We start from the raw sequence: 72,089 nt of genomic DNA on the forward strand, positions 1-72,089 counted from the left end.
CATGCTGTTTTGCTTACTGTAGCCTTGGGCTCTGTTCTGTTCCATTGGTCTATATCTCTGTTTTGGTACCAGTTCCATGCTGTTTTGCTTACTGTAGGCTTGTAGTATAATTTGAAGTCTGGTAGTGTAATGCCTCCAGCTTTGTTCTTTTGACTTAGGATTGTCTTGGCAATGTGGGCTCCTCTTGCTTCCATATGAACTTCAAAGTAGATTTTCCCAATTCTGTGAAGAAAGTCATTGGTAGCTTGATGGGGATGGCATTGAATCTATAAATTACCTTAGGCAGTGTGGCCATTTTCACGATATTGATTTTTCCTACCCATGGGCATGGAATGTTCTTCCATTTGCTTGTATCCTCTTTTATTTCATTGAGCAGTGGTTTGCAGTTCTCCTAGCAGATGTCTTTCACGTCCCTTGTAAGTTGGATTCCTAGGTATTTTATTCTCTTTGAAGCAATTGTGAATGGGAGTTCACTTATGATTTGGTCCTCTGTTTGTCTGTTATTGGTGTTTAAGAATGCTTGTGATTTTTGCACATTGATTTTGTATCCTGAGACTTTGCTGAAGTTGCCTACCGGCTTAAAGAGATTTTGGCTGAGACGATGGGGTTTTCTAGATATACAATCCTATCATCTACAAACAGGGACAATTGGACTTCCTCTTTTTCTAATTGAATACACTTTGTTTACTTCTCCTGCTTGATTGCCCTGGTCAGAACTTCCAACACTATGTTGAATAGGAGTGGCGAGAGAGGGCATCCCTGTCTTGCACCAGTTTTCAAAGGGAATGCTTCCAGTTTCTGCCCATTCAGTATAACAGTGGCTGTGGGTTATCATAGATAGCTCTTATTATTTTGAGGTACATCCCATCAAGACCTAATTTATTGAGACTATTTAGCATGAAAGAATGTTGAATTTTGTCAAAGGACTTTTCTTCATCTGTTGAGATAATCACGTGGTTTTTGTCGTTGCTTCTGTTTATATGCTGGATTACATTTATCAATTTGCATATGTTAAACCAGCCTTGCATCCCAGGGATAAAGCCCACTTGATCATGTTGGATAAGTTGTTCGATGTGCTGCTGGATTCAGTTTCCCAGTATTTTGGTGAGGATTTTTTCATCTCTTCATCAGAGATATTGGTCTAAAATTATCTTTTTTTGTTGTTGTGTCTCTGCCAGGCTTCAGTATCAGGATGATCCTGGCCTCATAAAATGAGTTAGGGAGGATTCCTTCTTTTTCTCTTGATTGGAATAGTTTCAGAAGGAATGGTACCAGCTCCTCCTTGTCAGTCTGGTAGAATTCGGCTGTGAATCCATCTGGTTCTGGACTTTTTTTGGTTGGAAAACTATTAATTATTTTCTCAATCTCAGAGCCTGTTATTGGTCTATTAAGAGATTCAAGTTTTTCCTGGTTTAGACTTGGGAGGTTGTATGTGTTGAGGAATTTATCCATTTCTTCTAGATTTTCAAGTTTATTTATGTAGAGGTGTTTATGGTATTCACTGATGGTAGTCTGTATTTCTGTGGGATCTGTGGTGATATCCCCTTTATCATTTTTTATTGTGTCTATTTGATTCTTCTCTCTTTTCTTCAGTATTTGTCTTGCTAATGGTCTATGAATTTTGGTGATGTTTGCAAAAAACCAGCTCCTGGATTCATTGATTTTCGGATGGGTTTTTTGTGTCTCTATCGCCTTCAGTTCTGCTCTGATCTTAGTTATTTCTTGCCTTCTGCTAGCTTTTGAATGTGTTTGCTCTTGCTTCTCTAGTTCTTTTAATTGTGATGTTAGGGTGTCAATTTTGGATCTTTCCTGCTTTCCCTTGTGGGCATTTAGTGCTATAAATTTCCCTCTACACACTGCTTTGAATGCATCCCAGAGATTCTGGTATGTTGTGTCTTTGTTCTCAAAGACACACCCTTGAGATGCTGTTTGTTGGTTTCAAAGAACATCTTTATTTCTGGCTTCATTTCATTATGTACACAGTAGTCATTTAGGAACAGATGGTTCAGTTTCCATGTAGTTGAGTGGTTTTGAGTGAATTTTCTAATCCTGAGTTTTAGTTTGATTGCACTGTGGTCTGAGACAGTTTCTTATAATTTCTGTTCCTTTACATTTGCTGAGGAGTCCTTTACTTCCAATTATGTGGTCAATTTTGGAATAGGTGTGGTGTGGTGCTGTAAAGAATGTATATTCTGTTGATTTGGGGTGGAGAGTTCTGTATATGTCTATTACATTGGCTTGGTGCAGAGCTGAGTTCAATCTTGGATATCCTTGTTAACTTTCTCTCTCATTGATCTGTCTAATTTTGATGGTAGGTTGTTAAATTCTCCCATTATTATTGTGTGGGAGTCTAAGTCTCTTTGTAAGTCTCTAAGGACTTGCTTTACAAATCTGGGTACTGGGTGCTTGTGTACTGGGTGCATATATATTTAGGATAGTTAGCTCTTCTTGTTGAATTGATCCCTTTACCATGTGTAATGGCCTTGTTTGTCTCTTTTGATCGTTGTTGGTTAAAAGTCTGTTTTACCAGAGTCTAGGCTTGCAGCCCGTGTCTATTTTTGTTTTCCGTTTGCTTGGTAGATCTTCCTCCATCGCTTTATTTTGAGCCTATGTATGTCTCTGTACGTGAGATGGATTTCCTGAATAGAGCACACTGATGGGTCTTGACTCTCTATCCAATTTGCCAGTCTGTGCCTTTTCATTGGAGCATTTAGCCCATTTACATTTAAGGCTAATATTGTTATGTGTGAATTTGGTTTTGTCATTAAGATATTAGCTGGTTATTTTACTCACTAGTTGATGCAGTTTCTCCCTAGCCTCGATGGTCTTCACAATTTGGCATGTTATTGCAGTGGTTGCTACTGGTTGTTCCTTTCCATGTTTAGTGCTTCCTTCAGGAGCTCTTGTAGGGCATGCCTGGTGATGACAAAATCTCCCAGCATTTGCTTTTCTGTAAAGGATTTTATTTCTCCTTCACTTATGAGCTTAGTTTGGCTGGATATGAAATTCTGGGTAGAGAATTCTTTTCTATAAGAATGTTGAATATTGGTCCCCACTCTCTTCTGGCTTGTAGACTTTCTGCCAAGGGATCAGCTGTTAGTCTGATGGGCTTCCCTTCGTGGATAAGCTGACATTTTTCTTTGGCTGCCCTTAACATTTTTTCCTTCATTTCAACTTTGGTGAATCTGACAATTATGTGTCTTGGAGCTGCTCTTCTTGACGAGTGTCTTTGTGGTGTTCTCTGCATTTCCTGAATCTGAATTTTGGCCTGCCTTGCTAGATTGGGGAACTTCTTATGGATAATATCCTGCAGTGCTTTCCAACTTGGTTCCATTCTCCCAATCACTTTCAGGTACACCAATCAGACGTAGATTTGGTCTTTTCATATAGTCCCATATTTCTTGGAACCTTTGTTCATTTCTTTTTATTCTTTTTTCTGTGAACTTCTCTTCTCACTTCATTTCATTCATTCAATCTTCCATCACTGATACCCTTTCTTCCAGTTGATCAAATCAGCTACTGAGGCTTGTGCATTCATCACGTTTTTCTTGTTCCTTGGTTTTCAGCTCCATCACATCCTTTAAGGACTTCTCTGCATTGGTTATTCTACTTAGCCATTCATCTATTTTTTTTCAAGGTTTTCAACTTCTTTGCCATGGGTTCGATCTTCCTCCTTTAGCTCAGAGTAGTTCGAACATCTGAAGCCTTTTTCTCTGAAATAGTCAAAGTCATTCTCCGTCCAGCTTTGTTCCATTGCTGGTAAGGAGCTGTGTTCCTTTGGAGGAGGAGAGGTGCTCTGATTTTTAGAGCGTCCAGTTTTTCTGCTCTATTATTTCCCCATCGTTCTGGTTTTATCTATCTTTGGTCTTTGGTGATGGTGACATACAGATGGGGTTTTGGTGTGGATGTCCTTTCTGTTTGTTAGTTTTCCTTCTAACAGTCAAGACCCTCAGCTGCAGGTCTGTTGAGTTTGCTGAGGTCCACTGCAGACCCTGTTTTCCTGGGTATCAGCAGCGGAGGCTGCAGAACAGCGGATATTGGTGAACAGCAACTGGTGCTGCCTGATCATTCCTCTGCAATTTTTGTCTCAGGGGAGTACCTGGCCATGTGAGGTGTCAGTCTGCCCCTACTGATGGGTGCCTCCCAGTTAGGCTACCTGGGGGCCAGGGACCCACTTGAGGAGGCAGTCTGTCTGTTCTCAGATATCCATCTGCATGCTGGGACAACCACTACACTCTTCAAAGCTGTCAGACAGGGACATTTAAGTCTGCAGAGGTTTCTGCTGCCTTTTGTTTGGCTCTGCCCTGCCCCCACAGGTGGAGTCTACAGAAGCTGGCAGGCCTCCTTGAGCTGTGGTGGGCTCCACAGAGTTCGAACTTCCCAGCTGCTTTATTTACCTACTCAAGCCTTGGCAATGGTGGAGGCCCCTCTCCCAGCCATGCTGCCACCTTGCAGTTTGATCTCAGATTGCTCCTCCATTATTGCTAGCACTCCTCCATTATTAAAAAAAAAACTCATACATAAAAAAAAAAGATTAACCCATCACCCATTCTATGGAAGAATGTGGCACATCTGTTTTTTACAATATATAATCCACTTCATCTTTGTGTTCACATCACTGGTTTGAAAGTTGCAGTGTCCCAACGAAACTTGTGTCATTTTAAAAAAAAATGAGCTTACTTTTTCAGAGTGATTAGTCACATTACTCATTATGAGTTGTTTCTTGATGGATTTGCTAACACTTACATAAAATGTCCCCATATGATTTACAATTCTATATTGACTCTAAAAATGTTTCTGTATATGTGATCCTTGTTTGATCTCATTAAGTTTTCTTGCCTTACTCATTTCTTACATTGCCTTAGACGTGCCCCTAAAAAATGAATCTTAATATAGTACTTCAGGTAATTTCTCAGAAATGCTTAACTATCCTAATTAATTTCCTAATAACAGTTTTCACTGTAATCTTTTCTACAGGCCACAGCAATTTTTGAAAACAGTTCTTATGTATATGTTTATGTATATGTTTTAACCACACACGGGGTGGTTCCCTCCTGTAATCCCCTTGGGAGGCTAAGGCTCGTGGATTACCAGAAGTCAGAAGTTCAAAACCAGCCTGGTCAACATGGTGAAACCTCATCTCTACTAAATATTCAAAACTTAGCTGTGTGTTGGCAGGTTCCTGTAATGCTAGCTATTTGGGAGGCTGAGGCAGGAGAATATGTTGAACCCGAGAGGCAGAGGTTGCAGTGAGCCAAGATCATGCCACTGCACTATAGCCTGTGTCACAAGAGCAAAACTTTGTCTCCACCACCCTACCCCCCCAAAAAAAGCATCAAATTTACATAAACATACTTATCTTGAAGGCCAGCATAATTTTAATTTAATTGTAGACATCAGTTTCAGACATTGTTTATTTTGGAGAAGTGATTACAGAAATCTGACAAATCAAGGCTTGATGAGAATATTTAATTTAACCACACTCCAGAAGCCCAAAGCTGAAAAGCTAAGGTGTTTCTGTTATAATAGCCCAAATTCTGCATTTCCTCTATACTGGGCAGTGTAAATATGCAAAAAAATGCAGTGTTAAATAAAAAGTAATGGAATTAAGAGGAGTCCTTGCTTAGTGAATTAAAACAACACACAAATTGAGAAGAAAAGACAGTGATAGAAAATATATTGTCTGTTGATTTAATTCACAATAATTTTCATTTTTGTCTATTAGCATTAAATAGTACCATTAACATAATATCATTTTGTATATTGTCTTCTAACATGTAAGTGGTTTTTATTTTTTATATTTGGAAACCTGATCAAAGATTCTTTATACATTTTATTTTTTCCCAAATTTGCTACTTAATAGCTACCTAGTGCTAGTTGCCTGAATACCTCTCACTAAGTAGTTTGTCTTTTCCTATTAATTTTAATATGAACTTGGTGTGTATTTTGTTGGCATCTTTACTAAATCTACAGGTGTTAAAGTTGTTCAGATTTTAGTCATGGATCCTCTTGGGTTTTCTCAAGGCTAGAACACCCTTTCTATGCTGATCATTAAGAAATTCCCAACTTCAGGCCAGATCTTTGTTCTACCTTCAGAGTTGGCATATCCAACTGCATGCCTTACATCTCCACATACCAAAACCAGACCTACCTTTCATCCCCAAAACATGTTTCCTCCTACAGTATTCCACTATTTCAGAAATTCACAGCACCAAATACCGTGTATTTCAAGCTAGAAATGTAGAGGATGATCCTTGAGGCAGCCTTTTCTCAACGACTCTTCATCATTTACATCCAACTCTTCACAGGTTATGTGTCCCCTCCAAGAATTACATAGTCTTAGTAAGTAAAGGGTGGCCCCTAAGTAACCCTCAATCGTCCAGTTTTTTATTTTCAATTCACACCAGTTTCTCTACAGAACAGCTGGAGCTCTGCAATGTCAATGTTGGAGTAAGTACCATTCTCTGCCAGTATTACCATTTTATTTATGATGAGATAAATGATCCTTAAAAATGCCCACACAAATCTATACTAAGTAACACAATTAAATGATGTCTTTGTTTTACAGAAAAGTACAAGGCAAATGGAACCAATTGTTATTATATGATCTTTGTAAGTACACACACAGGTACTAGATATTTTAGACCCCACTTCATATATCTGAAATTTGACTCTCAAAGTCACTAACTTCTCTTAAAGTCTAATTTCAGATTGCAAAACTACCTCTTTCCACAATATTGTGCTATCTCCCTTTAAGAACCAGCTGGGGAATCATTAATAAAAAATATAATTTTCTTCAACATCTCCTAGCTGAGCCAAAATCTAAATTTTCTGTGGAGATGTTGGTGTGCACAATTTTGCCAAAACTTTTACAACTTTAACCACAGCCATGCTTCAGTGGCCTACCTGTTCATCCAATACCTGCACGCATGCTTTAACATAGAAAAATTTGAAAGTTAATACGAGTATTAACTCTTATCATTATAGACAATGACATCTGAAGACGCTTTCCAATCTTCCTTGAGTATATGATATTCAAAATGTCAGTACAGTCTCCAAAATGTCAATGTAATCTTAGTAGCAGTGGATCATTACAGAAGATAATTTTGCCACAGTGGTCAAATATTTTTGTTAAATACTGCTATTTTATAGCCATACATAGCATTAACTGACACATGTTGTATAGCTAGAAAAATGATCCTAAAGAAAATCTTCAGAAATAGGTTTCATATATTTTGCTAAATTGCAAACTAACAGGTTAATTACTACCGTGAAGTGCTAGACAGTTGGAGTAGTACTTACCAAGAATGAAAAAGAAGATAGGGCCATATGAATTGAGAAGGCTGCAGTTAGGAAAAGATATCATATTTATTCCTGACTCCTGACTTGATATTCTTTGTGTGTGGCTTATTTTTTTTTATTGTTGTTGTTCTGTTTTTGGTTCTTTTGTTGTGGTTTTACTTTCTCTTATGTGTCAGATCAGAGTTTCACAAACATCCTCAAGTAATTACATGGGTCATAAATAAAACATATACCCAGAAACTTATAGCTATTTTCCTTCAAAATCCTGGTTCAGTCACCTGGAATGAGACCTGGAGAACGAGTAATTCTCACAAGTATGCTAAGTGATTATTACCAAAATGACAATTGTGAAATATTTAGACAACCATCCAGGAGCTAGGTAATCAACATTTAATAATTCGTTCTTACTGTAAGGGTAAAGGATTTTGTTGAAATGACTATTTAAATGCAAGTTTTATTAAAAAGATAGAAGTGAGCACTTCAGTGCTTTCTAATTAGTATCTTTAAAGTATGTTTTGCTAAAGTGGCAAAATAATTTTTTCATTTGAAGTTAGCATTATGGCCTCAAATGACTTCTGAGTTGGCTTTTGGAAAATCTTCAGATGATAAATTCTAAAAATTATCTTGGGTGTTTATAAAACTCCAGAACATCACTAAGAAAAATATAAATAAAAATGCCAGTATCCAAAATAATCAAAATAACTCATACAAATGTACAAGAAAAAACATATACAATCTATCCCAGTAGAAGAAAGCAGTACAGGTAAATAATTATATCCTTTTTAGAAAAGAGGAAAGTCAAATGACCAACGAAAAATGGCCAGATGCTTGAGCTCATTAGTAATCCGGGGATATAAATGAAAACCACATTAGGTTCTAACTTTCGTTCATTAGCTTGTCAACTATTAAAATAATAATTACTGAGTGTAGTCAAGAATGTAAGGAATGATAGTTTTTTTCCCATCAATCCACAGGACAATCTAATGATATTTAGTAAAATTAGAGTGACTAAAACCTTTATTGTTCCAATGGAAACTTTTTTAGGATAAAAGAGTACTAACATACACAAAACCATTTATTATTTAATATATTATTTCCTTACAGGCAAATTGTTTTTACTGTATGGATGGATCTATAAAATAGTTATCTTCCAAATATTTTTGAAAATGAACTCCCTTCAAAAATTTAAAACCACAATTATATATCTTGAAGCAAAAGAGAAAAATGACTTCTTTAAATTTATTATTTAAATATTAGAAATAGTAGGCAGAATAACGATTCTGGAACATATTTATATGAATTAATGTGTTTCTTAACAATAATTATACATAGTTCTTTTCTGGAAAATGCATTTCTTTTAATTTTATATTGATTTTTAAATAAAGTTACTTGCAAGCTTTTCCAAAGTTGCTTCTTCTTGTCACCAATAAAAGTTACCACTAATGTTTGGCCTTTTAACTGAACATTAAAAATCATTTATCACACATTGTTCAATGTTTTATTTCTGACACAATAGAATTCAACAGCTTTATTCTGTTTGCGATGATTGATTAAAAATTCAAACTGTTTTTTAATTTAATTTTCTATTTGAAACATCTAAATGGCATTATTCAATTCTTTTGGAATTTCTTCTGTAGCTAATGGAGCTAACATACTAACAATTACTGATGCATATTTCTTAAGTGCAGAAAAATTAGAATTAAAATGTACACAATTGATTTTTAAAAATAGTAATATAATATAAATAAAAATCCAAGCATCTCAGAATTATATGTTTAATTTTTCCAAATTCACACTCTAAACCTGTGAAAATGTCATCTTCAGGCATAGTTTTCTTAATGTAACTAAGTATTATCTTCTGAAATAGCAGCTGCTTTTTCCCCTCAGCCCTCTGTATTCTGGATTTCAGGATATCACTTTTAGCCTGTGGTCCCAACATGGACTACAAGGCTTCATGATTACACCATGTGATTATTGGCACTCTTTAACCCATAATTTGATTGAAAGGGAAACTGAGTAGTTTTTAATTAAATACCTACTTGCATTTTTAGGTCATTGCTGCTGAAACAGATTTTTTTAAATAGTCATTAGCAAACAGCCCATAAATAGGTAGTTGTAAGTATATAAGAGATGACAAAACCACTGTGGCCAGAGGAATCAACTACTCTCTGTTTGCTAAGCTTCTATTTCCAGCACATAATTTACATATATCTAGCCTATTATTTCCTTCACTTTCCCCAGACCTACCATATGATGACCCAGGAGTGTCATGTAAGTGGACCACATAGGAAAAAAAAAAAACTATGTCAGATACTTCTTCATCACCAGGCAAGCCTGGAAGAAACTACTCATCCCCAGCCACTACTGACTCAGTGCACATTTATTATCACTCAGTCTGTGGCATGCTGCCCTTGAAAAAGTAGCAGTATCTGTGTTTTGCATGAACTGTTTCAGGAAGATAAAGTTGATTTTCAGATTTATCTCCCTACTAAAGTCATCATTCTGCTAACATTTTATTCTTCTCATATACTGATAGAGGCCTGACAATAGCTGTAATTATTAAACAAAATGAACATTTAAGACATGCTTGCTGGTTCTAATCAATGTAACATAATAACACTTCATTAGAAATGAAAAATCTAAGAAAAATCTAAGACATATGCTAAGCCCATTAGCATGGATCAACAAGAGTAATAAAGTGGTAGTCCAGGGAGCTAATGAGAATATTTCATCCCCTCAAAGTTAAAACTGTACACACACTGCAGTCCAGCCATTCTTCTAGTATATTCATTAGAAACTCTCACACATGTGTACCCGGAGGCATAGGGAAGGTTTTTCATTGTAACATTTCAATAAACACATCATGGAATATGAGAATTCAGTAGACTGATAACTATGCCATCAATAATGGCAACTCTCAACAAGAATGTTAACAGAATAAAATATGTGAAATAATACCTTATTCACATAAACATTAAAAAGTTATAAAATACCAGTATTATTTAGAAATAAATATTTTAATAGATTTAAAAAATATGAAGGTAATACCAAGTTCACGATAATGGTGCCTCAGGAAATGGAAGGAAGTGAACCTGAGGGCATATATTCCAATTACAACCACAGGTAATGTAAATAGAACATGGAATATCTTAATAGCTGTTATTTTTAAGTGGGTGAAATTGGTATTGTTATATTATTTTCTATTTGAATATTTTTTTAAATTTTACTCAAAAACAAAACAACTTTATAATGAACAATATACTGTTTACATTGGAATCACCTTGTTAAGTAATTGCTTTAAAATTTCCCTGTCCCCATTGCCACTTCCAAGGAATTAAGAAAAATAAAAATTAGAACATGTGGTATTTTTCAGAGAAAAACATTTTACAAGTATGAAATAAAATATATTACCAGCACATCACATTTTTTGACTCATTATCCATGTAAAATCACATAGTAGGAGGAGAAGGACATAGGCAGAATTTCACGTATTGGTACAGGAAATAATTGTATGTTTATATAAAATACCTTCTTAAGACATACTAGTGGCCAAGAAACATAAGAAAAGTGCTCAACATCACTGATCATCAGAGAAATCAAAATCAAAATCACAACAAGATACTATCTCATACCCAGTCAGAATGACTGTTATTATTAAAAAGCCAAAATAATAAAAAAGGAGAATAATGTGGGCAAGGTACCAGGGCAAAAGGAACTCATACACTGGTGGTGAGGGTGTTCAGTTACTGTGGAAAGCAGTCTGGGAATTTCTAAAAGAACTAACAATAGAACTACCATTCCACCCAGCAATCCTATTACTCAGTATATGCTCAAAGGAAAATAAATCATTAAAGCTACCAAAAGACACAAGAATTCTCATATTCATCACCATAGCGAAGACATGGCATCAACATAGGAGCCCATCCATGGTGGATGGGATAAAGAAAATGTGGTACATATGAACGCTGGAATAGTACGCAGCCATAAAAAGAACAAAATCATGTCCTTTGCAGCAACATGGATGCAGCTGGAGGTCATTAACCTAAGCAAATTAACGAGGAAACAGAAAGTCAAATATTGAATATCTGCACTTATGAATAGGATCTACAACTTGGGTGCACACAGAAATAAAGATAGGAACACTAGACACTGGAGACTTCAAAGTGGGGACAGAGGGAGAGGGGCAGGGGCTGAAAATCCTCCTATTGGGTACAAAGTTCACTATCTAGGTGATGGGATCAATAGAAGACTAAACTTTAGCATTATGCAATATACCTTTGAACCAAGCCTGCACATGTCCTCTGAATCTATAATAAAAATGGAAATAAAAATAAAAAACATTATTAAAGGAAATGATATATTACATTATAGAATTGACATTATTGCAGTGCTACATAATGGAAACATGCTAATAAAATCTATATAAGCTTTATGGAAACAGTGAAAAGTCTCCTGAGTGTCTTTAAAAGTATAAAAATGGGATGGCTACCTTTATGCAAATTAACTGGACTTTAGTTGCACTAATTAAAAGAGCAACAGCTGAGTCAATGAAATAATAATAGACAAGTTACAATTGATGTCAAAATTCTACTTTATTACATTACCTTTGAAATCATATCCCAAGTTTTCTTCTATTTTGAGAAACATCACTCTACATATATATAGAACAAAGATTGCTTTGGCAGATTAGCACAATTTTAATGGAGTAAATTTCATCTTCAAATCTGATAAGCACTTTCCAACATTGTTGGTAAAAACTGTCCATCAGGCTAGACACACATTTCAAAGAGCCTGTGAGGCTGCAAATCACTTATGCTTCACTCTCGTTTTACCATGATAATGCATAGCACTTACACAGTGTTTCTAAGTTTGAAAGAGCCTAGGAACTTTAATTAATCCTTAAACTACTGAGTGAGAGAGTCATCAGAAGCTCCTTGAAGATATCATTTAACTGTATAATTCACTTTTGCTTAAATGTAATTCAGCATATGTGCCGTGTTGTGTTTTCCTAGCTTTCTATTTAAATCTTCAGAGAAATAATATTTATCTGTGACTATATGATGCATAGGCATCTACTATGAATAAAATTATGTAGAATGCACTCTGTCTGCCACTAAAAGCTAACAGACATATGTACATCCAACACATGAAAAACATCTGGTACATTCTTCTGTATTTTGTTTTCTTATTCATTTCATATCTCATTTTCATGTATTCCAGAGTGGACTTCTTAGATTTGAATAGGCTAAAAATTTTAAATGAGGGATATACAATTCTCTTGTTAATTTTTATAATAAATTTAGTTTTTTGGAAAGTGCGTTAAAACTAAATGCTTATAATTATGCTGAATATAAAAGATATCATATGTGAAAGCTTCACCCAAATGAAAGAATATTTAACTATTCTATTTAGAATTATCTCTAATAGGATTTCCTTCTCTGCAGGTAGCTGGCTACAGAGGTCTACCAAAACAAATCTATTTCTGCAGTAAATACCAACACTGGCTTACTCAGGAAAGAACTCTTTCAGTCTGCAAAGCACAACACTTCTTTTCCCTGAGAAGGATAAATTCTTATACAGTTTTACTCTTCAACTAAAATTTCAATTAATCATTTTCCTTTTCATTATGAAGAAAATCTGGTTACTTTCGAATTACTTGCATGAAATCAATTCTCTATAACTATATAAAATTACATAGACATACACACATGCATACAAAAGACACAGTACAATTGGAAGACCAACAAATGTGTACATGTCTTCTGTTTTAAAAAACTTTCTACTGTATTATTTGCATTAAGGTGATAGTTGTAACTCAATCAATGGCCTATTTTAAATGAGTGCCTAGGATATGACTGGAGAAAGTTTGTACAATGCAAGAAACATCTCCCTATGCATACACTTTATTTGTAAATACATTTATACTGTATAGGTAAAATGGTTAACTTTGTTGTCAAAGACTGATACTGGCTAAACTTTTGTTTTCTAATATATTCTTCTTTAATTTTTTCCAGAATGTTTTGAAATATTGTTCATATATTTACTCTAATTTCATCTGGAAAATGGAGAAAGCCATTTTTTTCCTATAAGTTTATCATCTCCTGAGTGTCAAACTTGTCATGAAAGGAGAGTTACATCTGCTACTCTTACTTTAGGACCAGACTTTCCACCAACAGATTATAAATGTGAAAATTTCTGCCTACTTAAAGCCACTGTTCTACAGAAAGCACTGTGACAGTCTGAGATTGAACCCTAAGGATTGGCCTTGGGAACTTTGAGACTTTGGTCAACTAATTTCTAAGGATGTTCTCTGTTGCAAGAGTTATTGACTCTTTAGTCAAACACTCTATCATGGAAAATATAACTTTGTGGGTCATTTGGTTATGAGGTGGTAAAAAATAATAAAAATATTCCTGGAACGCAGATAGCCAGAACTATAGGTCTTCAAGGAAAAGTACTCTCAATAACAATGTGAAAGTTTGTCTGAATTTCCATTTCCACATTATGATAATTATGCCACAATAGGTAGCATTTCTATAAATTATTTCTGGTTTTGAAAATCTTTACTTTTGAATGTGGATTTATCTTTAAAAATTAATAATGTTTCGTAGGACCATTTGCATGTATAAATTATGCAACATTTTATGGGAGCTCATACATGGATATTGCATACAAAGCAAGTGATGAGACATGTTTGAGATGCATTAGGGTGGATGAAGAGGAAGCACTGTTTCTACTCTCTGGGTCTCTAGTTTCTGATAAGACAAACTATAAAATAAAATAAGAGTTTAAAAAATAATGACTCAATCTTTTGTATCTGATTGTTGTTTTGTATCCTATAAACGCTTTATGCTACATCTAAGAGTTAAAACATTAGATGTTGGTCTTTAGGACACCAAGTGGAGGTGGGAGGACACATGCAGTTGCTGCCGGGAGAATCTTATCCAACGAAAGAAGTCAATAACAGGCAGCTGAATGGGCAGTGGTCTAGCGCCAGGTGTTTAGGTGAGACTTGTGTAAGTTTCTCAGAAATTATCGAAAGTATTTGAGGGAAATGAAACTTGTGTAGCAATGCTCTTTAAAAAAAATCAGCTGAAGAACATCCTATAGTGTCCTGAGGAGAAAAGTGAGCAAGGCACATAATTTGAGACAGGAAAAATACTAGGTGACTGCAGGAGCATAGCAAATCTCAGGCAGCTGTTTCACATGACTAACAAAAATATACTATGAAAATAGCTGCATAAACTAGGACTTGATAAGACTGTGGAAAACCAGGGTGTGGGCAAAGCTGGCTAGGAACAACTGGAGCCAGCATGGTGTTGAATTTCAGCTAGATTTCACCTTCAAGAAAGCAAAAAAATTCACTGCTACTACCATGCAGCTCTGCTACTACCATGCAGCAGAGCAACTGATTAAAGGCAGCAACTGTCTAACTATGGCTACTTCACAAGTGAAAACTAGAAATCCCTGTTGGTTTAATTCATGTTTACTTTTTCTGTTGTATGAAGTAAAAAACACTCCTTACGAACACAATGTTTCATTGTTTTCCTTATTCTCCAGCATTCATTTTCTTCTCACATTACTTATAGTTCGTAACTTATTTTGTCAAATATATGCAATGAGGTAACACTGCAGGATTATAGAAAGCACACTGCATTGGAAACAGACTCATGTGGAAATGAGAAAACGTCCCTTATCCCCTCCCGCTCTGGGCGTGCAATGAGGACAGGTTGTGGGGCTCTGATCCCAGGCAGTATCTAGGGATAAATGTTTACACCTCCAGAATCCCCAGCGGTCATGTGTTACATGGTGTTGTTTCAGTTTATCCATCTGTAGGTGGCTTGTGTTAGTCAGCTCCATCAGACACCCTGTCTTACTGGAAAGACAGAGAGCTATCTCAATTCAGGGGTTTCTTGCCTTTGTGAAACTGAAGAAATGGTTCACAGGTGGGCTTAGAAAATAAGTGCAAGGTTTCATTGAGTGGAAGTTCTCAGCAGATAGATGAGGACCCAGAAGGGAGATGGAGCAGGAAAGTGGTTTTCCCTTGGAATGGGGCAGCTTAGGACTCTCCTCCCACAACCTGGCAGAACTCCATGTTCTTCTGCGGTGGATTGCCTGCTGCCTCTGTCCTTGTGCTCTCCTTCCTCCAGTGTCTTCTCGAGGTCCAGTTGCTGTGTCTTTTTCTGCTGATGGTTCCTCTCGATGCCCACCTGCTGTGTCAATGCCTGCTGGGGTCTCGGGGTTTCTTTTACCACAGGATGGAGGTGTGGCAGGCCAGGGTGGCCTTCGGAAATGCAACATTTGGGCAAGAAAACAGAAGTGCGCGTCCTCACCTAGGTCAGTGAGCACAGGCTTGAGGGTGGAGCCCTAGCCAAGGACCATGCCGTGCTCTACCCAGCACTTGCCTGCCCTCTCTTCCATATCAATAGTTTTAATTTAAATCTCCAATAGTAATACCCAAATTCTTTAGAGAAGACAGTTGGAGGAAATGGCATTAGAAGAGTCTAGGGTTAGGGTATAGGTATTGGAAACACAGAGACGGTGTCCTGCAGGCCATGGTATCACTGCGGAAACATATCCTCTATTGAGAAGGAGAGGGACACAAACTGGCTTCTCTCCTCTTCTTGTTCTCTAATCTCTGTAGCGTCACCCCTCCCTCGAATGAACTGAAACAGGAAGTAATTTGTATGGGAGCCTAGGAACCATGTCTCCCAGGGGCTAGGCCTCTCTATTACCGAACAGTGCCAGGAGAGCGACTGATGTATCTATGGGCATATAAACCCACGACCACACACAAAGGAGTATCAGAGACAAATGTAATAACAAAGGGTCAAGAGAGGAGTAGTATGAGGAACGATTCATGAATGATATTTGTGAAGACCGAAAAAGTAAAACAGAGCTTATGAGGTAGTAAACATAACAAGAATGCAAAGAAAAAAGGGCAAAATCATAAAGTCAAGGGTATTTACCTTTCCTTTTACGGTTTTTAAAATCCCTTCCAGAACCCTTTTCCCAATATCTTTCATTCATTGATTCATTCAAGAAATATTTACTGAGTTAGTATGGTCTAATATTTGGGCAGATGGCATCATATGGTCTGTTAGTACTTCTATCATTGACAGAAAAAAATATTTCTTTTCTCCCACAATGTTTTCCTCCCATTCTTCTTGCAAATGTGTATTCTTACAGACCCAGTAGATTGTTCCTACCCTAAGAAAGTTCCCCAAACCCCTCTAAACCCAGTTAAGAACTTTCTTCCCCTCCTACTAAGTTACCAAATATGTTGTGACACTTGTCACAGTACACTGCAATTATTGTTCTTCTCTTCATTCGCCAGTTAAGCTATGAATGTTTTGAAGGAAAAGACTATAAAGATAATGGCTTGACATTTGTCAGCATTTATTTTACAAAGGATTATTAGATATTTATACTAATATTCTAACATACTTATCGTGATTTTTGGAAAAAAATACGAACAATTTTCTCTGCCCATTCCCCGTGAACTGCTCAACTTTAAACAATGTCTATGCTTTTGGAGCAATTATACAAACTTCCAAAAAACACCTGAAAGTGTTTTTATTCTGTTTTGTTTTGTTTTATTGTATTATTTTTTAGAGACAAATTCTTGCCCTGTGACCCAGGCTGAAGTGCAGTGTGCCATCAGTGCCCACTGCAACCTTGAGCTCCTGAGTAACTAGAACAACAGATGCGTGTCATGATGCCCTAATTAATTAATTACTTTTGTAGAGTTAGTTCTTGCTAGGTTGCCTAGGCTGGTCTCCAACCCTGGGCTTGAAAGAGTCCTCCCTTCTCAGCCACCCAAAAAGCTAGGATTCCAGGCATGAATCACTGGATCTCAAAGAGGAAATTTTAGATTTTAGAATGTTGCAATATGTTAGACTTAATTTTTTTTTCAAGTCTGCATTTGCAGTGGCACTTGAGAATAATTATTTCTTATGATAAAAGTGTGATTTCTTGTATCTAGTCATCTACTGTTGAAATCTTTATTCTGTTTGTTTAAACCCTAATAACTGCTAGTCAGCTCAGCTGAAAACGGATTCCATGGGTGTTTTGCGTTGAGGTTATGAAGACAAATGTAGAGAGATATTAAGGATAAAACACATTTATTTTATATATAAAACACCTGTATTTTTATTATGGCCATATATTTGAAGAATTATGATAGGCAATTGATATGAGAAGAATTATGTGTTGCTTAGTACATCCCAGGTGTTATCTAGGCAAATCTATATTTCTTGAATCATATCATCTCATAGTATAGTATTACGAGATAAGTACAGTTACATTCTCACTTTACAGATAAAGTTACTAAGCATTCACAGTTCATAGGAAGATTAAAACAACTCAATAGAAATACCAATTACACAAAAGAGTAAGAACTCATTTTTTTCTTGCAAATCGTGAAACATTTGTTTGTTTTAAATAAAAGAGGTACTGGGGTGGATGAAGATGGTATTATTATACATCATTTAAGTTGCCTCCTTAGATGCGCAAATACGCACTTGATCACACGATTGGGATGCCATGTTGCCAGTATTGTTCAGATTTTTTTTGCTTTCAAACATTTATGCTAAAGCTTTATCCTTGCAGGTGAGGCATCCTATATGGCATGGGTAGTTTCTTAAAATACCCTGAAACACATACTTTAGTAACCAATTTCCCAACTTTGTTTTAATCAGAAGTTAATGATGTATGGAACTCCTAGTAAGTAAATGAATGTCTGAATTCCTGTGAGTTGTTTTAGTTAACCACTGCTCAGTTAACCATTTAAGTTATCAAAGTTCTTTACTTGTGCAATATCATATAAATGTGAGACATTAAAAATTAATAACAGGATTTATGTAACTAAAAACTGCCATCTAATGTGATATGTTTCAGTAAGATGACAGCAGTAATTATGCTGAGAAATAGTCATTCCTATAGTTTGAGCTATTCCAGCAATTTCCACCCAGGGATTTCACAGTCAGATTCCAGTTCTGGGCAACAGTGATTAACATAATGGTTATTAATGAGAAGAGATTTTGAGATGTCCAGCTGTGTTTAAATGTCGGTGCCTTGAAAGGATGGTTTTGGCATATTAATAAGAAACAGTGCACTGGACTGGATACTAAGAAACCTATTGAATTGTTTTTCTTGTCCTCTATAATGTGACAGGTCAATTAGAGATATAGAAACAATGGAACATTTCACAGCATGGCTTGACATTTCACTAAACTTTTATCCTTTTAACCATGTACAAAGTTTATTAAATATGCAATGGTAGGACTGCTATAGGAAAAAAGAGGAGGAGTCAGAGGTCACGATGCACAGCAAGGTGACAGTCTCTTGTGGATCTCACCCTGAGAGGTAATTAGAGTGAGAATCAACCTTCAGGTTGCTAACAGCTGACAAGGAGAATGAAGCTATCAGCAGTTAACATTATTGAATTAATTAAAGTGAATGTTCACAGAGATTTTGTTGGCTTTCCATCAAATTGAGTATAGCTACGGTAGCCGCTTATCAAATTTCAAACATATAAAATTGTGAATTAAAAGATTACGCAAGCAATATATTACGGTTATCTCATATAAATTTATATGTACATGTACAAACTCGCCGTGTGCAAATATGTGTCTATATCTAAATATATACAAATCCATTAACCAACAGTTAGAAATTCTCCTCCCATTTTACCATTCTCTCCTAGAATTTTGTCACAAATGTTATTTTTCCAACTGTGTGAAGCCTACTCTCTGGAGGCATGCGATGTATGGATACATTAAAGCCATGAGATATCACAGAGCAAACAATAACAATGGTGTTATAAAAGATTAATTGTGAGGAGAAAGTTATACTTCACATTACTACAAATACAGAAGTATGATTTCATGAAAAGCTGAAATCAGTCAGTATAATTTGTTTTTAATGTTTTATTTAAAATAATTTCAAAAGGATTACTCAAGTACAAAAACGGTACTGGTAATAAATAATGTGGAAGAATTCTCTTTAATTTGCTGCTTATTTAAAATGTAACTAAAATACTAAAAAGTACTGTATAATGTAGTTTCATGAAGCATTCTTTATGGTTTTCACAAAATTAGTTGTCTCAATTGAATATTTTGAGACAGAAATTTCTATATATCATTGTATTTTACTTTCACTGTATTGCTTGCATGTCATAACAGATGGAAATAAAAATATTTATATTTACATATATATAAAACATGGATTTTTATTTATATTTTCTAGTCAGATAGGGTTACCAATAATTTTATCTATATTGGAAAATTTTTACAAGCCAAAAGTTCTTAACTTTCTTTTCTTTTGAAGTTTCACATTTTAGTGTAGATATGAGATGGAATTGACTGTGATCATTCTTTGATTTCACTATGATTCTGATGCAGTATGCGGAATGTATAGACTTCAAAGCTTGCCTTCTTCTTCTTCATCTCCCTTTGGAGCTGTATATGTGATTCCTGCAGTAATATGCATCATTATCTGACATATGGTTGCTGAAAGAGTCAAGCATAAATAGAATTCTTAGTTTCAGTGAATCTTTAGGAACAGACAAGTAAAACTGAAAGATAATTATGGTATGAATGTTACTAAACTGTTTATCAGAGGTACAATAAGGGTGAAAATAAATTTAAAAATACATGCCTCATCCAACACATGAGGTAGTAAAAATGAAAAATTTAATCTGACATAAAGAACAGTTTAAAAGTTATGATTATTTCTGGTAAGAACAAGTAGCTCAGAAACCACGAGGAACTCCTGCAAAGCTACAAGATGGATTTGCAGGTCAGGATGTGGAGCATGGGGGAGGGTTCCAAGGTCCTGGTCAGGTTGAGGTCCTCCTGGGGCATGGGAATGTCTCAGTGGGAGAGCTGGGAAGGGGAAACGCATGCTTCACCCCAGCTAGCAGGCCACCTCAGCCCATCTAGAAGAAACTGTCCCTTGACTATCCTCTTTCTCCTTCTTGGACAGGGAGGTGGAGGAACTCAGCCATCCTGAGTACTGGTGGAAGGATGAAGTTTGCCTTTCATCACAACATTTACTTCCACAATGAAGTGATCATTAAGGAGTACTGCATTGGAATTCTCAATAAGGAGTGCCTCCCCTCATGGTAGAGGGTGTGGTATGTAGGAAGCTAGGTCTGGCATGAGCCTTCCCAACTCCTCTCGTTCCAGGATAGAGGGTGACTGGCTCCACTGTGTCCAGTGGCTCTAGGGTCATGCAGGTGAAGGCCCCAGTTTCAGGCAGGACACACCTAACTGAGTTTCTTCAGCTGGTTGGCTGATGGTGACTGCCCAGGGTATGACGGGTTGCTGAGGTGTGGTGCTGGTAGGGCATCATGGGAAAGGACCTTGCTGGTCATTGCTTGGCGTCAGAGGAATTGGCTTTGAACCAGAACCTGACCTGTCACGACCACTTTGCCCAGTCCCCCAGATCATCGGCCAGGGCCTGTGGCTCAATCTCATGCAGCACTACCCAAGAGAGTTAGTCCCTCAGAGAGGGAACAGAGAGGAGGCTGGGGAGCAGCCCAGGGCTGGGGGATGAGAGGCCTGTGGGTCCTGGAGCTAGGACACATAGCGAAGCCAAGGCTCAGGGACTGCGGTAAGCATACTCAGACCATGCATGGGCTGGGGGAGAAAGGCCCATGAGGTAACTGTAGCACCCACATTTCAGGATTGGAGAACCCTAAGCTACTTAAGAGGTCTAAGTAACTAAGGTCAATGGGAGAGAAGTCAGGCTCAAGGGATAGCTGCCTCATCATCCCTTGCAAGCTCGCTTCCCTGCCCTGAGGCCTGCTACCACCTGAGGCTCAGTTTGGACTCAACCAGGGTGCTCTCACCCTCCACACAGTTGCACACCTGAGGTCTGTCTAGGTCTACACACTCCCAGAATGGCTCTCCCAGGTCTGTCAAGTTCCGTTTTGATGATTCCAGGCTCCGCTGACATGCTTTTGCCCCTCTGCCATGCTCATTCACTCAGCCCCTGCCCACCCCCAGAAAAGACAGGCCATCACACAGGCAATCTGGAGGACCACACAAGGTTCACCGGGGAGGAAATGTGAAGAGATGGCAAAATGGAAGGGTCCTTCTGTGTGTGTCCAGCAAGGAAATCTGGGCCCATCTCACTATTGGTGAGGAGACCCAGTGTCTCTTGGCCTTGAGCCTTGAGCCTGTGTGCCTTGAGCACACAGACATACATTGTCTAAATGTGATTGACATCATCACTACCTAAGTGATCTACAGATTCTATACAACCCCTGTAAAAATATCAACGACCCATTCTTCATAGAAAAACAATCTGAGAATCCTCCATTTGCTATGAAATGGCAGAGGATCCTGAAGACCCAGAGCAATCCAGTAAAAAGCACAAATCTCGAGGTATCACACTACCTAACTTCACAATATATAACAAAGTTTTACGTACCAAAATAGAACAATACTGGCAGAAAAGGAGAGACATGAGCTTATTAAAAACAATCAGGGCCCAGAACTAACTCACTGCGTTTGCAGCTCACGACGTTTTCCCAAAGAAACAAGAACACCCAATGGAAAATCGAATATCTTCTATAAACTAGGCTGGGGAAAACCTGAATGTCCACATAAAGGATTTTAAAAGTAGATTATTTCTCACCAAACTCCAATGTCAGACCTAAAATGATAAAAATACCAGAATAAAACACAAGGAAGAAGCTCCATGACATTTGTATGGGCAATGATGGTCTCAAAGTGACTGCAAGAGCAAAGTAAACACTATGAAAAATAGAGAATAGGGTTATATCAATCTAAAGTGCTTCAACACACCACAGGAAACTAAACAGAGGGAAGGGACATTTATAGGATGGGAGCAATGATTGGATCACCATACATCTGTTAATGGGTGAATATTTACAGTACATAAGGAACTCCAACAACTCAATAGCATGAAAACAAATGGACTGAGGATGTGAATAGTCATTTGTGAAACTAAGACATACAGCTGCCCAGAAGATACAGTAAAAAGCACTCGTCATCCCTAATGCATCAGGAAAATGCAAATAAAAACCACAGTGATATTTCATCTCACTTCAGTCAGAATGCCTATTATCCAAAAGACAAAAATAAATAAATAACACCCACCTCATTTATGGTGAGGATGCAGAGAAAAGGAAATCCTTGCACACTTTTGGTGAGAATGTAAATTAGTGCAGGCATTACAAGCAACCTTATAGCTTTTATTTAAGTATAAAGAGTCTTTAGGAGTCTACAAGTAGAACCACCCACCATATGATGCAGCAAATCAGAATACTGGGGCACACCCACAAGTACACAAATCAGCATGTTGAAGCGGTGCATGCACCCATGCAATTATTGCTGCACTGTTTACATTTTTGCTATAGCCAAAATACGGAGGCAATCTGAGTGTCCCTCAATTGACAAGTGGATTAAAAAACTGGGGCACATATGCACAATGGAAAAACGTGCTGCAATAACAATGAAGGCAATCCTGCCAGTTGTGACAGTACATCTGAATCTGCTGAATGTGTGCATGCCATTTTATTAAGTGATATAAGCCGTGTATCAGAAAGGCAAATAACACATGACCTCATTCTTACGTGAAATCTCAAAAGCGGACCTCAAAGAGGTAGTGACTCCACTGGCTGGGGTGGTGTTTAGTGAAGAGGATGCACTGAGATGTTGGATCAATAATACATATTTCTAGTTAGAAAGGAGGAATAGTTTAAAAACCTTTTCTACAGCATGCTGACTATAACTAGTGATAACACATACTTTCTCTACAAAATTCTAAGACAGTGCATGTCGAGTTTTGTCACAACAAAAATGACAAGTAGGTGAGGTCATGCATGTGTTGATTTGCCGAATGCAAATCTGTCAGTGACTTTAGCATCTGTGGCCCACGTGTATGGATATTCAGTGGAGGAAGCATTAGACAGACTGTATAATTCAGCACGATCTCTGATAATACCTAAACAATGGAGCTCATGTGAAATCACTAGACTAAACTGCATTCAGGATTCGAGGAAGAAGCCCAGTCAGCCATGTTCACTCGTTGGGGTGGCCGGTATGGCAGAGTCACCAGCCCACCGCACACCCATCCATTGTAGATAGTTACTGATTTGCTGCCAGCCTTGGGAAAAGCTCTTCCCCTACTACCACTTTAAAACTAGCTAGCTACAAAACTAGCCCTGGCAGCTACTCACCATATTTTCCCTATCTATTTACTTCCTAGAAAAATCATTGCAAGATCCTTTCCTCAACTTTTTCCTATGCATTAAATTTGCGGCAAGACCTATGATAAGACGACCTTATCATAGGCAAGTCCCCACACATTTCCCAATCTGAGTTGCCCTGAGTGAACATAACAATCTGCTGCCCCATTCCCACTCTTTAAATTCTTAACCTTATGCAAAGTATGTTGAAAAGGCCACAGAGAATAAAAGGGCCCTGGGCTCCAGAAACAATCTGCAGTGCCAATCACTGGGGAGAACAGAGCCTCACTAGGGTCTGCATGAGCTCCAAATGCACTCGTAATGCTGTTAGCTGCATACATCATTGGCTCCTCACCTAATAAGAATCTTGGAGAAAAGCTTAGCCCAACTAAAGACGCAAACATCAATAACAGTGTCCATATCCTGGGTCATCAAGTGACAAAATGTCCATGCATGGATCCTCTGGCAATCTTATATTCCACAAATCCACCCTCTTTCCCCTCACTTTTGCATGTTTGTATTTTCCCTTAGTCAACTATGCCAGAAAAAAAAAAGGGGAACTGGGTGTGACGGCTCATGCCTGTAATCCCAGCACTTCGGGAGGCTGACGTGGGCAGAGCACAGGGTCAGGAGATCAAGACCATCCTGGCTAACAGGGTGAAACCTGTCTGTGACAAAAATATAAAAAAATAGCCAGGCATGATGGTGGGCACCTGTAGTTCCAGCCACTAAGGAGGCTGAGGCAAGAGAACGGCATGAACCCAGGAGGTGGTGCTTGCCGTGAGCGGAAATTTGCACTCCAGCCTGGGTGACAGAGTGAGACTCCGTCTCAAAAAAAAAAAAAAAAAAAAGAAAAAAAGGGGTATCCTGAATGCTTTTCCACATACCTCTGTAACCTTTCCCACAGTCCCTCCATACACCTTACAAGCCCATTTCTTCTCACGGTGATGGGACCCCTTGTCCTGAGACGTTGATTGTCCCAGAAAAGGATTATGCATTCCCCTTTAAAAGGAGAACATGTGAATTCAACATGAAAGTGAATTTTTTAGATTTCCATTATCTTGTGCTATCTTAATGTGTCTGATAATACCCAAAATGAAGGATTTTGGAGGTGCCTTATCCCAGCAAACTGGGCCCTGGATATCTTAGTGCCCATTAACCCCTTTTGTTGAACTACCTCTGTTTCCATAGGATGAAGTGAGCCTCCAACTAAACTTTCTCTTTCTTTTACCTCCCCAACTCTGTCCTGCAGGAAGAATACCAAAACATTCTACACCGATTCACTCTACAACTTTGGAGGCCTAGCTCTGACACAGACTGGTCATTTCCATGAAGAGAATAAAACATATGGATTGATCAATTCATTATGACAACTGAATCCAAGGGATAAACATACCCACACACACAGACACACACACACACACAGACACAGACACATACACACAGAATCACACATCGTTAACAGTATTTTTCATTCCATACAATCCAATTTTACCCCCTCTTCCTGTCTGCATTTTTTTGTGACTGGATCTGTTTTTCCTTTAGTTCGTGTGCATAACACCATGCTGAGTACTGATATCCTGCATACTGTTGTAACTTTTTAGCAGTTTTGCTGTTTTAGGTGAAGTCTGATGCTCCATCATGTTCAACTCAAAATCTGGGAGTCCCCTAGAGAAACACAAATGCATATCAACATGCATTTCCTTGGGGCCATACTTTAAAATGTTTTAATTTTAAAACCTGCTGAGAAAAGACTGTCCCTTCCCCATTTGTGATCTCTTAAACCTCTTCCTACCATGTGTTACAAACTGTTCTCTGCAATACCTGCCCCATTCCCAGTATTCTCTGTGATGGGAGTCAGCTAACAAGATGGATTGTATACTAAAAGCACACAGAAATCTGATGGGGCAACAGCTTAAGAAAATCCATCAATCTAAACAGTCTTTTGTGGTCTGTGGCAAAGGTGACAAGGAGGCCCATTCAGGGAGCCCAATCTTAAGAGGTTGGTAGGATGACTGCCGGTGGGGTTGATGGCCATGGAATCAAGTGCCACAGATTGAAGTTAATGATTCAGCTTTACTTCTCAGTGAGTCTGGACATGCACTATGCTTCCCTGGGCTTAAGACTCCAAAGCTATAACCTGCTTGGCAGTGCAGTCTCTAATGTGCCTTTTTCAGCCCAAAGCCCTGAATCTCCCAGATTCTGTCACTCTGTGTCTTCTTCTCAAGGAATTTCTACATGTATGAAATAAGCATCCAGGCTCCCTGAATAGGGAAGTGTGTCAAACCCCTCATAGTGGGCATCAAACAGCTCCAGTTCCAACTGAGCAGCTCACCTGAAATCTCTGTTTGCTCTTTGGGTGGCTACATCTTCGTGTAGTATTGCAGGGGACTGTGCCACAGGCCCTTACATAGGATCTATTGAAGGAATCAATCGGGAAAGGCCTCATCAGGTTTCAGACTGGTGACCCATGCAACTGGGAACATACCAGGGTCATTTCTGATGTTTCCCAGTGAGGAACCACGTCAGCAATCCTATTAGATCCTGCGAACCTGTGGTCAGAAAACCAGTTGAAGAAGTTAAGGCTCCTGTTGTGGTGTCTGTGGCGATAGGCTTTAACTTCATAATCTTAATACTACTGAATTGGAGTGGAATAGGAAGCCCTGTATTCTACAGAGACAGGATTTTGTGGGAAGGGGGCTGGATCACGATGGCAATGATCCACCCACCATCTTCCTTCCACTACCCAACGTGGAGCCACATGTCACCTGTGAGGTTCATGACATATTCCTTGGTAATCACTTGATTCTGGAAGTAGGTGTTACTCCGAAAGAACAACATGATCTTGCAGAGATGAACTGAATGCTTAGCTTCTTTAACCTGTCAGGACAAGGTGGAGAAACCTTAAATATATTTTGGGATGAGGTGTCCACTGCTGCTTACAGGAATAAATTATTTCCCTTACCCTCCCCCACTAAACCCTCTAGCCTCAGTATTCCCAGCCTCACCTCCAAGTTAATCATGTAGCTCAGCATGTCTTCGTCTTCGCCAGTGATTAGGGCTGACATTTGAAGGTGGTTTGCAATCTGATCTAGGTCAAAGAGACTTTAGATGCGATGGAAGGAAAAGCTAGAAGCAACAGGGAAGAAGGCTTAAGGGCATCCAGAGGCTGGGGTGGGGGATTTCTCAGATCCGCTTCCATATATGACCTCATTTTCTCCTCTCTCTTCCCCCTGAATTAAGACATCTTGGGTTCACGGGGGGTGTATACTTCTGAGACTGACTGCACTGACATGGAGAGGGACGATTTGCAGAGACTTGCTTCTGTCTGAGGAGTGGCAGAATCTGCTTATAGCCGAAGACGCCCAGTCCCAGAATGCACTAGCAAGTGGCAGCAGTCACACTCCCTTAAAAATAGCTTGATTCACTGAAAAACCTCTTCTGGTCTGAACTCGCTTCTGCTCTTCAAAAAGATGCCCCAAACGTCTGCTGCTCGGCATCACCAAGGGTTTCTCTGCCGCATGCAGGACAATAGTACCCACGCCTGCTCCGGCTTTCCACAGCCACATTTGTCCGTGGCAACTCCCTTTTGTTCCCCAAAGAGTCACATCGACGCCGAGCTGCCCATCAGTTCTTACACTTCCCCGAGAGCACCTCTCCACTAGAAAGGCCGAAGAAACACTGAGAAGGATACAACATTGGCCCAGAAGCCAGGGACGCTCTGGATGACGGCGCCTCTGCGGTCTAGGTGGGGCTTGCGCCTCCGCTCCATCTTTTCCCTCTGCCGAGAAAAGGCCTTCCTGGCTTGGGCATTAACCGGCTCCAGCTCCACCTGAACGGCCAGCAGCTCCTCCAGTGCAGACTCTGGGGTCATGGGCCCAGGGCCAGGCTGTGCCCGCTGGGCCTCCTCCTGCCGCTCCATGAGGCCCTCCTCCTCCGCCACCATCTCCACCTCCGCCATTATGTCATCCAACAGCAGCACCGCCTCCTCCCCCAAAGCCGCCTGCTCACTCTCCACCCCGGCCGCCCCCTCCTGTACAGCCTCCATCCTGAAGGCGATGCCCTCCTCCGCACTCGCACACACCAAGGCCTGTGCTGCCCGACCCACGCCACAGGAACCCTGCCGTAGCCTCTATGGCACCCGGTAGGTCAGCGAGCCCTCAGGGCGCATGGGCCGGGCTTCCAGGCGCCCCCTAAGGGACTGCGCGCGAAGGGCCAAGGGGCCGCACCCAGACAGACTTCCTCCCGTCGTGGCCAATCAATGGGAGGGCGGTGGGTGTCTCCCTGGGCGGCACAGCCACTGGCGGCCCTGCATCTCCAGCCCCCCACCCCCCGCTTTCCCTGCCCAACCCTCCTCCGAGAAGCCCTTGGAGCTTGTGCCGGGTAGTTCCACATCCGGGCACGCATGGGCTGCGTGGCCTTTGGAATTGTGGGCTTAAGACGGGTTCGCGGCGCATGGTGCTGCCAACCACCTCATGGCAGGCACCAGCTCCGCAGATACGCATTCTACCCACTGCAGGCACTGCACTCAAAGGGGTGTAGGCCCTGAACTTATGTAACTTCCGTTGGACCCACGCAATTCCCTTGGAGAGTGCCAGGCACGATCCTGCTGTCTCTTCTAACTACAAGGCTTCCGTCAAGTGAACAGGCCCGCCCCTCAGGGAGACTAGGATAAGAGGACACCACACACCCGGACATCAGCACAGCATACCAAGCACTCAGCACACAAAGGCCTGCTGCAGCTCACAAACCTAGAGAAGCAGCCGCCTCACACCACCCCCCGCCCCTCCCGTCCCTCAGCTGCAACCACCTGCCCACTTTTTCTACCTCCCGTCTCTGGTCAGCCCAGGCCGTCTTGGCCGGGGTCCACCCACTCCAAAAACCACCACAGTTGTGGCGTTGCCTCCTGGAGAGATAGAGGTAGAGGCCCAACAATGAAGGGTGACTGGCCAAATGTCTGGGAGATGGCCCTGCTCCACATTGTCTGTACTCTTGCAAAATTGCAAGGCGTCACGAGGCTTGCCCACCCAATCGTCTGGAGAGTTCTTGCCCAGAGGTAGATTGTTTGGCACACGAGATGTCGGCCTCGGTCAGAAAGCATGCTGAAGTCCTGCTTTGCTACATGATGGATTTGCAGGTCAGGCTGGGAAGCCTGGATCTGTGGGAGGAGTCCAGTGTCTGAGTCAGTTTGAGGTCCCCCTGGGGACCAGGGTTGTCTCAGTGGGAGAGCTGGGAAGGGGAAACTCACGGTTCACTACAGCTAGTAGGCCACCTCAGCCCAGCTAGTTGAGATGGTCCCATTGAATCCATCCTCTTTCTCCTTGATCAGGCAGGTGGAGGAACTCAGCCATCCTGGTTACCGGTGGCAGGATGATTTCCTTTCATCCCAACCTTTATTTCCACAATGAAATCATCATGAAGGAGTACTATGTTCCCATCCTCGGTAAGGAATACCTCCCAGCATGGTAGGGGAGCTGGTGTGTGGGAGGGTGGGACTGGCATGACTCCTGTCCCTGCAGGGTGTCTCATTCCACTGCAGTCAGGCAGTTCTGGGATCACGAAGGTCAAGCCTCCAGCTGCAGGCAGTACACCTCCTACCTGAGCTTATTCAGCTGTTTTGGTGAACATGACTGACGGGGTTTTGGCAGGATTGCTGAGGTGGGGTTCGCCGTGGGGCATCATGGGAAAGGACCTAGCTGGTCATTCCTTGGTCTCTGGGGAATTGGCTTTAAACTGTCACCTGAACTGTCCTGGACCCACTTCTCCAGCCCCCTAGATCATCAGCCAGGGCCTATGGCTCAGTCCATTGCAGTTCTATCCCATGGAGAGAGGGTCAGCCTTAGAGGCGGAACAGAGAGTAGGCCAGGCGAGCAGTCTTGGGCTGGGAAGGGCTGGGAACTCAGACACCTTTTGACCTGGATCTGGGCCCCACATGGAGAACCCAAGGATACTGGAGGAGACTGCAGTGAGCAATCCCAGGCAATCCATGGTTTGGGGGAGAGAGGCCTATCAGGGACACCCACATTTCAGGATTGGGGAACCTTAAGAAACTATGATGCATATGTGGCTAAAGTCAGTGGGTGACAAGCAGGGCTTAAGGAATAGCTGTCTCATCATCACTTGCCAGCTCCCTGCCCTGCGGTAAGACCTGCTACCACCTGGGGCTCATTTTGAGATCAACCAGGGCCCCCTTTTTCTCCACGAGGATGTCCACCTGAGGCCCACCTAGGTCTATGTCCTTTCAGAGTGTTTCTCCCAGACCAGTCATGTTTTGTTTCCATGACTCCGGATACTTCGGCATGTGTTATCCTCTCTGACATCCTCACTCCCACTGCCCTGCCTTCCCGTATAAGTTAGTCCACCTCACACGGAATCTGGAGGACCACACGGCTCCGGTGTGAGGCAATGTTTTATTTTCTTCAGGTACATGTATTTTAGGGCTACCTCCAGGGCTGGGAATGTGAAGAGATTGCCAAATGGCTGGGGACCTTCAGTGTGTGTCCAGGGAGGGAACCTGACTGCGAATTAAGGCCCACCTGAGTAATGGTACGGATATCCAGTGTCAGTTATCTTGATAAAGACCTGCTTTCTTACATCACCTTCTATTAATATAAAAGTTAATTCCTTAGAATATTGAAAAAACAAATTTAAGTATGAAGAAATATAATTCGTTCATAATTGTATGGAAAAAAACTGCCGACTGATCCATTTTCCATTACAATTCTTATGGGAGACTTGAAGTGTTTAGCAAGTTTTAAGATGCATTTTTATTCTTCTATTCCTGCCAGTTTTTATGATCATTTTTGTAATACAAGGACATGGCCTCTAGAAAGTTTTTGAGGGACTTTCAGCTTCTTTTAGGATAGATAGTTGTAAATTTTCAACTGTTTTCCCCTGTGGTTCTTTTCAGGTTACTCTTTGTATTTTATATGGGGGGTGTTCAATTTGTTTTCTTACTTGCCCCCTGTGGAACTTTCGTTTTCAAGGAATTGTGTGTGTGTGTGTGTGTGTGTGTGTGTGTGTGTGTGTGTGTGTTAGATATGGGAGTTAGCCTGTGAGCATGTTTTCGAATACGGATTTGTTTTTATTCATCAGTTGTTGGGGTGTATGTGTTTGTTTGTGTGTGTTTGTTTGTTTTCAGATGGAGTCTCACTGTGTCATCCAGGCTGCAGTGAAGGGGCAAACTCTCGGCTCACTGCAACCTCTCCCTCCAGCTTCAAAGGATTCCCCTGCCTTAGGCTTCTGAGGAGCTGGGATTACAGGCACATGCCACTATGTCCTGCTGATTTTTGTATTTGTAGTCGAGACTGGTTTCACCATATTTGCCAGGCTGGTCTGGTACTCCTGTGATCCTCCTGCACTGGCCTCCCAAAATGCTGGGCGTCCAAGTGTAAGCCACGACGCCCAGCCTCATTTGTTGGTTTATGTATTTTAATCATTGTTCTATTTTCTTCATGTACATGTATTTTAGAATTATTGAACTGATATATTGTATTTAGTTACTCCATACTTTAGTAGTCTTTGAAAACTCATTATTCATTCACTAAATACAGGTATTGTGTATAGGTTATAACCTTGTATAGTATTGCCATTCTCTTTTTGATAAAGTACTCAAGAACTCTGATGATGCTTTTGCCCCACATGAGGAGAACATGCAGACAGTTATAAAAAATTCTGTGCCTGGGTAGGTATGAAGATATAATTTGAAAGAATGGTAAATTTCACAAATACAGTTTCATATTTGTATTTTGCATCATTTTGAAAATTTTAGTTGCTGACACATGAAATTCTGTATTCACTTTCAAGTTAAATGTACACTTTTGAAAGCATTTCAACAATGAAACCAGTCGAAGGCCAAGCGTTAATTCAGGAAGTTGAAAGCAGTCATTCTGCAAATATCCATATTTGTTGAAGGTATATTTAGAGAGATTTTAGAAGGCTTCAGTCAATATTTTTGTTTCTGTTGCTCTGGTGTTTTATCATACAGGGACCAGACTGTGGCATCACTAGCTATAGTTACTAGGCTACCAAAGACTCAGTCTACAGAAATTATTATTGTGGAAATTGGCAGCCTGGTTGGCTGTTTAAGGAGACTAGAGGACTTAGGAGTTTCCACCCAAAGTACAAGGGCCTGGTTTAGTGGGTGGCCTTCTTTCGCTGAAGTAGGTAAGATCCAGGAGAAGGGTGGATTCACTGTAGTAGCCGGGGCTTTGAGACTGCTAAAGCTTATTTGTCCCCTAGTGCCATTGCCAGATATTGGTCTGTGCATAAAGGCACTTCCTGGACTCGCTGACTCCTGTAAATTCAAATGTAGAATGTAGATTTAAATCCCTATTCCAGCTTCTTAAACCTAGATCTAATAAGTGGGTAATAAAATATGTATTCAGAAGCAAGGGAGACGTCACATAAGTACATAGGCAAATCATCCTGGTCAAATACCTTCAAAAATATTACTACCAAAAATTACTGAAGATTAAACCTTAAAAAAGTTATTTTTATTGGAGAAACAGAAAAAGATTGGAGTCATTTTAAACCCTGAGGTGTAAAGGCACTGTTATTAGATCACAGGAATTATACACAATGTCTAATTTGTTGGAAGAGCGGCATACTATCTCTTTAGTATGGCTAGAGAGTAATAAGCCAGGTAAGAAAACTCAGAGATTGAGAAGAAAATGTTTTCAGGGATTTTGTTCTGTAATGAAATACTTTTAAAATGGTTTCCTACTGATCAGTGATTCACTTATATTTATCATTTAAGCATATGCTGTATAGCCTTTTATGTAGGGATGAAGTTATAGTTTCTGTCACGTAGACAGAAAAACATGTGACTCTGTACCACATTTGCATTAGAGCCTTTGGACTGAGTAATGAAGCAAACAGTGGAACTGTCTATGTCAGGTTACAGGTGGGCACAGCTGGAAGCTTCCATAACTTGCACTTTAACATTTCTGCATTCTCATCTGTCTCTCCTGGAAAGAAAACGGACTATAACTATCCTAAACAACATATGTTACATGTAGACACTAAGTATTGAGATAAGACCATGAGTTCTCTTATCACTGTCTTGTCATTACATTTATATGTATAACTTATACAAAAAATTCAGTTTATTTTATCACGATTACATTTTACATCCCGTATTTATGTATTTTATTATCTTTCCAGTGACTGTTTTCTTTTGTTTAGTTTTGAAATCTAGTTCCACTCTGTCACTCAGTCTGGAATGCAGTGGCCTGATCTCAGCTCACTGCAACCTCCGTCTCTTGGGTTCAAGGATTTTAAAACTTAGTAAAGAATTTTCAATTGAGTTAGCAGAAGTAAAACTAAAATTAAGTGGAAATAGAACAACAAAATTATAAACACTATTTCTCAGCAATTCATGGATTATCATACTAGGAATTCAAATGTACTTAGAATTTAATGATACCGCAAATATTAAAGATTAAATTTGTGAGTAGCAAGAAAAGTGATATTACAATAGGAGTTTACAGAAAAATATTTCTGTAATGACTTGAAAATTAATGTACTAGATATTTCAATAAAGAATTAGAAAAGAAACAACAGAATCAATTCTGAAAAACTAAAGTGTGGGAATAATGATGTAGACAAAATTAGTAAAACCTACAAAGCTACCCTTTGGTTGTTGGAGAAATATGACAAACGATGAAACCCTCAGTCAAGATTAGAAAAAAAGGACAAAGTACAGATAAAACTAAGAATTTAAAAGGTACACAACCATAGACACAGCATAGATTAAGAAGCTAATAAGGAAATATCATTAACACCTTAACCTACAAATTTCAAAACTTAGATCAAGTAGACAGATATTTATAATCTGTCTATATATAGATACATATATATAGCTTTCTATATATATATTTTCATATTTAAATTTTTTATATTTACATCTTATATCTATATATAATATATAAAGATAAATACAATCTATGTACATAGCTTGGTAAAATTGATATAAGAAGACATATATAATCTGAATAGTCTCATAAATCTTCAAGGAAATAAAGGATTCTTCCTAGAGGTAAAACACTAGGCTCAGATTTTTTCCCCAGGCAGAACATTTCAATATATATCAAGAATTCTATAGAATAAAAAAGGGAAAATCCTAAATACATTGTGTGAGGCAAGCAGAACTTTGATGCCAACAAGCCATAAACTGAGTGTAGAAAAAGATATGAAAGCTAAAGTCCATTCTCATTCATGAAACAAATGGTAAAATCCCAAATGTAACAAGATTTATGTGGATTCTTTGAGGGTTAGAAGGAAATTTCCTTCTGCCAGATCCTGCTACTCTGGGACAACCAACACACAAATGTATGTTTTGAGATTTTCTGTAATACCCATGCAATATGGAACTGGCTTGACAATCTGTGTGATAGCCAGCCTGTGGCCATGACTTCTCAGGGACACAAATTTTTTCTGTTTGCCTCCTTGTTCTGCTCAGCTCCAAGAGAACTATGACCCAAGTTCCTTGAGCTTGGAAATAGGAATGGGTTTACTTCTGTTTCACCCTTACTGTGAAGATACAGTCCGGTGGAATCCAGATCCACTGGGAGAGAGTCGGCTATTAAACTCTTTCCATGAGTAGTCCCTAGGCCTTGACTAGAGTCTTTCTTGAGATATGAGGCTAATAGTTCCTGCTTGGTCCACCACTTTTTGATATAATTAATGTTTCTTCTATTGGGAATTTTTAATTGTTTGGGAAGTGACATGGTTTGGTGTGTCTCCATTCAAATCTCAGCTTCAATTGTATCTCCCAGAATTCCCTCATGTTGCAGGTGGGACCCAGTGGGAGGTAACTGAATCATGAGGGTTGGTCTTTCTCAAGCTATTCTTGTGACAGTGAAGAAGTCTCACGAGATCTGATGGGTTTTTCAGGGGTTTCCGCTTTAGGTACTTCCTCATTCTCTCTTGGCCTTGCCATGTAAGAAGTGCCTTTATTCCTATACCGTGATTCTCAGGCCTCCCAAGCCATGTGGAACTGTTACTCCAATTAGACCTTTTCTTCCCAGTTTCAGGTATGTCTCTGTCAGCTGCATGAAAATCAACTAAGACAGGAGGGTTGGTCCAAATAACCTTGGCTTCCATTATAGAAGATAGAAGTTGGTGAAATGTTTAATCTTTTCTGTGGCAAACTTTTGCAGTGGGTCTTATTTTTCTAATTTTTTTTTCTTGTTCTCTTCACCTTTGTTTCTCACAGGGTACTCTCGCTCTGTAGTCCAGGGTGGAGTGCAGTGGCAGGATCTCGGCTCAACACATCCTCTACCTCCCAGCTTCAGCCTTGCCAGTAGCTGGGATTACAAGCATGCCTCACCACGCCCAGCTAGCCCAGCTGATGTTTTGTACTTTTAGTAGAAGCCAGGCTTCACCCTGTTGGCCAGGCTCCTCTCTAACTGCAGACCTCATGTGATCCGCCCGACTCAGCTTCCCAAAGTCCAAAGTGCTGGGAATACAGGTGTGAGCCACCATGCCCAGCCAACTCCAGGATTTTTTACCTAAACCAGTGGATGAGTGGAGTCGCCATTTTTCTTTTCTCTTTTTTGAGTCATGGTCTCGCTGTGTCATCCAGGCTGCAGTGCAGTAGTCTGATCTTGGCTTACTATACAACCTCTGCCTCCCAGGTTCAGGCAGTTCTCCTGCCTCAGCCTCCCAAGTAGCTAGGACCAGAAGAAAGTGCCACTAGGCCTGGCAAATTTTGGTATTTTTTGTAGAGACAGGTTTTTGCCATGTTACCCAGGCTGGTCTCGAACTCCTGACCTCAAGTGACCCACCAACCTCGGCTTCCCGAAATGTAGAAATTACAAGCAAGAGCCACCAGGCCAGGCCTGGAGTTGTGGATTTTTGACATAGAAAGAAATCTGTGGAGGAAAAAGCTTGGTTTGTGGGAGCACTTGAGCTCAGTTTGGCTCAAAGGTTTGGGATACCTATAATTAAGTGGCAGTGATGGTATGTTGTTAATGTACAATATCTTCATGTAGACATCACATGTCTATGCTCATCAGATATTTTCAGGTAAAAATATAGTCATTCCAGTTGTTTGAGCCATTACAGCAATTTCCGCCAGGGTATTTTCACAGTCCAATTCCAGTTGTGGGCACCAGTGATTAACATAATGGTTATTAATGAGAAGAGATTTTGAGACATCCAACCATGTTTAGATGTCAGTGCCTTGAAGGGATGTGTTTGCAATATTATTAAGAAAGAGTGCATTGGATTGGATACTAAGAAAAACGTTGAATTGTTTTTCTTGCCTCTACAACATGAAATTACAATTAGAGATACAGAAACAATGGAACATTTCACAGCATGGCTTGCCATTTCACTGAACTTTTATCCTTTTAACCACGTACAAAGTTTATTACGTATGCAAAGGTAGGACTGCAATAGGAAGACAGAGGTGGAGTCAGAGGTCACAATCCACAGCAAGATGGCAGTCTCTTGTGGATCGCACCTTGAAAGCTGAATTAGAGCGAGAATTAACTTTCCGGTTGCCGTAAGAGAACAAGGAGAATGAAGCGACCAGCAGTTAATGGTATTGGATTAATTGAAATGAAGGTTGACAGATTTTTTTGGCTTTCCATCAAATCGAGTAAAGAAAAGGTAACCGCTTATCTAATTTCACACACATACAATTATGGATTAATTAAAAGATTACACAACCCATGTATTATGGGTTTCCCATATAAGTGTATATATACATGGGCAAACTCACAGTGTGCCAATATGTATCTGTATCCAAATATATACAAATCCATGACCAACAGTTAGCAAGTGAGAAATTCTCTTCCATTTCACCATTCCCTTTCCTAGAATTTTTTCATAAATATAATTTTTCCATATATTTGAAGCCTACTCTCTGGAGGCATGTAATGTATGCATGCAGTAAAGCTGTGCAATATCACAATGTTGGTGTCAGAGAAAACTATAACACCGATGTTATAAAAGATTAATTGTGAGGAGAAAGTTATGCTTTGCATTACTACAAATACACAAGTATGATTTCATCCAAAGCTGAAATCAGTCAATATAATTTGTTTTTAATGTTTTATTTAAAATCCTTAATTTCAACAGGATTACTCAAGAAAAACAACTTTATTCGTATTAAATAATGTTGACGAATTCCCTTTAATTCTTGATTATTTAAAATGTAAGTAAAATAGTAAATGGCACTGTACAATGTAGTTTCATGAAGCATTCTTTATAGTTTTCATAAAATTGATAGTCTCCATGGAATATTTTAAGACTGAGAAAGTTCCATATATCATTTTATTATACTTTCACTTTATTACTTGTTTGCATGTCATAACTGATGGAAATAAAACTATGTATATTTACAAATATGAAAAACATGGATTTTTGTTCACGTTTTCTAGTGAGACAATGTTACCGATAATTTTATCTATATAGGAAAATTTTTACAAACCCAAAGTTCTAAACTTCGTTTTCTTTTGAAGTTTCATATTTCAGTCTAGGTATGTAATGGAATTGGCTGTGATCATTCTCTGATTTCACTGTTATTTGTGAGTTTCTGATATGCTGTTAGGAATGGTTTCCATAGACTTTAAAGCTTGCTTTCTTCTTCTTCGTCTCCCTTTGGACCTGTATATGCGATTTCTGCAGTAATGTGCAGTGCTATCTGACATACGGTTGCTGAAAGATACAAGCATATATAGAATTTTTCGTTTTAGTGAATCTTTAGGAACCGACAAGTAACCTGAGTGATAATTATGGTATGAATGTAAGCAAGCAGTTTATCACAGAGGTACAATAAGGGTGAAAATAAATTTAAAAATACATGCCTCATCCAAAACATGAGGTAGTAAAAATGAAAAATTTAAGTTGGCATAAAGAACACTTTAAAAGTTCTGATTCTTTCTGGTGAGAGCAAGGAGCTCAGAAACCATGAGAAAATCCTTCAAAGCTGCATGTTGGATGTGCAGGTCAGGATGGAAAGCCTGGGTCTGGGGGAGGGTGCTAGGTCCTGGTCAGGTTGAGGTCCTTCTGGGGCTCAGGTGTGTTTCAGCGGGAAAGCTGGGAAGGGGAAACGCATGCTTCACCCCGGCTAGAATGCCACCTCAGCCCACCTAGATGAAATTGCCCCTTCACAGCCCTGTTTCTCCTTGGACAGGCCGGTGGAGGAACTCGGCCACCCTGAATACAAGTGGCAGGAAGAAGTTTGCCTTTCATCACAACATTTACTTCGGAAACAAAGTGATGACTAAGGAGTATTGCGTTGGCATCCTCCATGAGGAGTAGAGGGGGTAGTACCTCGGAAGCTGGGCCTCGCATGAGCCTTCCTGACTCGTCTCCCTCCAGGATACAGGGCGACTGGCTCCACTACACTCCAGTGGTTCTAGGGTCATGCAGGCGAAAGCCCGAGTTTCCCGCAGGTCACGGCCTGAGCTTCTTCAGCTGGTTGTCTGACTGTGACTGCACAGGTTACGGCACGATCGCTGAGGTGGGGCAGCTATGGGGCATCATGGCAAAGACCTTCTTCGACATTCCTTGGCATCAGAGGAATTGCCTTTGAACCAGAACCTGACCTGTCACGACCGATTTGCCCAGTCCCCCAGATCATCAGCCAGGGCCTGTGGCTCAATATTCTGCAGCACTACCCAAGGGAGTTAGGCCCTCAGAGAGGGAACAGAGAAGAGGCCAGGGAAGCAGCCCAGGACCGGGGGTTGAGAGGCCTGTGGGTCCTGGAGGTAGGACACACATAGAGAAGCCAAGGCTCAGGGAGGAGACTGCAGTAAGCAAACTCAGGCCATCATGGGCTGGTGGAGAAATGCCCATCAGGGAACTGTGGTACCCACATTTCACGATGGGGGAACCCTAATCTGCTTGATAGGTATAAGTAGCCAAGGTCAATGGGTGGGAAGCCAGGATCAAGAGATAGCTGCCTCATCATCCCTTGCTAGCTACTTCCCTGTCCTGAGGCTTGCTTCTACCTGGGGTTCAGTTTGGGCTCAACCAGGGCTCTCTCACCCTCCACACAGATGCCCACCTGAGGCCTGTCTAGGTCTGCGTCCTCCCAGAATGGCTCTCCCAGGCCTGCTAAGTACCATTTGGATGACACCACCCTCCACTGACATGCTTGGTCCCCTCCGCCATCCTCATTCACCCAGCAACTCCCCACCCCAAAAAAGGCAGGCCACCGCACAGGGAATCTGGAGGACCACACAGGGCTCACAGGGGAGGCAATGTGAAGAGATGGCAAAATGGAACAGGACATTCTGTGTGTTTCCGGAAGGCAATCTGGCTGGATATTAAGGCCCACCTCAGTACTGGTGAGGACACCCAGTGTCTCTTGGCCCTGAGCATGTGCACACAAACACGCACATTGTCTAAACGGCATTGACATCAATACTACCTGAGTCATCCTCAGATTCTATACAACCCCGGTAAAAATATCAATGACACATTCTTCTTAGAAAAACAATCTGGGAATCCCAAATTTGCTATGCAATGGTAGAAGATCCTGAAAACCCAGAGCAATCCGGTAAAAAGCACAAAGCTGGAGGCACCACACTACCTAACTTCATGATATACTACTACAAAACTTTTTGTACCAAAATACAATAGCACTGGCAGAAAAGCAGAGACTAGAGCTTAGGAAAAACAATAGGAGCCCAGAACTAAGTCGCTGCATTTGCAGCTCACCGCCTTTTCCCGAAGAAGCAAGAACACCCAATGCAAAATCAAGTATCTTCTATAAACTAGGTTGGGGAAATCTGAATAGCCACACAAAGGATTTTACAAGTGGATTATTTATCACCAAACTCCAGTGTCAGATCTGAAACGATAAAAATAGCAGAAGAGATCACAAGGAAGAAGCTCCATGGCGTCCATGTAGGCAATGATGGTCTCAAAGTGACTGCAAGAACACAGTAAACACCATCGAAAATAGAGAATGGAATCATATGAAACTAAAGTGCTTCACCACACCATAGAAAACTCAACATATAGAAGGGGAATCCTTTAGGATGGGAGCAATGATTGGATCACCATACATCTGTTAATGGGTGAATATTCACAGTACATAAGGAACTCCCAATAACTCAATAGCATGAAAACAAATGGGCAAAGTCTGCGAAGACTCATTTGTGAAACTGAGACATACGGTTGCCCAGAAGACACACTAAAAAGTCCTCATTATCCCCAATCCTTCACGAAAATGCAAATGAAAAACACAATGAGATTTCTTCTCACTTCAGTCAGAATACATATTATCTGAAAGACAAACAAAAAAAAAAAGAAAGAAAAGAAAACCTAATCTCTGGTGAGGATGCAGAGAAAACGAATTCCCTGCTCACTTTTGGGAAGAATGTAAATTAGTGCAGGCATTAAAGAAGCCTTATGGCTCTTATTTAAGTATAAACAGTCTTCAGAAATCTACAAATAGAACCACCCACTATATGATCCAGCAAATCAGAATACCCGGGCAAGCCCACAAGTACACAGATCAGTATGTTGAAGCGGTGCGTCCACCCATGCAATTATTGCTGCACTCATTACATTTTTGCTGTAGCCAAAATATGGAAGCAACCTGAGTGTCCCTCCATTGATAAGTGGATTAAAAAATGGGGCAAAAACACATATGCGCAATGGAAATATGCGCTGCAATAATAAATCAGGAAATCCTGCCAGTTGTGACAATGTGTGGGAATCTGCTGAATGTCTGCATGCCATTCTGTTAAGTGACATAAGCCAGGTATCAGAAAGGAAAATAGCACATGATCTCATTCTTATATGAAATCAAAAAAGCGGACTTCACAGAAGTAGTGACTCCAATGACTGCAGCGAAGAGGGTGCACTGACGAGATGTTCGATCAAGAACTCATACTTCTAGTTATAAAGGAGGAATAGCTTAAAAATATTTTCTTCAGCATGCGGACTATAACTAGTGGTAACATATTCTTTCTCTAAAAATATTCTAATACAGTGCATGTCAACTTTTCTCACTACAAAAATGACAACTATGTGAGGTCACACATATGTTGATTGGCTGGATGTATCCAATGCATAATGTATACGACCTGTTGAACATCACGCCTTAAGTTATAAATATGTATCATTTCATGTGACATTTTTTAAATAAACATACAATTTTTAAAATGCCTTAACAAAATAAATGAAAATAAAATATTTTATTCTAAAGCAGTGCTTTTCTTTTCTAGCAAAGTCATTTTCATGACACAGGAAAGAATGCAAGACTGTTCCGTAACTTGAAAAATAAATACATATGTGTACATGTATATATATACAAATATACATGTATATATATACATATATACATGTATATATGTATATAAATGTGCATATATACGTACATACATGTATATTCGTATATATGTGTGTATATATATATATGTATTTTTATATATATATCTATATGAAAATCCCAATGAATGCTGATGATGAGTTGAAAGATAGAAATTCCAGGCGCAGAGACTATAGTCCAGGAATTGAAACCTTCAGTGCATGTTTCAAAACAAGACGTGAGGAGGAGGAAGAACAAAGCAAAAATCACAAAGCCATGGCAGGGCCATGGGTCACACCTGTCATCCCAGCACTTTGATAAGCTGAGGTGGGAGGATTGCCTGCACTCAGGAGTTCCAGATGAGCCTGGGGCAACATGGACCCGCATTCAAAAAGTAAGTATTTAGTTAATTAATACATAGCTGGGAGGGGTGGCATGCACCTGTACTGCCAGGTGTGTGAGAGTCTGAGTTGAGAGGATCACATGGGTGTGTGGTGTCTGGGCTGCAGTGGGCTGAGATCATGGGGCTGCTGTCCAACCCAGAAGACAGAGTAAGACCCATTCTCGGAAAACAAACAAAAACACAGTCACATTAGGTAAATTAAAACTATGTAGTGTGAGGAGAATCAAAATAAACGAAACATCATTAGAGCCTACGTGATCTGATCAAGGAAAACCGCTTTCACATAACAACAGCCCCAGCTGGGGAGAGCAATGAGAAAGGGCAGAGAGAACACTGTAAATAATAACACGCCAAATTCCCCAAATGAGGTAATAGACATAAAGGTACAAAGAGTGCTTCTTTTCAATTCAATGCCCTTGAATTCAGAATTAGAAAGTAAACCCAGATAGAGAATAGAAAGATAGACGATACAGATGGAGAGAGTGGGGTGGGGAAGCAAGAGAAGGATGAAACGAGGGGTGTAAAGGAAGGAAAGGAAAAAAGGAAGGGAGAGAGACTGATAGATGTTCAAAGACACAGATACAAAGTCTACAATGGTTGTAGAGATAGGCATGTGCAAATTGCCGCAGGTAGTGTGGGAAAATATCGGAACCACGGAGACATAGGTAGAGTCAGAGAAAACATACAAACTCGCACAGAGAAATAAACATACACAACCACACACACACACGTGGTAGTTTAAACATGAAAAGACACCAAGTCCCTGTCAGTACAAATCACAGATGTGCTTCCGAGTTACTGAGGCACAATGCAAATTTGTCAGTGCCCTTAGCGTCTGTGGCCCACGTGCACAGATATTCAGTGGAAGAAGCGTTACACAGCCTGTATAATTCAGCACGATCTGTGATAATACCAGAAGAAGGGATCTCATGTGAAATCACTAGACTGAATTGCACGTAGGATTCAAGGAAGAAGTCCAGTCTGCTGCATTCACTCGGTGGGGTGGCAATATGGCTGAGCCACCAACCCATGGCACGCCCATCCATTGTAGACAGTTCCTGGTTTGCTGCCTGCCTTGGAAAATGCTCCTCCCTTACCACCACTTTAAAACAGGCTAGCTCCAAAACTAGCCCTGGCATCTATTTACGGTCATTTTCTTATTTACCTCCTAGAAAAATCATTGCAAGACCCTTTCCTCAACATTTTCCTATGCATTAAATTTGGGGCAACACATTTGAAGACGACCTCGTTATAGGCAAGTCCCCATAAGTTTCCTAATCTGAGCTGCCCAGAGTGCACACACCAATATGTTGCCCCATTCCCACTATAGGGATACCATACTGGACCACAGTGTCTTTGACATGCACACAGTAGGATAGAGGGCAGCTTGAGGGGGCCAAAGGGTTCCGACTGTTTTCAGAATAATTTGCTTAGAAAACCTGTTTCTCCTGTGTTTGTGGGTCAGGGGGACGGTAGTCAGAAGAGGACAAGACTCCCGCTCCAGAGCTTCAGCGGTCTGCATAGGAGCAGGGACAAAACTGGGCGATAGATTTTCAAAGCTCAACTGCTTTGATACCGAGCAGGAGGGGTAGAATGCATATTGAAGGCACCACAACAGATTCATGAACTTTGACTGACAAACCCTCTTCCCTGAAACGACATAGCTCTTCTCACAGAAGCTGTGCTGACCAGAGTCTATATGGGACAGGAATGTTAGCACTCTATTGGCGTGTGGCCAACATGGATGCTCATGTTGGAACTGTTTCACCTGGGAACAGGGAAGAAAGTTCTGCCTCCGAACCTGAAAACCTCCTGCCCCATCCTTGACAGAGGCAACCCCTTGTCTTGTGCATAGACACAGGTGTTCCTGGGAAGCAGCCTCCCACTGGCGAATGAAAGCTGTATGTTTTGTCCTCCTGTGTGAGGCTTGCAACACATACTCCACAACTATATTCACTTTACGTTCTAAACCTTAGGCAAAGTATGCTGAAGAGGCCACAGAAAATTAAAGGGCCCTGGGCTCCAGATACAATCTGCAGTGCCAATCACAAGGGAGAATAGAGCCTCACTAGACTTTGCAAGAGCACAAAATGCACTCGTAGTGTTGTTAGCTACATACGTTATTGGCTCCTCACCTAACACAGAATCTTGGAGAAAAGCTTAAAACAACTAAAGATGTAAACGTCAACAAGAGTGTCCATATCCTGGGTCATCAAGTGACAAGAGTCCATGGATGGATTCTCCAACAATCTTATATTCCACTACTCCACCCCCTTTCCCCTCACTTCTGTAAGTTTGTGTTTTCCCTTAGTCATCTATGCCAAAAGCGTATCCTGAATGCCTTCCCACATGCCTCTGTCAACTTTCCCACAGTCCCTCCATACACCTTACATGCCCATTTCTTCTCAAGTTGATGTTTCAGAAGTCCTGAGAGGCTGGTTGTCCCTGAAAAGGATTACGCATTCACCTTTAAAAGAACATGCGGATTCAACATGAAAGTGAACTTTAAGATTTCCATCATCCTGTGCTTATCTACTGGGTATGATGATACCAAAATGAAGGATTTTGGAGGTCCCAGCGAACTGGGCCCTGGAAACCCAGTAACCCCATTCCTTGAACTATCTCTGCTTCCACAGGACGAAGTCAGCCTCCACCTAAGCTGTCTTTTGCTTTTACCTCCCCCACTCTGTCCTGTAGGAAGAATCCCAACACATCCCACACCCATTCACTCTACAACTTTAGAGGCCCAGCTCCAACGCAGACTGGTTATTTCCATGAAGAAAATAAAGCACATGGATCGATCAATTCATTATGACACCCGAATAAAGTGGATAAACATACACACACAAAAACACAAATACAAAGACACACCCACACACACACAGACACAGAGTCACACATCCTTGAGAATGTTTATTTTTCATTCCATACACTCCAAGTTTACCCCCTCTTCCTGTCTGATTTTTTTGTGACTCGATCTCTTTTTCCTTAAGTTCCTGTACATAAGACCATGCTGAGTACTGCCGTCCCGCATACTGTAGTAACTTTTCAGGAGTTCTGCTGCTTTAGGTAAAGTCTGATGCTCCATCGTATTCAACTCAACATCTGGGAATCCCCTAGAGAAACACAAACGCATGTCAAAATGCATTTTCTCTGAGCCATACTTTGAAATGTTTCAACTGTGGGGCCCGCTGAGAAAAGGATATCCCTTTCCCATTTGTGTTCTCTTAAACTTCCTCCTACCATGTGTTACAAACTGTTCTGCGCAATCCCTGCCCTATTCCCAATATTCTCTGTGAGGGGAGTCAGCTAACAAGATGCACTGTACACTAAAAGCACACAGAAGTCTGATGGGGCAACAGCTTAAGGAAATCCATCAATCTAAACAGTCCTCTGTGGTTTGGGGTAAGGATGACCAGGACGCACATTCAGGGAGCCCAATCTTATGGGATTGGTAGGATGAGTGCCGGTGGGGTTGACAGTCATGGAATCAAGTGCCACAGACTGAAGTGAATGATTTTCAGCTTTCCTTCTCAGTGATTCTGGAAATGGACGATGCTTCCCTGGGCTTAAGACCCCACAGCTACAACCTGCTTTGCAGTGCAGTCTCTAATGTGCCTTTTTCAGCCCAATGCCATGGATGTCCTGGATTCTGTCACACTCTGTATTCCTCTCAAGGAATTTCTACATGTACGAAAGGAGCCTCAATTTCTACGTTTCTGAAATGAGCACCCAGGCTCCCTGAATAGACCGGTGTGTCAACCCCCTTATACTGGGCATCAAACAGCTCCAGTTCCAACTAACGGCTCACCTGACATCTCTGTTCCCTCTTCAGGTGGTTTCATCCTCTTGTAGTATTGCAGGGGATTGCACCACAGGTCCTTACATAGGATCTGTCAGGGGACTCAATCGGGAAAGGCCTCATCAGGGCTCAGAAAGGTGAACCAAGCAGCTGGGAACACACGGGGTCATTCCTCATGTTTCCCAGTGAGGAATCACCTCAGCAATCCTGTTAGATCCTGCGAAGTTGTGGTCAGAGAACCAGTTGAAGAAGTTAAGGCTGCTGTTGTGGTGTCTGCGGCGATAGGCTTCCACTTCATAATCCGGATGCCACTCAATTGGAGTGGAATGAGAAGCCCTGTATTCTACAGAGACAGAAGTTTTTGTGGGAAGGGGGCTGGATCACGTTGGCAATGATCCACCCACCATCTTCCTTCCACTACCCATCCTGGGAGCCACCTGTCACCTGTGATGTTCACCAGATATTCCTCGGTAATCACTTTATTCTGGAAGTAGGGGTTACTCTGAAAGAACAACATGATCTTGCAGAGATGAACAGGATGCTTCTCTTCTTCCACCTGTCAGGACAAGGTGGAGAAAGCTTAAATACGTTTTCGGGTGAGGTGCCCACTCTTGCTTACAGGAATGAAGTATTTCCCTTACCCTCCCCCGCTAAACCCTCTAGCCTCAGTCTTCCAGGCCTCACCTCCAGGCTGACCATGTAGCTCAGCATGTCTTCATCTTCGTCAGTGATCAGGGCTGACATCTGGGGGTGGTTTGCAATCTGATTTAGGTCAAAGAGACTTTACACACGATGGAAGGAAAAGCGAGGAGCAACAGGGAAGAAGGCCTAAGAGCACCCAGAGGCTGGGGTAGGGGATTTCTCAGATCTGCTTCCATGTATGATCTCCTTTCGCCTCCCCCTCCCCATAAACTAAGGCCTCTTGCGTTCACAGAGGATGTATAATTCTGAGGCTGACTGCACTGACATGGGGAGGCGCGATTTGCAGAGACTTGCTGGTGTCTGAGGAGTGGCAGAAGCTGCTTATAGCCGAAGACGCCCAGTCCCAGAACGCACTAGCAAGGGGCAGCAATCACACTCCCTTAAAAATAGCTTGATTCACTGAAAAACCTCTTCTGGTCTGAACTCGCTTCTGCTCTTCAAAATGATGTCCCAAACGTCTGCTGCTCGGCATCACCAAGGGTTTCTCTGCCGCATGCAGGACAATAGTACCCACGCCTGCTCCGGCTTTCCACAGCCACATTTGTCCGTGGCAACTCCCCTTTGTTCCCCAAAGAGTCACATCGACGCCGAGCTGCCCATCGGTTACTTACACTTCCCCGAGAGCAACTCTGCACTAGAAAGGCCGAAGAAACACTGAGAAGGATACAACATTGGCCCAGAAGCCAGGGACGCTCTGGATGACGGCGCCTCTGCAGTCTAGGTGGGGCTTGCGCCTCCGCTCCATCTTTTCCCTCTGCCGAGAAAAGGCCTTCCTGGCTTGGGCATTAACCGGCTCCAGCTCCACCTGAACGGCCAGCAGCACCTCCAGTGCAGACTCTGGGGTCATGGACCCAGGGCCAGGCTGTGCCCGCTGGGCCTCCTCCTGCCGCTCCATGAGGCCCTCTTCCTCCGCCACCACCTCCACCTCCGCCATTATGTCATCCAACAGCAGCACCGCCTCCTCCCCCAAAGCCGCCTGCTCACTCTCCACCCCGGCCGCCCCCTCCTGTACAGCCTCCATCCTGAAGGCGATGCCCTCCTCCGCACTCGCACACACCAAGGCCTGTGCTGCCCGACCCACGCCACAGGAACCCTGCCGTAGCCTCTATGGCACCCGGTAGGTCAGCGAGCCCTCAGGGCGCATGCGCCGGGCTTCCAGGCGCCCCCTAAGGGACTGCGCGCGAAGGGCCAAGGGGCCGCACCCAGGCCGACTTCCTCCCGTCGTGGCCAATCAATGGGAGGGCGGTGGGCGTCTCCCTGGGCGGCACAGCCACTGGCGGCCCTGCATCTCCAGTCCCCCACCTCCCGCCTTCCCTGCCCAAGCCTCCTCCGAGAAGCCCTTGGAACTTGGGCTGCGTAGCTCGGCATCCAGGCACACGCGGGCTGCATGGCCTTTGGAATTGTGGGCATGGCAGCCCTGTGCCCTGACATTCTGAGTGTGGCAAGCCATGAACATCTCTATGTGTCACGAAGACAGGAAACATCTCTCTTCGTTAGGCAGGCCAGGTAGATGGTACGGAAGTAATACTGCAGATCCAGAGAACTCTCTCTGGTTGCTGGGGCTAGGGCGGCAGGGGTGTCCCGGGGGAAGTGTTCGGGGCGGGCACGTGGGAGGAAAGTCGCCTGCCTGTGCTGAGGTGGAATTGATCTGCTGTAGAGGCCAGAGCCCCGGCACACACTCTCGCAGATTGAAGCAAATAGAGGCTCCGAGTACCATGCTTCCTCCCTGAGGATGCTGTACTCCAAGGAGCATTCCAAAGGGCCTCTTGTCCTATGCCCTGGGCACACCAGAGGCCAGCCGCCAGGGTTGGCCATTGTCGGCCTGCGCGCACGCTGTTGTGCACTGCCTTGCCGACCCAGAGTCTCCCGCAGCCGCAGCAGCGGCTGCGGTGCCTGCTGCTGGGGCTCTGGAAGCCCAGGGCCGGGGCCTCCGGCTCCCGAGCTGCTGTGCACAGTTGAGGCTTCTGGGGACCGAGACCTATGGCCAGTGCCGGATCTGCGGGTCCAGCGGAGCTCCTCAGGAAACCTGGGTCCACGTAGTTGTGGGACTAGGTTCTCAGCAGGGAGAGGGCCGTGGGTCTTTCAGGGAGCGGGTCTGCTGGGGAGCGGGCCCCCAGAGACTGCGGGTGCGGGGCATGGGCTGGGCTGGGCTGCGCAGGCCCGGGGTCTGTGGGAGCACCCAGGAGAAATCCGTGTTCAGGCTGGAGGCAATGCTGGAGAGGACGGCAGGGGTACAGAGCAAGGAAGCGGCCTTGGAAGAGGAGGCGGTGCTGAAGGTGGAAGACATCATGGCTGAGGTGGAGGTGGTGGTTGAGGTGGAGCCCGACGTGGGGTGGTATATGGAGATGGTCACTGGAAACTGTTGTTCTGACTCCATTCCTGAAAGAGACCATGTGCAAGAGCCAGGTCCCATCGGGATTGGGACAGGGGCCAGTGAGTTGTTGAGGGTTCTTTATGTGATGGAATCACACCTGAGACCCCGGAGGCGGGTGTCTGCAAAAGATGGCTGGGCTCTTGACCTCACTGCCTCCCTTCATCCTGGGCTTTGCAGAGGCTCTCTGGGAAAGGCAGGAACCACTATAAAGGCAATTTCAAGGTGGAGCAGTGTTCTCTCACCTCGAACTGGCCTTGCCTATAGGCAGATGAAGTTGTGACAGTGTCTCAGAGGCCATCTGTGGCAATTGCAAACCTGAAAATGGTGTCCAGTAGTTCGGTTGATGGGCAATGTGGAATCCCTAGGAAAGCCAAGAAAAATCAATGCTTACCTGAGAGAACAAGCTGCAAAATGCTGGAGTCAAAGCAATGTTCAATGATTCTTGTCAGAGGACTCAAAATCCTCCTGCAAACTGCAAAAATCTTCACCCCCAACAATGCAACCATGACCCACAACCTGGAGCTCAGCCAGTCTCTCTGAAGTCTTCTTTGCTCTCTGAAATTCCTTGCAGTCAAAAGACCTATGGTGAGAGGGAGTCCCATCCAGCAACAGCCTATTGAAAGAGACCTGTGACAATATGAAAAGACGTGCAGATGAAATGAAACAGAGCCAAGATTACCCGGCAAATATTAGACACAGTTGCCTGCTTCTCATTCCATGTGAATCAAGCCACCCTCCGATAGAAGTGGGAAAACAAGAGTTTCCCTGTTGGCAGCTCTAAAGGAATTTACAGTTTTAAAAATATTAAAGCTGCCGAGTCATTAAAATGTGACAGTGTTTAGAAGAAAACAATCACACAATGGATTCCTATGAGGGTCATCCTTTGTGAACTGGGAAATGTTTAGTATGGAAGACAATGAGCCAGACCAAGGAAACCCTAATTCAATGAGGAAGATTGAAGTCAGAAAAAAAAGAGCAACTGTGGAGGCCACATCCCACCCAGCATCAATCCATCCCACTCCCATTTGGCCCGGTGTTTGGAAGCCCTCTAAGTGCACAGCCCCAGTTTGTACTCTACATGTTCATGGCATGTTGGAGAACTCCCACTTGAACACCGGGCCCTGGTGTGCATGGCTCGTGCAATTAAGAGGATGTGGGAATGCAGTTGCAAGGAATTTCTGTGTCATCTGTCTTCACCTTTTTTGCAGGTGCACTTGTGGGACACAATCCACACCTCACCAGATTGTGTCCTCTTCTCTATCTGACCTTATAGCTGCTCACACTCTCTGTCCCAGAATGAAAGCCCAAGATGATGGAGTAGTGCTCCCTCATGACGTAAAGCACCTGCTTGGCTGGTCTCATGTATTGATTAATCATACCTATAATTGTTAACATTCATTGTGAAACATAATGTTTCATTTTTTTTCCTTGTTCTCCACCATTTGTTTTCTTCTCAGATTAGTTATAGTTTGTAACTTATTTTGTCAAACATATGCAATAAGGTAACACTGCAGTATTGCAGAATACACTGCATTGGAAACAGATTCATATTGGAATGGGAAAGCATCCCTTATTACCCGCAGCTGGGAGATCAATAAGGATGGGATCTGGGGTTCTGACCCCAGGTATCATCTATGGGTGAATGCTTACACTTCTTGAATCCCTAGCGGGCATGTGTTACACAGTGCTAATTTAGTTTATCCATCTGTAGGCTACTAGTGTTAGTTCAATTAGACACCCTGCCTTACTGCAAAGACAGAGGGCTTTCTGCATCCTGGGCTTATCTGCTTTGCTGTACCTGAAAAATTGGCTCACACATGGGCTTGGAGAATAAGTGCAAGGTTTCATTGATTGGAAGTGCTCAGTAGATGGATGGGGAGCCAGAATGGAGATGGAGTGGGAAGGTGGTTTTCCCTTGGAATGGGACAGCTCAGAGCTGTCCTCCCACAGCCCCATGAAACCTTGTGTTCTGTGGTGGATGGCCTGCTGCCTCAGTCGTTGTGTTCTCCTTGCTCTGGTGTCCTCTCGAGGTCCAGTTGCTGTGTCTTCTTGTGCTAATGGTTCCTCTCGATGTCCACCTGCTGTGTATCTGCCTGCTAGTGTCTCAGGATTTCTTATGGCACAGGATGGGGGTATGGCAGGCCAGGGTGGTCTTGGAAAATGCAGCACTTGGGCAAATAAACAGAAATGCATGTCCTCACAAACTGGGGCAAGAAAATAGAAGTGTGTGTCCTCACCTAGGTCAGTGAGCACAGGCCTGATGGTGGATCCCTAGCCAAGAACCACACCCCCCTCTACCAGGCACTTCCCTGCCCTCCTTCCATATCAATATATTTTAAAATTTAAAACTCCAAAATAGTACCTTTAGAGAAGACAATTGGAGAAAATGGCATTAGAAGAGCCAGTCTAGGATTAGGCTCACTGAATGCAAAATGGAAACACAGATAGCATGTCCAGCAGGCATGGAATCACTGCAGAAACATATCTCTTACTGAGAAGGAAAAGGAAACAAACTGGCTTCTCTCATCTTCTTGTTCTCTTATCTCTGCAGTGTTACCCCTTGACTGAACTGAAAGAGGAAGTAATTTTTATGGGAGCCTAGGATCCCTACCTCCCAGAGGCCAGGGCTCTCTATTACAGAACAGTGCCAGGGAGACGTGAGTGATGTAGCTGTGGGCATGCAAACCCAGGGTCTCACACAAAGGAGTATCAAAGACAAATACAGTATCAAGGGATGAAGAGAGAATTACTCTCAGGAATGATTCATGCCTGATATTTGTGAAAAGACCAAAAAGTAAAACAGCTTATGAGGTAGTAAACATAAAAAGAACATAAAGAAAAGCAGGCAAAAATTGTAAAGTCCAGTCTATTTACCTTTCCTTTATAGGATTTTGAAAATCCCTTCTGGAATCCTTTTCCCAGTATCTTCCATTCATGGATTCTTTCAAGAAATATTTATTGAGCTAGAAAGGTCTAAGCATTCAGCAGATGGCATCATATACACTGTTGTACTTCTATCATTGATAGAAAGAATGTTTCTTTTTTTCTACAGTGCTTTTCTCCCAAACATTCTTCTTGCAAATTTGTGTCCTTACAGATGCTGTCAATTGTTCCTGTTCTAAGAAGGTTCCCCACGCCCCTGTAAACCCAGTTAAGAACTTTCTTCCTCTCCAACTAAGTTATTATATTGCATATATTGTAACACTTGTCAGAGTACATTCCAATTATTGCTCTTCTCTTCATTCTCAAATTAATATTTTGAAGGAAAATCTGTGAACACAATGGCTTGACATTTCTCAATAATTATTGTATAAAACATTATTAGATATTTGTATAAATATTTATCCTAATTTTTGGAAAACAAAATAAACAATGTTCACTGCCCAATCCCCCATGAACTGCTCAACTTTAAACAATGTCTAGGATTTTAGAGCAATTATACAAACTTTCAAAAAACACCTGAAAGTGTTTCTTTTTAAATTTATTTTGCTTTTTATAATGAATTATTTTGTAGAGTCAAAGTCTTGCCTCAAGACCCAGGCTGAAGTGCAGTGTGTGATCACTGCTAACTTCAACCGTGAACTCCTGAGTAAACAGAACAACAGATGTGTGCCATCATGCCCAATTTAACTAATTAAATAAGTAGTTACACTTTAGATATAGCTTTTGCTGTGTAGCCTGTGCTGATGTCAAACTCTGGGTTTGAAGCAGTCCTCCCTTCTCCGCCTTCCAGAGAGTTGTGATTCCAGGCGTGAACCACCAGACTTCAAAGAGGAAATTTTAGATTTTAGAATATTGCAATATATTAGACTTAATTTCTTCTCTCAACTTTACATTTGCAGTGGCACTTGATAATAATTATTACTTATGGTGAGAATGTGATTTCGTATATTTGGTCACCAAATTTTGAAATCTTTATTCTGTTTACTTAAACCCTAATAACTTGTAGTCAACTGAGCTGAAAGTCAAGTACATGGGTGTTTTTTTTTTTGTTGAGGCTGTGAAGACAAATGTAGAGATGCATTAAAAACCAAAGACTTTATATATATATATATATATATATATATATGTAGTATTTATATATTTAGTCTTTATATATATATAAAGTCTATGCTTTATATATATAGTCTTTATATATATATAAAGTCTTTATGTGTATATGCAGTCTTTATATATACATAAAGACTTTATATATCTATAAAGTCTTTAGCATATATATGTGTGTGCATATACGTGTGTGTGTACATATATATGTGTGTGTGTGTACATATATATGTGTATATATATATGCTAAATGTGTGTATAGCATATATATATATATATATATATATATATATATATATATATATATGCTAAAGCTTTATCCTGGCTGGTGAAGCATCATACATGGCATGGATAGTTTTATAAAATACCCTGAAATACATGCTTTAGTAAGCAATTTAGCACTTGCAATTTTCCAAATTTGCTTTCAGCAGAAGTTAATGATGTATGTCACTTCAAGTAAGTAAATGAATGTTTGAATTGCTGTGAGTTATTTTACTCATTTCTCAGCTAACCACTTAACTGATCAAAGATCTTTACTTGTACAATATCATAAATGATAGATATTAAAAATTAATCAAAAGGATTTATCTAACTAAAAGCTGCCATCTAATATGATATTTTTCAGTAAGATGATAGCAGTAATTATGCCAAAAATAGTAATTCCCCTAGTTTGAGCCATTATAGCAATTTCCAACCAAAGATTTCACAGGCAGGGTCCAGATCTGGGCAACAGTTATTAACATAATGGTTATTGTTGAGAATAAATTTTGATACATCTAGCTGTGCTTGGATGTCAGTGCTTTGAAGGGACAGGTTTGGCATATTGATAAGAAAGGGTGCATTGGACTGAATACTAAGAAATGAATTGTTTTTCTTATCTTCTATAACATGAAAGGTCAATTTGAGATATAGAAACACTGGAACATTTCACAGCATGGCCTGACATTTCACTGCACTTTTATTTTTTTAACCATGTACAAAGTTCATTAAATACACAAAGGTGGGACTGCTACAGGATGAAAGTGGTGGAGTCAGAGGTCACAATCCAAAGCAAGGTGACAGTCTCTTGAGGATGACACCCTGAGTGCTAAATTAGGGTGAGAATCAACTTTCAGCTGTTAACAGGGGACAAGGAAAATAAAGTTATCAGCAGTTAATATTATTGGATTAATTGAAATGAATGTTGACAGAGATTTGGTTGGCTTTACATCAAATTGAGTATAGTACTTCAAACTGAGTATTTGATGAAGGTAAACTCTTATCAAGTTTCCCACATGTAAAATTGAGAATTAATTAAAAGATTACACAACCCACACATTATGGGTATCTCTTATAAATTTATGTGCACATGTGCAAACTTGCAGTGTGCAAATATTTGTCTATATCTAAATATATCCAAATCCATTGACGAACAGTTAGAAATTTAGAAATTATTCTCCCATTTTATCATTCCCTTTCCTAGAATTTTGTTACAGATATAATTTTTCCATCTGTTTGGAGCCTGCTCTCTGGAGGTATGCAATGTATGGACACAGTAACACCCTGAGATGTCACAGGGTTTGTATCAGAGGAAATAACAACACTGGTGTTACAAAAGATCCATTGTGAGGAGAAAGATATATTTAACATGATTACAAATACAGAAGTATTATTTTATCAAAAGCTGAGTGAATACAATTTGTTTTTAACGTTTTATTTAAAATATTTAATCTCAAGAATTTCTTGAGTAGAATAATGATATTTATTCTACTCAAGTAAGAAATAATGATTCAGAATTTCCTTTAATTTGTTGATTATTTAAAATGTAAGTGAAATACTAAAAAGTACTGTATAATGTAGTTTCATGAAGCATTCTCTAAGGTTTTATAAAATTGATAGTCTCAATGGAATTTTTTGACACATAAATTTCCTTATATAATTTTATTGTTTATTATTGTACTTTCACTTTATTACTTGTTTGCATGTCATAACTAATAGAAATAAAAATATTTTCATTTACACATATACAAAACTTCGATTTTTGTTTATGTTTTCTAGTGAGTTAAAGTCACCAATAATTTTATCTATGTAGGAAAATTTTGACAAGCCCGAAGTTCTTAACATTCTTTTCTTTTGAAGTTTCATATTTCAGTCTAGGTATGAGATCAAATTGACTGTGATTATTTTTTGATTTCACTATGACTACTGGGTTTCTGTTATAGTGTTTTTTAATACATATATAGCATTATATATATATATAGTGTTTTATTTAGATAGATTAGATAGATAGATAGATAGATAGATAGATAGATAGATAGATAGATAGATACATAGATATGGTGACACTCTCCTTAACCCAGATGGACTCCTTGTCCTCACTACATGGCTATGGCCCAAAGTATTACTCCTGGTGCCCCAGCCACTATGTCCAGGTGCAGAGATTGACCAGCAAATTCCTCAGTCCTTGTCTTCCAGTCCAAGTAATATCCATAGAAATAATAAAAGGGTGGCATATTAGACTTCATGACATTTTAAGGCTGACCTCTTTATAAGCATTTCATGCAGATATTTATGACTTTACCTCATTTATTTAATTTATTTATAGTGCTAATTTCAAAATCAATTTTTGCTTGAGAGTTATTTCAACGTACAACTAAATGTTCAGAGCTATGACACAGGTTTCAAGCTTAAAAGTCTGTATCTGATATTACATTGGGTAAAACCCATCCAGCACTTATAAAAATAAGTAATTATTAGGCATGGTGACTGTAGTAGTCTAAAACACACTTTGAAATTATTTGCAAACCAATTGGAAAATATTCCTGATGTGACAGAACACACTACTTGCTTCTAATTAATAGAAAACAGTGAAAGCATTTTCTGGATATTGGGCCACCTCTGGCCTAGGCTAGAAAAGGTGACACAGCTCTGCCTAAGTCTCCTGCTGTCATGGGGACAAACCCCTCAGGAGCCCCAGACCAGTACATCATGAAGTCTAACACCCTGATAACACTATGCAGAATGGACATCCCATGGAGAGACTCATAGAAATAAAAGGAGATGCCTGAGGATCTCAGCAGCCCAACCTCCACTATTTGAGTCATGCTAGCCATGGCACCAGGGAAATAGGAAGACACCTGACAATGTCCCCATCCTGAGCCATCACTAGATTGTATCCTCCTGAGTGCCCCTGAACCACAATCACTGGGCTGAGAGACTGTGGAAGATTTTAGAGACTGACCGTTAGTAAATTATAATTATTGTTTGAAGCCACTAAGTTTTTGATAATTTTGAAAAGCACTTTAGACTCCTGGAAAAACTGAGTTGTCTACGTATTTGAGTAATTTTGGAGAGCTTTAAAGGCCAACTTCATGAATGCTAATACCTTGGAAAAGTCAAACAATCAAGACTATTCTAAACACAACAGATATTTAATGTCCCTTTGCTATGGCTGGAGAATAATCTAACATGTATCTGATGGAGTACTTTGAAAGACTCTGTTCACATCTCTTTTCTGGGTATGTGCCAACTCTGGTCTGCTTTAATTTTAGTCAACTGCAGCAACTCATATATCATTTTAGGTCCTGGCCTACACTGATCTTTAATCACTGACTGTGTCTGTGTCTGTGTCTGTATGTTTTGTGTGTTACCATATTTTATCCGAAGGGGCTAAATAACAGTGCTATAGTGGTTTCATAATCATAAAGCATTCCAGGAACACAATATTGCTTATCAACTGAGCTTTAAAACAGATATGAGGCAGGACACGGTGGCTTACACCTGCACTCCCAGCAATTTGGCAAGCCAAGGTGGGTGGATCTCTTGATGTCAGGAGTTTGTGATAAGCCTGGCCAACATGGCAAGATCCCATGTCTAATATCATACCAACGCTAGCCGGGCTTGGTGTCCCATGAATATAATCTCAGCTATGTGGGAGACTGGTGCAGGAGAATCCACTGAAACCCTGAGACAGAGTTTGCAGTGAAGTAAGATGACACCACTGCACTCTATCCTGGGCACCAGAGCCAAGACACTGTCTCAGAAATAAAAACAAAATAAAATAATAAAATAGACAGGAGAGATCACTGAGAAGAGAAATGCATAACACTGGGTGGACATTGTGGCTTATGACTGAAATCCCAGCATTTTGAGAGGCTAAGGTGGGTGTATGGCTTGAGGAAAGGAGCTTGAGACCAGCCTGAGCAAATATTGTGAAACCCGGTCTTTACTAAAAGTACAGAAAAAAAAAAAGTCAAGATTGGTGTCACTTGCCTGCAGTCATAGCTACTCGGGAGGGTGTGACTGGAGAACTGCTGGAACCCAGGATGGGAAGGTTACAGTGAGCTGAGATCATGCCACTGCACTCCAGCCTAGGCAACAGAGCAGGATTCCATCTAAAAATATCAAAGAGAGATACAGAGTTAGAGGAAAGAAAGAAAGAAAAGAAAGAAAGAAAGAAAGAAAGAAAGAAAGAAAGAAAGAAAGAAAGAAAGAAAGAAAGAAAGAAAGAAAGAAGGAAGGAAGGAAAGAAAGAGAAAGAAGAAAGGAAGGAAGGAAAGAAGAAGGAAAGAAAGAAAGAAAAGAAAGAGAGAAAGAGAGAAAGAAGGAAAGAAAGAAAGAAAGAGAAAGAAAGACAGACAGGGAGAAGGGAGGGAGGGAAGAAAGAAAGACAGGGAGAAGGGAGGGAGAGAAGGAAGAAGGGAGGGAGGGAAGAAGGGAAGGAAGGAGAAAGAGAATGAAACGCATAAAACCAAAAGGAAATGAATAAAAATAAAAACATGATTTTGCTCATTATCCACATGAATTTCAAACTATGTTTAAAATAATATTTTAAGTTTAAAATAATATTAATAATATTTAGGTCTCTGGTGGACTAACAGAAATTTTAAAATAAGCACCTATATATTTTCAAAATTACTCATTTAACTATGAGTATTGTCAAAATTACTCAAGTAACTAAGCTTCTTGGAGGAGCTGAAACCTAGTTTTCAACAAATTTAATTGACATATGTCATCAAATTGCATACTATTGGGGCAGGGTAGTCTATATTATGCTGCCTAATCTATGCTAAATTAAAAATGAAATCAAATCTGCAAAAGATTTTCCATTTACTATTACTAGTAAAGACTGTTTTGTTTCCTGACTTGTGGAGGGTTTTATTTCCACAGTTTTGATGGCTCTGGCAGAAACCTTCCTGATCCAAACTCACGTCCTATCATCACAGTATATACATGTTCAGGCATTAAGAAGAAAGAGCATCCCATCTTACTGCTTTCCTGCACTGGTTCCCATGCACAAGCCAATGTGCTGTGTTAGTGACTATCAAATATTCATATATTTGATCAAGGAGATTTGTGTTTCCGAACACTAAAACAAAAATACTATGATCAGTTGTAGTTTTATTATTTATTTACTTAGAGGCAGGGTCTTGCTCTGCCAACAGGCTGAATTATACATCACTCTGGTCTCAGACTTTTGGGCTCAGAGGATCCTCCAACATCAGCCTTCCAAAGTTCTGAAATTACACACTTTAGCAATTGTATCCAGCCTCAAGTTTAGAGATAAAGGCTGACAAAGATATTGTAAACCATATAAATAAACCTAATTGCAGGTTATCTGGAGAGCTGTAAGAAACCACCGAAAAACTGCCATTGTGGACAAGGCTGCTGACAACAATGTCATGCAAGCAGAGGAAAGGGTCTTTCCCCACTAAGCCTTCAGATAATACCAGAGGCCAGCATGGCATTTCCATTGGGGCTTTTAGAGAAAACATGAAACAGTGGTGTGCATTTTGTGTGTGTGTGTGTGTGTGTGTGTGTGTGTGTAAGCATACATACAAAACCAGTTGAACAAAATAGGATCACCCACATAATGGAATATGATACAACTGTTTGTAGATATGGTAGAATGCATCCTGAATCTATCTGTTTCTCAGCTTTTTTTTTTTTTTTTTTGGCTGGTAGGTTATTTATTAGTAATGATCCAATTTTGGAAATTGAGATTGGACAGGCTGGAGGTAAGACTGGGTCCACTTAGATTCTGTTGTGGAACAGAAAATTGCATGGCTGTAATTTTGGCTGTGATTATTACTGGAATGTTTCTGCACAGATGGGCTAGTTTTCTGCCTGCAGCAGGAGGCCCTGGGGCTGAAAATCAGCTCCCTTGACATCTGCTGTTGAACAGATCACTTAGGGCCTGCTCTCAGCTAAGAAAGTTGCATATTGCCCAGAAAGTTTCCCAAAGATTATACAGTTCTCTGACTTAGGGAAGGCCCAAAGCTGACAGTGGGTCCTCCCCATAGGGGAAAAAAACTGGAGAGTCTAGATCCATTTCCTGCTGGATAGAGCCTGGATAGACTACATTCATTGGCTCAGACAGGCAAGTTCCCCAGCAGGGTAGCTGCTTCCCAGCAGCAGAGGGAGGGGCTGAAGCTGAGACTGGGATTCTGTTTCTCAATAAAGTCATGTCTTCTAGAGATTCTAATGCCCCAGTGATTTCCATTAGATATATCAGAAGTGAACTTCCTTCCAGGGGTACCAAGGCTTATTATATAAGTTACTTGGCCACTGTGTCCAGGTAGAGCCAGAAACTTTATCTTTAACCACTAAGTTGTCTCTGATTTTCAGTCTGGGGATTGATGGAACACACAGGGCTAGGATGGTCAAAAGTATATGGCAGCTGGGATTGGGTGGGGTCACCTGCCCCTTCTGTGGATAATCACCTAGTTGCCTCTTTGTCACAGCTTGGGAAGTTTTGCAGAGAAAGCCAGGTTGGGATATGGGAGTTGGCTAATGATTTGAGCATGGCAGATGCATCAACCATGGTTGGTTGCTGCAGAGTGATGCTGTTGCCTAGTTTCCCTGATGGTGCACCTCTGCTGGCTGGAATGCAAGTGTAAGATTACTTTTATGGTCAATGTGAGCCCCATCCATGTAGTTTGTTTCTAACTGACGCCGGTTGTCTGATACCCTCAATATTTCCCACTGGGTAAGACTAGAGAGAACATCATGTGAAGAATTGCAAAATGGAAAAGAAAAGCCTGAGTGTGCACTTTCAACTCTCTCCATTCTGAAGAAACTGTGAGTCTAGGAAAAATTTTGTGTGCAACACCGTGCTGGCTTGGGGAGGAAAAAAAATTAAAACATCAAATTAAAATTATTCTTTTATCCTATGTGTGTGCCTATTCTCAGTTCTAGTCAAAAAAGGTGTCATATATTCAACCCCAAGTTATAGAATCATTCACTAAGGTGTCCTTATCTAAGGATAGTTGTGAGCTGAGTTTTTTCTGGAGAGGTAGGAATTAGCAGAATCATAGAATGCCTGTTCTGTCACATCAGACCCTAGAAACAGCCAAGTTAAAACACTGGTCCATGCTGAGCACAGTGGCTCATGCCTGTAACCCTAGAACTTTGGTAGGATGAGGAAGGCATATCATGAGGTCAGGAGGTCAAGACCATCCTGGATAACACGGTGAAATCTCCTCTCTGCTAGACATACAAGAAAAAAAAATTAGCTGAGCCTGTTGGCATTTACCTGTAGTCCTAGCTACTTGGAAGGTTGAGGAAGGGATATCTCTTGAACCCAGGAGATGGAGGTCAAAGTGAGCTGAGATCATGACACTGCACTCCAACCTGGGTGACAGAGTGAGACTGGATCTCAAAAAAAAAAGAAAAAACACTCATCCAAAGGGAGGAGTGTAAAACGTTGGGGTGCTTCATGGAGAACCTGAAAGTTAGAGAAAGCCAAGGGTTGGATTTAAGGAAGATCTCATGGGACCATCAAAACCACTTCTTTGTCCCCTATGGAACGCAAGAAATAGTGAATGCTGAGGTACACTGTTTACCAATAAAGGCACATTATCAGCCAGAGATACATGCTTAAGTCTTCTTCTCTTCCTATGAAAGGATGAGACTGGAAAGTTTATAAAGAAAATAGCTTTCATTGCTTCCTTGTTCTGCAGACTCTAAAAGATGTGTGTGGTGCCAGCATCTGCATCTGGCGAGAGCTTCATGAGGCTTCCACTCAGCACAGAAGATAAAAGGAAAACAGGCATGTCATATGTGGAAAGAGCAAGAGAGAGAAGGGGAGATGGTATCAGGCTCTTTTCAACAACCTATTTCTATATAAGCTTCATTGTGGGAATTAATACAGTAGATAACTCATTTATTAACCATGGCCAGGGTGCCACACCATTTATGAGGGATCCAGCACCATGACACAAATCAACACCTCACCTTCATGCTATTTACAGTATGGAGGACCACATTTCAGCCTGAGGCATGGAGGGACAAATGTCAAAACTATAACAATAGGCAAGTTTAAAAATCATGAAGAGTTATGGTAAAACAATCATTTTTTCTCTTTAGTATCCTGGGACTACAAAAAAGCTGGAATTCATTAGTTTCCAGAGATTAGCAAGTTAGTATTGAAACTGTTAGGCAGCAACCTAGATGTCAGGGCCATAGTTGGGTAGTTTGACTTCTTGGAAGGAAAATTTGGAAGCTCAGTATATTGCTAGAGTGAGTGATGATGAAGGCTGATGAGAAATGCCTATGTGCCTGCTCTCAGAGGACCTTGACAGATCCAAAAGTCAGGAGGATTAGGAGCAAGATACCTGGGCAGAAGTTATAAAAGTCAAGATATGGCCAGGTGTGGTGGCTCAAGCCTGTAATCCCAGCACTTTGGGAGGCTGAGGTTGGGGATTACCTGAGGTCAGGAATTTGAGACCAGCCTGACAAACATGGTGAAACCTTGTCTCTACTAAGAAATACAAAAATTAGCCTAGCATGGTTGTGGTCACCTGTATTCCCAGCTACCCAGTAGGCTGAGGCAGGGGAATCACTTGAGCCCAGGAGGTGGGGGTTGCAGTGAGCCAAGATCATGCCATTGCACTCCAGCCCAGGTGACAGAGCAAGAATCCATCACAAGAGAAATAAGAAAAAAAAAAGTCAAGGTGTTAGATGTACAGTCTAAGTTCTTCAAGGTACAAAGTGGGAGCTGAGCTTTCTTGACTGCTTGAGATCCAGTAAGCCAGGGAAAAACAGTTTCAGAAGTGCTTGAATGTCTATTTAAATCCCTATTTTTTTCTTGGAAGTCCTAGGGAGAGGTGAAGCCACCTGGACTTCCTGGATCAAGTGGGGACTTGGAAAAATTTTCTGTCTAGCTAAGGGATTGTAAACGCACCAATCAGCACTCTGTAAAAATGCACCAATCAGCACTCTGTATCTAGCTAAAGGATTGTAAATGCACCAATCAGCAGGACATGGGTGGATCCAAATAAGAGAATAAAAGCTGGCCACCTCACCCAACAGCAGCAACCTCCTTGGGTCCCCTTCCATACTGTGGAAGATTTTTCTTTCACTCTTCACAATAGAGGTTGCTGCTGCTGCTCACTCTTTGGGTCCACCCCATCTTTACAAGCTGTAACACTCACCACGTCTGCAGCTTCATTCTTGAAGTCAGCGAGACCAAGAACCCACAAGAAGGAATAAATTCCAGACAGGTTATGGTGACCACAAAGGGACTATCGCCTATCACAAAGCAGTGAGTACCATAGGACCCCTTTCACTTGTTATTCTGCCCTATTTTTCCTTAGAATTTGGGTGTTACATACCAGGCACCTGTCAGCCAGTTAGAAGTGACTAGTGTGGCTGCTGGACTAAAGACACGGGTGACAGACTTTCTGGGAAAGTGCTCTGTAACAACCCCCAACTCTTGAGAGTTGAGAGAATTGGTTTGCCTGGAAAGAGCTTCTGATTTCCCTGTACTTCTGGGCTGAGGTGAGGGTCAACAGAGAGGAAAACTATTCTGCTCCAGGGTCCCGACAGCAAGTTGGTTGACCCTGTGGCCATGAGGAGAACTCTCAAAGTCACGTTGCACAAGCGAGGCTCACCCATCTATCCTATCTATCCTGACCTCTGACGTTTGCACACTGGATCCTAATGCCTGTCAGACAAACTTCCTCTTGCCTCTTCTCCAAGGCTATTCCTGATTCTAAAAACCACTACCTGTCTCTGGTGGTTTTCTAGCACCAGACAGAAAAACCACTCCCTCTCTCTGTTGCTTTTCTAGAACCTATAAGAATGATTTCTACTATAAACTGCAGGACTCTATTCCTTTCTTTAGGCACCCAAGCTCACCAATCAGAAAGACATAATTTTTGCCCAAAGCCCTGTCAGGGGTTTTGGGGGACTATCTTATCTAGAATTTTAGGATCACTCCTCAGACTAGCAGGCCTAACAAAGCTACCCCTGAAGCTAGGATATGGGGATCTTCAGAAATCATATCCTCCCTATTCAAGTGAGGACAAAAGGCATCACTCTTCCAACCCTGGAGATCCCTTCCCTCCCTCAGGGTATGGCCCTCCACTTCATTTTCGAGGCATAGCATCTTTATAGGACAGGAGTAAAGTCCCAATACTAATGAGAGAATGCTTAGGACTCTAACAGTTTTTCAAGAATGCATCAGTAAGGGCTGCTAAATCTGATTTTTCTCATTCCTCTTTGTGGTCTAGGAGGACAGGAAATAGTGCAGGTTTTTGAGAGCATGTCAGTAAGGGACAATAAATCCAACCTTGCTTCTGTGAGTGCAACTATTCCAATCAGCAGGGTCCAGGGACCATTGCAGGTTCTTGGACAAGAGGTGTTTCTGCTGCTGCATCAGTGGGCACAACTATTCTGATCAGCAGGGCCCAGGGACCACTGCAGTTTCTTGGGCAGGGAGAGAAACAAACAAACCAAAACTGTGGGCAGTTTTGTCTTTCAGATGGGAAACATTCAGGCATCAACAGGCTCACCATTGAAATGCATCCTAAGCCATTGGGACCAATTTGATCCACAAACCCTGAAAAAGAGGTGTCTCATTTTTTTCTGCACTATGGCCTGGCCCCAATATTCTCTCTCTGATGGGGAAAAATGGCCACCTGAGGGCAGCATAAATTACAATACTATCCTGCAGCTTGACCTTTTCTGTAAGAGACAAAGCAAGTGGAGTGAACTACCTTATGTGCAGGCTTTGTTTTCATTGAAGGAGAATCCACAACTATGGAAAGCTTGACATTTACATCCCACAGGAGGACCTTTCAGCTTACCCCCATATCCTAGCCTCCATATACCTCCCCTTCCTATTAATAAGCCTCCTCTAATCTCCTCCTCCCAGAAGGAAACAAGCAAAGAAATCTACAAAGGATCGCAAAAAACCCTGGGCTATCGATTATGTCCCCTTCAGTCTGTAGGGGGAGGAGAATTTGGCCCAACCCGGGTACATGTCCCCTTCTCCCTCCCTGATTTAAAGCCAATCAAGGCAGAGCTGGGGAAGTTTTCAGATGATCCTGATAGGTACATAGATGTCCTGCAGGGTCCAGGGCAAAACTTTGACCTCACTTGGAGAGATGCCATGCTATTGTTAGATCAAATCCTGGCCTTTAATTAAAAGAATGTGGCTTTAGCTGCTGCCCAGGAGTTTGGAGATACCTAGTATCTTAGTCAAGTAAATGATAGAATGACAGCTGAAGGAAGGGACAAATTCCCTACCCATCAGCAAGTCATCCCCAGTATGGAACCCCACTGGGGTCTCAACTCAGATTATTGGGACTGAGTTCACAAACATCTGTTGACCTGTGTTCTAGAAGGACTAAGGAGAATTAGGAAAAAGCTCATGAATGATGCAATGATGTCCATCATAACTCTGGCATAGGAAAAAAATCATTCTGCGTTCCTCGAGCAGCTACAGGAAGGAAATAGCTGTATTTCCTTAAGGAAATATTCTTACCTGTCACCTGACTCTCTCAAGAGTCAATTGATCCTGAAAGATAAGGTTATTACCCAATCAGCTGCAGATATCAGGAGAATGCTCCAAAAATCAGAGCTGGGCCCTAAACAAAATCTGGAGACTTTAATAAACCTGGCAACCTTGGTGTTCTATTATAGGGACCAAGAGGAACTGGCCAAAAAGGAAAAGTGAGATCAGAGAAAGGCTGCAGCCTTAGTCATGACCCTCAGATAAACAAACGTTGGTGGTTCAGAGAGGACAGAAAATGGAGCAGGCCAATTGCATGGTAGGGTTTCTTACCAGTGTGGTTTGCAAGGGCACCTTAAAACAGATTGTCCCACAAGAAACAAGCTGCCTTCTTGCCCATGTCCACTATGCCAAAACAATCACTGGAAGGCTCACTGCCCCAGAGGACAAAGGTTCTCTAGGCCAGAAGCCCCCAACCAGATGCTCCAGCAACAGGCAGGAGGGTGCCTGGGACAAGCACCAGCTCATGTCATCAGCCTCACTGAGCCCCAGGTACATTTCACTGTGGAGGACCAGGAAATTGACTTCCTCCTGGACACTGATGTAGCTTTCTCAGTGTTAATCTCCTGTCCTGGACAGCTTTCCTCAAGGTCCATTACCATCCAAGGAATCCTGGGATGGCCTGTAACCAGGTGTTTCTCCCACTTATTCAGTTGTAATTGGGAGACTTTGCTCTTTTCACATGCTTTTCTTGTTATGCCTGAATGACCCACACTTTATTAGGGAGGGACATACTGGCCAAAGCTGGCACTATTATCTACATGAATATGGGGAAAAAGTTACCCTTTTCTTGTCCCCTGCTTGAGGAGGTAGTCAACCCTGAAGTCTGGGGATTAGAAGAAACAAACTCAAGCTCCAGGCTTAAGCCTTCCCACAGGACAAAACTTCTCTTTATATGTCACAGAAAGAGTAAGACTAGCTCTTAGAGTCCTTACTCAGACTCTTGGGACAACCACACAACCAGTGGCGTACATAAGTAAGGAAATTGATGTAGTAGCAAAAGGTCATCCTCACTGTTTACTGGTAGTAGTGGTGGTGGCCATCTTAGTGTCAGAGGCTATCAAAATAATTCAAGGAAAGGATCTCACTGTCTGGACTACTGATGATGTAAATGGCACACTAGGTGCCAAAGGAAGTTTATGGCTATCAGACAACAGCTTGCTTAGATAGCAGGTACTACTCCTTGAGGGACATATGCTTCAAATATGCATATGTGCAGGCCTCGACCATGCCATTTTTCTCCTAGAGAATGGGAAACACTAATCGAGTATGACTGCCAACAAATTATAGTCCAAAATTATGCCTCCCAAGAGGATCTCTTAGAAGTCCCCTTAGTTAATCCTGACCTTAACCTATATACCAATGAAGGTTCATTTGTGGAGAATGGGATATGAAGGGCAGGTTATGCCATAGTTAGGGGTGTAACAGTACTTGAAAGTAAGCCTCTTCACCAGAGACCAGCCCCCAGTTAACAGAACTAGTGGCACTTACCCAAGCATTTGAACTGGGAAAGGGAAGAACAAATGTGTATATGGATAGTAAATATGCTTATCTAATCCTACATGCCCATCCTGCAATATGGAAAGAAAATGAATTCCTAACCTCTGGAGAAACCTCCATTAAATATCACGAGGAAACCATGGAATTATTGAATGCTGTGCAAAAGTCCAAGGAGGTGGCAGTCTTACACTGCCAAAGCCATCATAAGTGGAAGGAGAGGGGAGAACAGCAGCACGAGTGGCTGGCAGAGTCAGAGAAAGACCAACAGACAGGAAAGAAACAGAGAGACAGAGGAAGAGACAGAAAGTCAGAAGAGAGAGAGAGAGGAAGAGACACACAGAGGGATTCAGAGAGAAAGAAAGAGAGAGAGAGAGAGAAAGTCAAAGACAGAAGGAAAGAGAGGAAGAGACAGACAAAGAAAGAGTCAAAGACAGAGAAAGAGTCAGACAGAAAGAGACAAAGAGAGGAAGAGATAGGCAAAGAGGGAGTCAGAGAGAAAGAAAAAGAGACAGACAAAGTCAAATACAGAAGGGAAGAGAGAGACAAAGTCAAATACTTAAGGGAAGAGAGAGAGGAAGAGACAAACCAAGAAGGAGTCAAAGAGAGAGAAAGAGATAGAAGTGGTAAAGAAAAAACAGTGTACCCTATTCCTTTAAAAGCCAGGGTAAATTTAAAACCTATAATTGATAATTGAAGGTCTTCTCAATGACCCTGTAACACACTAATACCACCTTGTTGTCAGTATAAACAAGGGCATAGCCTGAAATCACTAAGGCTACTGACGACCCCTAGCCCTCCTATTAAAAATGTTAAACACAGCAGGTTTCCTAACAGGGGATCTAAGTCTTAACTAATTACCATACAAAAGTCCAACCAGACCTAGGAGGAGCTCCCTGCAGGACAGGAGGATAGATGGTTCTTTCCAGGCAATTCAGGGAAAAAGACAGAATGGGTATTCAGTAAGTGATAAGGGAACACTTGTAGCTTCCATGCTGTGGAAGCTTTGTTCTTTCACTCTTCACAGTAAGTCTTGCTGCTGCTCACTCTTTCGGTCCACACCAACTTTAAAAGCTGCAATACTGACCATGAGTGTCTGTGGCTTCATTCTTGAAGTCAGCAAGACCAGGAACTCACCAGAAGGAAGAAACCCTGGATGCATCTGAACATCTGAAGGAATAAACCCCAGACACACCATCTTTAAGAGTTGTAACACTCAACTTGAAGGTCCAAGGTTTCACTCTTGAAGTCAGAAAGACCAAGAATGCACCAGAAGGAAGCAACTCTGGAAACAATATGCCCAACTCAGTGTTTCAAGGCTATAATCACAACACGTTCAGAGGCCAAGGAAGGGGGACACTTAAACCTCAGAGTCTGAGACCAATCTGAAAAATATATCCAAAGCATTGTCCTTACCACACACACACAAACACAAAAGTGGGGCACAGTGATGTGTGTCTATAATTCTATCTACTTGGGAGGCTGAAATGGAAGTCTCACTTATTTGAACCCAGGAGTTCAAGGCTGCAGTGAGCTACGATGGTGCCACTGCAGTCCAGGCTGGACAACAGAGTGAGACCCTGTGTCTAAAAAAAAAAAAAAAAAGGATAAGTGCTTGAACTGAAGGATAAGCTATGTATTATTTATATGTTTGTTGATTTTGATTTGGAGTCTTGCTCTGTCACTCAGGCTACAGTGCAAGGTGCAATATCAGCTCACTTCAGCCTCAGGCCCACAGGGTCAAAAAATTGTCCTGCCTGAGCCTCCCAATTAACTATAACATACTACAAGCATGGGCCGTCAAGCCCAGATAATTTTTTTATTTCAGGTAGAAATAGGGTTTCATAGTGTTGGCCAGGTTTGTCTCGAACCCCTGACCTAAAGTGATCTGCAAGTCTCAGCCTCCCAAAGTGCTGGAATTAAAGGACTGAGCCATCACACCTGGACAGTAACATACACAAGATTAGGGAGTTTTATCTTTTCACTTCGTCCTCACAATGCTACGTTATAGGTGAATGAAAACACAACTTCATAACATGAAGAACTCACTTGAAAATCAAAGTTGGTAACTTCTGTCTTTAAAATTATTTCCACACTTACCCTCTAAAAATTGATGATCTTGTCAAAATTTTACCAAGAAAATGCTTCCTCCTTGCAGATTAGTATCTTAATTGTAAGAATTATGGACTGTAAAACTTCTGGAACTTCATGTATTTCATTTCTTTAGGGTGTATAATCAGGAAAGCAGAGAAACCCCGTCTCTACTAAAAATAAAAAATTAGCCAGGCATGGTGGTGCATGCCTGTAATCCCAGCTACTTGGGAGGCTGGGGCAGGAGAATTGCTTGAACCCAGGAGGTGGAGGTTGCGATGAGCTGAGAAGGTGCCATTGCACTCCAGCCTGAGAAACAAGAGTGAGACTCCATCTCAAAAAAAAAAGCAAATGGAAAAGAAAATAATATTTTAATTGCTTATGTTTTCAAACATATATGATATTAAAGGCTGAAGAAAAGGCTGGGCACGGTGGCTCACTCCTGTACTCCCGGCACTTTGGGAGGATGAAGTGGGTGGATCACCAGAGGTCAGTAGTTCAAGACCAGCCTGGGCAACACCTTGAGATCAAAGCGGGGAAGGGGGTGGGTTAAATTATGGTTGCTTAGAAGGAATACAATCTAGTGTTCAGTAGCCCAGGATGATTACACTTAATAATGATTTATTGTATATCTGAAAAGAATTAAAACAGCGAAGGTAGAATGTCACTCATACTAATAAGTGATATGCCAGACTCTGGCTCACAGCTGTAATCACGACACATTGAGAGGCCAAGTAAGGAGGATCACTTAAGCCTGGAAGACCAGCCTGAACAATATATGGAAGCATTGTCCCTACCACACACACACACAAACACAAGAGCTGAGCATGGTGGTGTGTGTCTGTAATTCCAGCTAAGTGGGATATTTCTTTTAGCTATCCTTAATTCCATAACCACCATCTCTTGACAACATATGGTCATTTCTCCGTGAAGTGATTGGCTTCTCGAGTGGAGGACCTCCATAATTCTCTCTTCCATTAAATTTAATGCTAAAATGATGGAACATAATGTAAGAACACCAAATCTGAAACACTATTTTCTCTTCTCTCAAACAACTTTTTAAAATTATTTCTTCTATGTCTCCACTCTTTTTTCCCTAAATTACTAGAAAATCATGACACTGTGAATATTTCTTATGGCTTTGGATAATCCCATGGCTCCTGCAAGGCCAGTTCTAACAAAGCTGATGGCAGACATAAATTCTTTGGTAAAGGTTCATTTGTAATAGTTAATTACTACTTAGTTATGATTTTCCTTTTTATATGAATTACTGATGACTACTAATGACACATGGAAAAATGTAAAACCATCAAACTCTTCACTGATTTTCAAATTTACATACATTGTCCTTTCTCAGCTGAAGAAGGTAAATTTTCCCATGCTGTTCAGTCCATCTCACACACACAAATACTGCTACCTTTGAATGACTGCATGCTAAACTTTTACATAAAATTTCTCCTTTATCTCTAAGTGGTTGGCTTTATCATAAATGTTGACAAATTAAAATATACTAATGAATATTTTCTAATGATGACCAAGATTTACTTATACTGCAATAAGCAATACTGTTAAAGGGATCATTACAACATTGTTGTTATTTCAAAATAGAAAAGACTCTCCCTTAATATACTCTTAACGTGCTATTACTTAGAGGTCCACCTTTCACTTATGATATGTTCACCAGCTAATTTTCCTATGGAAATGTGTTGGCTTGTGTATCCTGAATTCAATAAATACCTAACTCCACTGATACTCTACACATGAAATGTAAAATTTAAAATGGCAGTTTTCAATTTCCTCCATATTAGGATGGAGGAATAAGTAACAATTTTATTTTGTTCTGCTAAAAGTCATCACTAAGAACTTTTATTTATTGTCTTGCTTTCTTCTGTTCAGTCTGCAATCTTACAATTCTCCTTCTCAAAAATATTATTTCTGTTCAATCCTACTGCTCAACTCATGTTGCTTAGTTCTAAATTCTCTCCTCAAATAATTTCAAATCTTACACTAAGGTCTTGTGTTAATGTTTAAACATCCAGGTACAATCTTAATTATTGATTTACATTCCATTGTATTTCACAACTCTGCACTTCTGTGATATCCACTTAATTTAAGAATATTAGACTCCTTCATGTTTACCTTTGAAGCCTTAAATTTATTTTTAAATAATATTTAAGCCCAGTGCCTCTTTTTCTGCCAAATGCTCTTGTAGTTCTTCTGAACCTTTATATAAGCATTAAAAATGCCTTGTGCATAAGAATTATTGAGGTCTCAGAACCGAGATGGCCAGGCTCACTGGCTCACACTGTGGGCCAGTGTAGAAGTCTGAGGCACCTGGACTGCTTGAGCCTAAGACTTTAATGTCAGTTTTGATAATGTGGTGAGATCCTCTCTCTACAAAAATATAGGGAAAAAATTTAGCTAGACGTGGTGGTGCATGCCTGTAGTTGCAGCAACTGAGGAAGCTGAAACAGGACAATTGCTTGAGCCCAGGAATTTGAGGCTGTAGTAAGCCATCATCTCACCTATGCACTCTGACCTGGGAAGAGTAAGCCTCCATCCTAACGGACTAAGTTTTAATTGTTTATAAAGATTTTCTACATATTATAATCTTGCAAATTCACATTTGCCTAAAGTAATAAAATTAACATTTCTATATGAAAGAAGTACAATTCAAGCAATAAAAGTCTGTTTAGAAAATCTAGTAAGAAACTCAAGAGTCATAATATGTTGGTGAGAGATAGAGATGCGGGAAAAATGGAGAGTGAACTGGGAGCAGAAATCTATCAGTAAAATATCTAAGTAAAATATACATAAAATATTAAAAGACAAATGATAAATGACTGTTTTTATCATTCTGTTATGAGGAAAAATTTCCAAAGCAAATCATAAAGATAAACTAAATTCCATGCAAAGAAACTAAAATATTTACAAAATCAAAAGGTGACACATCAGGAAAATACATCATCCCTAAAATTTGTTAACACAACTTTGAATTCTTACAATTCCCTTATGAAATGCTAATTTTCAGATTAGACCATGCTAAATATTAATAATCTTTAAGAATTGCATATTAAATAATATAAAAATATTTTATATATCTACAAAAATGTAGATATATGCCAATTTCCAGGCACTGTTACAAGTTAGAAGACGCACATTCTTATACAAGGCAGAGTGTAATTGAACCCCACCCTCCAAATCAATGGAGACGAAATAATCATGAAGCTGTGTATCTTAAAATGGAGGAAACACTGTAATTTCAACTTTGAAAAACATCTCCAATTAATAAAAAATCTGGTTATTAAAACTCAAAATTAAATAGTATATTTTTGAAGGTTGGTTAATAGATAATACAAGTTAACCAATGGGTTTATTTATTTGTTTATTTATTGAGATGGACTATTGCCCTATCCCCCAGGCTAGAGTGCAATGGCATTATCTTGGCTCACTGCAGCTTCCAACTCCGTATTTCCAGTGATTCTCCTGCCTCAGCCTCCTGAGTACCTGGGAGTAGAGCTGCAAGGCACCATGCCAAGCTAATTTTTTGTATCTTTAGGAGAGACAGGTTTTCATCATGTTGGCCAAGCTTGTGTGGAACTCCTGACCTCTTGGTCCATCTGTCCCATATTTCCCAAGTGCTGAGATGACAGGCATGAGCCACTTCACCCAACCCATGATATAGATAGATAGATAGTTAGATAGATAGATAGATAGATAGATAGATAGATAGATAGATAGATAGATAGATAGATAGAGATAGAGATATATAGATATATCTATGTATCTATATATATTTTATATATATGTAAAATACATTATTTGATTTTCTTTTTTATGTAAAAATTGATCCCTTATTTCTATAGCATAAATCACTCATAAATATCATTTTCAGTGACTCATCCTCCAGCAAAGAAAGATACTTACATACCTGTGAAGCAGTAGTTCTTAGACACTTCCAGGGTCACAAACTCTTTTCAGAAATTAAAGTTCTACATTTCTTAAACTGAAAATGCTTTATGGCAGTCTGATGTACAAACTCTCTATATCAAAATTACTAAGCAATTGACTTTCACAGATGTTTGCACATGAATACACAAAAAAACAAATATTGCAAAATCAACCTTATGTACTGAGTTACCTTTTCCTATTTGAAAGTTTTAAATATTCCATCGTATTTTGATGATAAAACTGATATGAAGTTCTGGGCCCCAGAGTAGAAAACGCTAAACTATAATGAATATAAATGAGTTCTTCAGAAAACCGGTTTACAGGCAATCAGCATTCATAAAATCAATTGTGTTTGAAATTTGCCTTATTTCAATGCAAAGTTATTACAATTTTAAAATGAATTTTAGATATTAATTCAATCATTATTATAATAAACCTTTGCTAGTTAGAAATAAATGAATAATAAATGTTCTGTTCATAAAGATAATAAATAAAATTGAGAAATTTTGATATCTTCAAACTTATTTTCTTTCAGTCCTATGGTTCCATCTTTATATTTTAAAACATTACCCAAGTGTCCTTCACGTGAGGGAAGCCACCCTCTTGTTCCTCCACTGCTTCCTCTTGCAGATCTCAGACTTCCTGAA

The 72,089-nt window shown here is 40.9% G+C and overlaps 1 protein-coding gene, 1 long non-coding RNA gene and 1 pseudogene across 2 annotated transcripts; 1 reads left to right on the top strand and 2 right to left on the bottom strand.

Annotated features, from left to right (window-relative positions):
* Positions 1-25,169: 25,169 nt before the first annotated feature.
* LOC129530253 (testis-specific Y-encoded protein 2-like) lies at positions 25,170-27,695 on the bottom strand (annotated as a pseudogene).
* Positions 27,696-44,099: 16,404 nt separating this feature from the next.
* LOC129530254 (testis-specific Y-encoded protein 3-like) lies at positions 44,100-46,843 on the bottom strand. Its single transcript, NM_001435448.1, has 6 exons — positions 46,377-46,843; positions 45,692-45,769; positions 45,452-45,563; positions 45,205-45,350; positions 45,017-45,098; positions 44,100-44,321 (listed from the first exon to the last, which is right to left on the bottom strand). The coding sequence occupies exons 1-6, from the start codon at positions 46,728-46,730 to the stop codon at positions 44,299-44,301; spliced, it is 795 nt and encodes a 264-aa protein (NP_001422377.1). The 5' UTR covers positions 46,731-46,843; the 3' UTR covers positions 44,100-44,298.
* A 6,295-nt stretch (positions 46,844-53,138) lies between these two features.
* On the top strand, positions 53,139-57,491 carry LOC134757957 (uncharacterized). The gene is made up of 3 exons (XR_010132641.1): positions 53,139-53,224; positions 55,773-55,915; positions 57,276-57,491. It is a non-coding gene; the product is annotated as an uncharacterized lncRNA (long non-coding RNA).
* Positions 57,492-72,089: the final 14,598 nt, after the last annotated feature.

This window comes from Gorilla gorilla, chromosome Y, assembly GCF_029281585.2.
Source record: "Gorilla gorilla gorilla isolate KB3781 chromosome Y, NHGRI_mGorGor1-v2.1_pri, whole genome shotgun sequence".
Taxonomy (NCBI): domain Eukaryota; kingdom Metazoa; phylum Chordata; class Mammalia; order Primates; family Hominidae; genus Gorilla; species Gorilla gorilla.

Coding starts and splice junctions, on each gene's coding strand:
- LOC129530254 (NM_001435448.1), bottom strand. CDS start 46,730: ATGGAGGCTGTACAGGAGGGGGCGGCCGGGGTGGAGAGTGAGCAGGCG. Junction 45,099..45,204: donor GATCTAACAGGATTGCTGAG/GTGATTCCTCAC, acceptor GTCCCCTGACAG/ATCCTATGTAAGGACCTGTG. Junction 44,322..45,016: donor AGAGGGAACAGAGATGTCAG/GTGAGCCGTTAG, acceptor GTGTTTCTCTAG/GGGATTCCCAGATGTTGAGT.